Source organism: Jaculus jaculus, chromosome 5 (genome assembly GCF_020740685.1).
Source record: "Jaculus jaculus isolate mJacJac1 chromosome 5, mJacJac1.mat.Y.cur, whole genome shotgun sequence".
Classification (NCBI taxonomy): domain Eukaryota; kingdom Metazoa; phylum Chordata; class Mammalia; order Rodentia; family Dipodidae; genus Jaculus; species Jaculus jaculus.
In genome coordinates this window covers 79,926,679-79,998,767 of record NC_059106.1, presented here as the reverse complement: position 1 = coordinate 79,998,767, position 72,089 = coordinate 79,926,679, and the positions used below count along the sequence as shown (strand labels likewise).

Sequence of the window (72,089 nt, the reverse complement as noted above, 5' to 3'; positions counted from 1 at the left end):
TGGTACTGAGTCACAACCCTCGGCCCACTGGCTTGTATTGGTATTTTGTTACCAAGTGCTCAACCCTCCACCATGTTTCAGATTTTAGTTATGTGAAGCCACAGTCAAAGTCTTTTGTTATAAACAAAACAACAAAACAAAAGAACCAATTCCTCTGTTAAGAACTGAAAAAAAAAAAACAGAAAAAAGAAAAATGAAGTTATGAAATTTGCAGAAAAATGGATGGATGTGGAAAGGATTATACTAAGTGAGGTAACCCAGGCCCAGAAAACCAAGCACTGCATGTTCTTTCTCATATGTGGACCCTAGCTACAGATGATTGGGCTTCTGTGTGGGAAGGAAAAAACTCAGTAGCAGAGGCCAGTAAGCTAAAAAGAGATACAAAGGGAAGAGAAGGGAAGGGAGGAGGGTACTTAATAGGTTGGTATTTATATATGTTAGTAGAAGAACAGATTAACAGGGGTGAATAGGCTCAAAGTGAGGTCAGGGGAGGAGATTGAGTAAAGGAAAAGTGGAGGGAGGGCAAATCAAAATGTAAGAGGATATAAATAAATCATATAGAATCCTCTGATTTTGGACAATGGAACACTCAGGAGCTGTAGATCATTGCCAGAAAATTTTCAGTGCCAGGGATGGAATACCTTCCAGTGAGCTGTTGGCCAGGGAGTTCCCTTATGCCCCCAAAACATTATAGGCCATTGCTGAGGCCTTTGGTTCCCTACCAGGAATTGATGGTAAGACCCTATTGCTGAAGACTCCACATACTTGGGCTGCAAGGCCTGAGAAATCCTGCTGGAACTGAGCTGATTATCTCCTCCATGTAGACCAGCTGACAGAAAGCTGGAAGAAGCCATTCAACATGCAGTTCAATGGGAGAAAGATAAATCACCAGTGAAGATACTCAACAGTGGACACTGCAAGCCTTATAGTTGGCCAGCCAGCCCAAATGAGCCAATGGGTGCAATAGTGGCACATCTGTCATAGTGGAAACCAACTGCCCTCAAATTGGACTGGAGGCCTGCTCCAAGGGAGGGAATACATCCCTGATACTGAAAACTTATAAGAGGGGTAGTCATGAGCCCTAAGTGTGTAACATCTACTGATGTCTGGATAAGTGTAAATACTATGCTTATCAAACTGCCCAGTAAGCACTTCTCTTAATACTCATACCCTTATATTAATGATACTCTCATTTTGGGTAGAGAATCTTCTCTTTTCAGATGGCAGTGACCTTGGGACGACTCAGAAGGTATCATGGTGCTGGAAAGAAGTGACTAGAGTACTGAGTAACATCTTGATCACACCTTCCAAGGCTCAGGGTCTAATGCGGAAGAGGTGGAGGACAGAATGTAAGAGCCAAAGGAAGGGTAGGACTCCTTCCAACGTGCACCCTCCAGACATAAAATGGCCTGAATATCCATGACCTCATAGTGCCTGACACTACCTACACAAGACCATCATAAGAGGAGGAAAAGATCATGACATCAAAATAAAAGAGAGACTTATTGAGATGGGGAGGGGATATGATGGAGAATGGAATTTCAAAGGGGGAAAGGGAGGGAGAGAGGGCATTACCATGGAATATTTTTTTTTTAATTGTTTTTTTGGTTTATTTATTTATTTATTTATTTGAGAGCAACAGACAGAGAAGGAGGCAGAGAGAGAGAGAGAGAGAGAGAGAGAGAGAGAGAGAGACACAGACAGACAATGGGCACGCCAGGGCTACCAGCCACTGCAAACGAACTCCAGACGCGTGCGCCCCCTTGTGCATCTGGTGCATCTGGCTAACATGGGACCTGGGGAACCGAGCCTCGAACCGGGGTCCTTAGGCTTCACAGGCAAGCGCTTAACCGCTAAGCCATCTCTCCAGCCCTTATGGAATATTTTTATAATCATGGAAAATGTTTTAAAAATTGAGAAAAAATAAAATAAGATTAAAAAAATAAACCTTTCAAATTCATTTGATGAAGCCAGTATTACCTTGGTTCCTAATCCAGATAGATACCACCAAAACCACCACCACAACAACAACAAACTACAGAACAATTTCCCTGATAAACATAGATGCAAAAATTCTCAACAAGGGCTGGAGAGATGGCTTAGCGGTTAAGGTGCATGCCTGTGAAGCCTAAGGACTCAGGTTCAATATTTCAGGTCCAGGCTGACCTGGAATTCACTATGTAGTCTCTTGGTGGCCTCGAGCTCACAGTGATCATTCTACCTCTGCCTCCTGAGTGCTGGGATTACAGTTGTGCACCACCATACCCAGATAAATGATTGTTTTTTGGATTTTTTTTTAAAAAATTTAATTTATTTATTTGACAGCGACAGACACAGAGAGAAAGACATATAGAGGATGAGAGAGAGAATGGGCGCGCCAGGGCTTCCAGCCTCTGCAAAGGAACTCCAGACGCGTGCGCCCCCTTGTGCATCTGGCTAACGTGGGACCTGGGGAACCGAGCCTCGAACTGGGGTCTTTAGGCTTCACAGGAAAGCGCTTAACTGCTAAGCCATCTCTCCAGCCAGGATTTTTTTTTTGGACAGGCTTCATGACCTTGGAAAGTCACTCCCTAAAATACTTTTCTGATATACATAGCAAAAGAATCCACTAAGATGACTTCACCATATTAGATTTAATATTTTAGGGTGCTGTATCAAATTGTAGACTCATGTCAGTGGATAATTTAAAAAGGGCACTTAATATGATGATATCTTAACAATGACCCTACTTCCAGAAAAGGCACCATTCTAAGGCAACATGAGAGTCTGGAGGGGACACAATTCAACCTATGACATGTAGTTACTAAGTGGAAATATCAATCAAGAGTTAAACCGAAGTCCATCTGCTTCAGAGACCACATAGTTTACCTGCTCACCATGGATAGTGGGTATTATGATGGCTGACCACAAAAGAATGTGGGATTGGGGCTGGAGAGATGGCTTAACAGTTAAGGCATTTACCTACAAAGCCAAAGGACCCAGATTTCATTCCTCAGGACCCAAGTAAGCCAGATGTACATGGTGGTGCATGTGTCTGGAGTTTGTTTGCAGTGGCTTGAGATCCTAGCATGCCCATTCATTGTTAAAATGACAATATACCCTAAACTTGCCTATGGATTCAATGCATTTCTATCATAATACTAGCTGACAATTTATTTTAAAAAATTCACTAAAGGAACATGAAATTAAATAAAAAGTCCAAGGGACTCTGAAAAGGCCAAACAATCTTTTTTTATTTTTAAATATGTTATTATTTATTTATTTGTAATGACAGAGAGAGAGTGCAAGAAATGGGTATGCTAAGCTCTCCAGCCACTGTAAAAGAACTCCATATGTATGTGCCACTTTATGCATCTGGCTTTATGATGGCACTGGGGGATCAAGCTCAGATTTTAAGGCTTTGCCAAAAAGTGTCTTAACCACTGAGAAATCTTTCCTGCCCAGAGGCCACACAATCTTGAACAAGAAGAGCAAAGATGGATATTTATTTTCCTATTTGAAACTCTACCACAAAACGACAGCAACCAGAATAGTATGGTCCTGGAATAAGTGTTGACATGTATTATAACAGACCAACATTCCCAGTTGTTGCGTCTGCCTTGACCAGCAACAAAGACACAACCACCAGTTCTTCTTACAGCAGTTTATTCAGGCAACTTCAAGCTTCATCTCCCCCGAGCCTCGGGCGGGGCTTCCTTATAAGCGCACTCACTCCGCCCAATCACCCCAGGCTACGCAACCTCTCCAGGCAAGCATCAGAAGCCAATGAGCAGCGGTGAGGGCGAGCTCCTCCAGATATGGACTTGTTTGTCCCAAGCACAGAACTTCTGTCAGGCGCCATCTTTAGGGCTTGGCCCGAGGGGCTCTCCACAGCTCCCCCTTATTTATTATTTTAAAAGACGCAACAGCAGGACACAACGGGTAGAGGTAGAGGTCTGATCCCTGGTGTGTAAGTACCCTTTTCCCAGGGGAAGGAATATGAGTACAACCTTCATGCAATCAAACATGCCTCCCAGAGAGTCACCCAACTGCTCATAGGCAACCCCCTGTGCAGTGCTTTGCCTCGCATCCCGAGTGTGATGAATACTTAGGAAGCCACTATTTAAGGGCAGCAAGCCAAATCTGGGGAGACTGTCCTTCTTCTATCGCAGCAAAGGCCTGAGCTATCATGGCAGAGGTGCGGGCCTGTGCCCTTTTGAGGCTACAAATACACCACATGCACACCACGCAAACTAATATCAGCATTCCCCCCAGGGCTCCTATGCCCGCCCACTCCTTTAGATGATTCACTGCAGCGGAGATCCATGTGTCAGCCCAGTTGCCAGAGAAAGATCCACTCGAGTAGAATTCACCATCACTATTTCAAGCCGTAGATCCCACAACAACTGTTAAAAACCTTGAGACCAGCTTCCCTGCAATTGGGAGGATAAGAGCCTGGACAGATTAGCTGCTCTCATATAATTTTGGTACTGAACAGAGGTAATACACAGTCCGGGTAGCTTCCATTCACAACCAAGTTGAGCAAGTTTCCATAAAGCATCAACTTGTTCCTGAACCAGGTCCACTCTTTGATTCAAAATCATAATGCCACCTTTTAGATGCGAATTAAGGCTCGCCTGTTTGTCAAGGGCAGAGGCTACAGTTGCCGATAGGTTATTAAGCGTCATAGCAATGGCAGCCGTAGTAGCCCCCACTGCCGCCACTGTGATAGCTGCCACTGCAGCTGCTGTAATACCAAAGTCTCTCTTATTCCTAAAGAGGGTCATGGAGTTAGGGGCCAGGACAGACACAGGGACAAATCTGGGCATGCGAGTCACTTCAGCTAAGGGAAATGCAGTCCCATTCCAGCATAAAGTATAAAAGCAGGTATCATTCTTACAGTCTAAATAAGTATCATTAAAAATAGTAGCATTAGTTCGATTTGCAGGAATATTGTGATTTTGATTACCTATTTTATCAAACCAAGCTGCGGTCTGGTTATAAAGCATGACACATTGGCTACTCTCACTAATATTACTAATAATATGAAAGCACAAATTCCCTTCTAGCTTGAATGCAATGCTTTCCCCCACAGGTGATACTCTTTTATCATCTGGTATAAAAGGCAGTCCTAAAGTTTTATTAGTAGAGAAAAAACGGGGGAACACTTGCGCATCATGACGGACGGGCATCAGTTTCGGGAACACCGACAAGATCCCCCATCGCTCTTCCTGTTATGTTGTCGGGGCTATCATCATCCATAGGACTAACAGGATCTTGGACTTCATGTTGACAACGCTGAACCAAGCGCTCTGGCACCCAAATTGGGTCAGTTTGATCCTGTGGAAATATGCAAACAGATCCCCTTGCCCACGCCAATACAGGATCTGGTCCTTTCCATTGTCCTAAGAGAACATCTTTCCATTTTGCCATTCCCTGATTTACTGGGACATGATGAGCATGTCTATCAGCTGCTGTCCAACCCTCATTATCCAATTTAAAAAATTTAAAGTATATAGTGCTAAGGAAACCCCAACCTTCGGAGACCGGCCATGGCCAATTCCCCCTTTTTGCTTTTGCAAACATTCTTTTAAAGTCCTATTAGTTCTTTCAATGATACCTTGACCCTGTGGATTTTAGGGAAGTCCATGCTTAGTCTGTACCGCCATGTGTTGGCAGAAAGTATTAAAGGAATGTGCGGTATATGCTGGACCATTATCTGTTTTTAATTGTTTGGGCTTTCCCCATGCAGCCCAGGCTTCTAAACAATGCTATATTACGTGTGATGCCTTTTCCCCACTTAGTGGAGAAGCAAAGACAATGCCTGAGCATGTGTCCACAGATACATGAACATATTTTAATGTCCCCAATTCAGGAATATGTGTAACATCCATCTGTCATAATTGTAATGGAAGTAACCCTCTGGGATTGATACCAAATGAGGGGAGATTTTGATAAACTATACATTGCGGGCATGCTAAGACAATTTCTCTGGCTTCTGCACATGTTATATTAAATTTTAATTGTAACACTCGGGCATTTACATGGAACTGAGAATGGAATTCTTTGGCTAGTTCTAAAGGTGAGGCCAAAAATATAAACTGCATTCTAGAACATTTATCAACCACCTCATTTCCTTCACACAGAGGTCCAGGCAGGCCGCTATGTGCTCGGATGTGATGTATAAAAAAGGGATTTTTTCTATTCCAGATTAAAAGTTGTAATTCACTAATATATTTAAATATAACAGTGGAGGGTTTAATCTCTCCAGCTATTTCTAAATCTTTAACCAAATTGACTACATAATTAGAGTCAGAGATTAAGTTAAAGGGAAAAAGGGCAATCCTTAAAGACTTCTAGCACTATCTGAAGCTCCACTAATTGTGGAGTGTTAGGGAGAAACTGCCTGATAACAGGGTCTTGAGAATCAACCATATAAGCACCACAGCCTGTTTTAGATCCATCTGTAAAAATATTTTTGGCCCCAACTATAGGCTGGGTTTTTGTCACTTTATAGAACACAACTGGATGCAATTTAAAAATGGTCATAAGAGGATGTTTAGGATAATGATTATCTATTTTTCCATCAAAGCAACAACTTAAAATGGCCCAAGCATCTATAGTTGCAGTTAAGACTCTGACTTGATAACTGTCATAAGGCACAATAAGAGTCTGTGGCATGAACCCAAAATGTTGTAGACACTGGCGGAGTCCTTCAATAGCAAGAACAGCCACAGCCATGGGGATATGCTCCACTGTTTTTCCAGGAGAGCTTTTAGGATGTATCCACAACAGAGGACCTTGCTGCCATAATACACCTGTGGGCTGTTCTACTGTTTGCAAGATGCAAAGATCTACAGGTGTTCCTTCTATTACTCTATGTAATTGGGCAGTAGAAATCTCTTCATTAACAACATTAATAGCTTTTCGGGCATCTTCTGTCAGGATTCTAGGTGAATTTAAAGCTGTATCTCCCTCTAATATTTTGAATAGTGGCTTTAAGACATAATTAGGGATTTTAAAATATGGACGAATCCAATTTATATCTCCCAACAGTTTCTGAAAATCATTGAGGGTATGTAAATTATCTAACCGTAAACTAACTTTCTGTGGCCAAACCATGTTAGGTGAAACCTTTGCCCTTAAGTAAGAAATGATTGATTCATGTTGTACCTTTTTGGGGGCTATATAAAGACCCCAACCTTTTACTCATTTACTAAATTACTATAGGCTTCTTTTAAATAAAGTTCTTCTTTGGCAGCAAGTAATATGTCATCCATGTAATGGATGCATCTTAAGCCTTTAAATTTTTCTCTTATAGGAGCCAAAGCCCTTCCTACATAAAGTTGACACATAGTCGGGCTATCAGCCATCCCTTGGGGCAAAACTATCCATTCGAATCTTTGGTCGGGTTGTTCATGATTACAGGAAGGTACGGTGAAAGCAAAACGTTCAGCATCTTTCTCATTCAATGGGATGGAAAAGAAACAGTCTTTGATATCTATCACTATCAACGACCATCCTTGAGGCAAGGTGGTTAATAGGGGAAGGCCCCTTTGGATAGGTCCCATAATTTGCATCTGTTGATTGATAGCTCTTAGATCATGTAAAAGCCTCCACTTTCCAGATTTCTTTTTGATTACAAATATTGGGGTATTCCAGGGGGAAACAGAAGGTCGGATATGTCCAAGAGAAAGTTGCTCTTGGACAAGTTCATGGGCTGCCATCAATTTTTCCGAGGATAAGGGCCACTGAGGAACCCACACCGGATCCTCAGTTTTCCAAGTAATGGGAATTCCCTCCTCAGTGGCCCCTAGGAAAAACCCACTCCAGCTCTACCCTTTCTTTCACTTGGTTGAACAGGGGATCCCCGACCCTGCAAATATTTACCTATTCCAAAAGATGGATGATATCCCATATTTTGTATCATTTGTTGAGAAGCAGCAGAATACTCATTTGTAAGTCTCATCCCTAAATTTGTAATAAGTCCCTGTCCCAAAGAGAAATGGGCAAGTCTAGTACATAAGGCTGTATTTCACCTGAATGTCCCTCCGCATCAGTCCATTTCAATGTTCTAGAACTGATATCAGGAGTTTTTGCGAAGCCTAGTCCTCGTAACACCTGATTAGAAGACTGTACTGGCCATCCTGATGGCCAGTCCTTTTTTGCAATAATGCTACAATCAGCCCCTGTATCTAACAATCCTAATATCCTTTTTTCATCTACCTTAAGTTCCAGCACTGGGCGCTGATCTAGTTGTAAAGACAGGAAAGTTAACTCTGTGCCAGAAGATCCAAACCCCTGTTTCCCCCGTTGTTTATTTCTAGCAGGAAATTGGTCATGTAGACTGGGCAAAAGAACTAATTGAGCCACATGTCTCCGGGTGATATGGACGTTATTCCTCTGGGGGAGGAATCCATTATTTTAACTACCCCTTGATAGTCAGGGTCTATAATGCCTGGGTGGACTATCAGCCCTCGTAAGGCCGATGAAGATCTCCCTATCAATAATCCCACTGTATTTTCTTGTAAAGGGCCAGAAAAGTCAGTTTCAATTAATTGTGTTCCCATTTGAGGGGTCAATACGAGTCTGGTGGTGGAGCGGAGGTCCAATCCTGCAGAGCCCTCAGTGGCTCTCCTCAGTTCCGAGGGTGTCTCAGTGTTGGCCAGGTCTCCTCTTTCTGCTGTGAATTGTCCATTGCCCCATATATTTGTGGGCCCTGAGGACGAGGGCCCTGCTGCCCGTTTTTTGGCCGTGCTCCACCAAAGCCAGAAACGAGGGGCTGGCCATTAATATCTTTAACTGATCTACATTCATTAGCCCAATGATTACCTTTTCTACATCTAGGACATAGTCCTGGCTGTCTCGTTCTACCCCCTCCTGATTCAGCCCCTGTTGCTGTGCAATCTTTCTTCAAATGTCCATGCTTCCCACATCTAAAACAGGCCCCGGGAGGAATTGTCTTCTTTCTTTTCTGCAATTGCATTATTGCAGCGGCAAATCCTGCATTAGTAAGGGGCCCACCCAGTTCCCTGCAGACCTTCATCCATGCTTCTATACCTTTGTGTTTATAGGGGGTGATGGTGGTTCTACATTCCTTGGTGCACTGTTCAAAAACTAATTGCTGGATAAAAGGCATTGCACTATCAGGGTCACCAAAGATCCTCCCTGCAGCTTCAACCATCCTTGCGACAAAGTCTGAGAAAGGTTCGGTTGATCCTTGCACAATCTTGGTAAGATTACCCGATACTTCTCCCCTGTTGGGCAAAGCCTTCCATGCCTTAATAGCCATGCCATTTATCTGTCCATAAACCTCCTCAGGATATCCTGTTTATGCATTGGCAGATCTGCCTTGCCCCATTAACATATCCCTGTCCCAAGGGGCATGCCCTGCAGCCTGATTGGCGGCTGCTTGTGCATTTGCAAACTCAAACATGAATGCTCTCCAGTCTAGATATTGTCCGGGAGAAAGACAAGCTTTGGCCAGCCTAGACCAGTCATCAGGCATCATGAAATGTCTCTGCAAAGCTTCAACCTGAGCCACAGTAAAGGCAGCTGTTATGCCATATGTTTTCACTGATTCTGCCAAAGACTTAATGACTTTAAAATCCAGCGGCTCATGGAATCTGTTACCTGCCTGGTCTTGGAACACTGGGAACCCAATTTGTGAAGACCTAACCTCGCGCCAAATGTCTGAGCAAAATGAAATTTGCTGAATGAAAGAGCTCGAACGCTCCACCCCATAAGCAGGGGGTGCCGCAGACATACTTTCAATGTCATGTCCCTTTCTATTGCTGTTATACCCTAACTTAGTATTTGGTGGGAGTTTCTGGGGTCTTACTTCCTCTTTATTAGGCTTCCAATTTTCTTGAAATGGAGCCAAGGAGGGGTAAAGGCTAGTCCTTTTGAGCTGTTGCACGAGTCCCTCTGCTTCCTCTTCTGAATCTTCACTGGAACTACCAGAGGAAGAGACGCTTCTCTCAGACTGTAAAGATCTTTCCTCTCTTAACTGATCTAAGGCTTGTCTTCCTGCCTCTAAAGCGCCATAGCACCTATCGTCCTCAAGACAGCTCCTAACCATTTTCCAGACTGCTCTTACTCCTGGTTTTAATGTTCCATGTTCTCTAGCAAAATCTAAATCTCTTCCTAGTTTTTCTCAACTGGTCACTGTCAAGTTTCCCGACATGGCAAACCAGGGGGCTGCTGTATCACTTTCCTACAAGAAACGTTGCAGAGTGGCTCTACTCAATTCCAACCCCTCTAATTTGAGCAATTCCTGCAACGCTGAATAGATCGGATGCAATGATGACGCACCCATAGTTTCAATTTTACCTTTCTAGCGCCTACTTCCTGGCGTCCTAAATAGCCTCTAATTTTCAATTTTACCTTTCTAGTGCCTGCTTCCTGGCGTCCTAAATAGCCTCTAATTTTCAATTTTACCTTTCTAGCGCCTGCTTCCTGGCGTCCTAAATAGCCTCTAATTTTCCTGAGGACCTTCCTCAAACCCTGGGGTTGTAAGCCCAACTTACCGGGGACTTACCCTGCGTGCACCCCTGACTGTTGTAAGTTCTGAACTCTTTGGTGGGGGAGTCGGGCTCCCCTTACGGGCCACCACTTGTCGTGTCCGCCTCGACCAGCAAGGAAGACACAACCACCAGTTCCTCTTACAGCAGTTTATTCAGGCAACTTCAAGCTTCATCTCCCCTGAGCCTCGGGCGGGGCTTCCTTATAAGCGCACTCACTCCGCCCAATCACCCCAGGCTACGCAACCTCTCCAGGCAAGCATCAGAAGCCAATGAGCAGCGGTGAGGGCGAGCTCTTCCAAATATGGACTTGTTTGTCCCAAGCATAGAACTTCCGTCAGGCACCATCTTTAGGGCTTGGCCCGAGGGGCTCTCCACACCCAGTCCAGACATAAGTCCTAAAACTTAATGTCAACTAATTTTTTACAAGAGCATAAAGATCAGAGGGAAGCAGGGTTATCAAAAATGTTGCTGACAGAAAGACAAATGCCGCGTGGACTCTCTCATGTAACTGGGATCAATTGGACATGAGTACAAATGGTGGTAAGGAACAGGAATATGGGCACAAAACTAAAATGAGACTAGGAGAGAGAAGAAATAAGAAGACAGGAGAGGAGGAGTTACCTGGCAGGTTAGGGGAGGAATAGAACATTAAAGGGGGGCTTAGAGGAGTAGGAGGTAGAAAAGGTAGAGAGAAGATTACACAAAAGTTAAGACAACATGAACCAGTTCCGTAGAAACCCTTATTCTGACTAGCAATCTGCAAGATAACCACCAATCAAGGGCGGGGGTACAGTTTGGACAGAAGGTAGAAAACTTAACTTTAAAACCATGACCTGTGGCCAATAAATCTCAGGCCCAGAATTGAGGTGCCCCCCCCACTGTGAGCTATTGGCCAAGGAAACCCATGAGGTCCCCCAAAATAATGTAAGCCATTGCTAAAACACTTGATTACCTGCCAGAGCTAAAAGGTAAGACCCTATTGCTGAAGACACCAGAGGCTGCAGTCCCAGGACATTGGAACACCATGCTGGAACCAAAAGAGAAACTATTCCCCTTCTCTCCCAGCCCTCATAGTGCTGAAAAGCCATATGGAAGCCACTGGAGGACAATGGTCACCAATAGCATGAAGAAACAGGGGACCCTGCAGATAATGAAAGCAACCTGCTGATCAGGAAGTACAGACTTGTCCAATAGTGGCATGCTGCCTCTGCAGGTAACTAACTGTCCCGATTGTACACGAGGCCTGCTCAGTGGAAGAGAACTGATATCTGATACTGGAAACCATGTCAGAATCCCATGGTCAGGAAACTCAAGACTTAAGAGAGAGGCTCCCACTGTTCTATAGAGAAGAATAATGGGTTTGCGTGTGTGTGTGTGTGTGCGCGCGCACACACACACACACACACACACACAAATCTCTCAAATAAATTTGCATATCCCCTTTAGCCCACTCTTGTTTGGAGAATGTGCTTTACCTTATGGATGGCACAGAACACAAAAGAGACCCAAGTTCCATCAATTAGACAAGAAGATAACTACCCAGAAGAAATTGCAGAGAAGTGACAACATACTCTTACTGCTAGCCTGACTACCAGTTCCAGAGCCATGGTGATAGATAGGGTGATCAATCCAAACCTATTAAAGCAGAAATCCAGAGGTTACAAAGAACTCAACACTAAATCAGACTGCTAATAAGCCTGCCAGGGCTCACGGAGCATTGTGGAAGGGATGGGGCAGAAAGACTGTAAGAATCACAGAGTGGGTAGGAATACCCTGAGGCATGGTCCTCACCCCACACACTCCACATGGACTGACTGAGGCCTTCATGACCCAACAGGGAATACCATAATCCCACTGAGGATGGCCACTAGGGTAATAGGAGCTGTGGTGAGGGGATAAAAGAGTATAAACGCTGGGTGTGGTGGCACATACCTTTAATCCCAGCACTCAGGAGGCAGAGGTAAGAGGAACACCATGAGTTCAAGGCCACCCTGAGACTACATAGTGAATTTCAGGTCAGCTTGGGCTAGAGTGAGACCCTACCTCAATAAAACAAAATATAAGTAACTTTATATTGTTTCCCAATCCAAAGTGGTCTGTTCATATATCTGTCCTCAAATTCATTTTCACCAGTTTCACGTACCACACGAGTTTCTGACCATCTAGACAATCCATCCAAGGTTCTTAATTCAGAGGTCTGGTCTGGGTCTGGTAAAAGTCTCACCCTCTTATGCCACTCTCTTCCCACTGACCCCTTCTAAGGTCTCCATACAACAAAGATGATCATTCCTCAAACTGCACCACCTCTCTACCTAGAACCTCACCATTCCCATTGTGCTCATCTTAAACTAAACACTTCTCACAGGGGTTTCAGGATGGGCCTCTGTCCCACTCTGTAATGTGTCTCTACCTCTTCTGCTCACTGTCTTAATGACCACATGAGTCTTCCTCCAGCTCTTCAAACAAGCCAAATCATTTCCTAACTTAAGGCCTCTGAACCTGTTTTACCCGTGTTTCCTTTGAACAGTGGTTCCTCCTAATCCACCAGTGTGCTGATGTGAATGTAAATGCCCCATGTGGGTTTAATCCTCAGCTAGTGGTACTGTCTAGAAAGGCTGAGCCATGCAGGAGAAAGTTGGTCACTGGGATGGGCCTTGAAGTTTTTTTAAAAATATTTTATTTATTTGAGAGAGAGAGAGAGGAAGAAGCAGAGAGAGAGGATGGGCATCCAGGGTGTCCAGCCACTGCAAGCAAATTCCAGACATATGCACCCCCTTGTGCATCTGGCTTACATGGATCCTGAGGAATCGAACTAAGGTCCTTAGGCTTGACAGGCAAATGCCTTAGCTGCTAAGCCATTTCCCCAGCCCTGGCCTTGAAGTTTTATAGTCCAGCCCCATTTGCTGTTCTCCCTCTGCTGAGGCAATGAGATACTGGCTTCCCATTCCAGCCTGCCATTCCTTCCCTGCCACAATGAACTAAACTTTCTGGATCAGTAAACCTCATCAAACCCTTGTCATTCCTTAAACTTCTCTACCCAGGTACTTTATCTCAGCAACAAGAAACTAAAGATGTGCAATAGGGAACTTAGTGCTGTTTCTCTGACTGTAGACCAAAGGGTTGAGCCAGGCTGTGAAGACTTGTTAAAGAGTGACACCTGCCCGTCTCTCTCAGGGCAGTAGCTGGAGTTGGGTCTCATGTGGGAGTCGATTGCTGGAGCATGTAAAAGGGTGCCTACTCAGTATCTGTGTAACCTTCCATAAGTCACTTATCTTATAAATGCCTCAGTCTCATCACATATAAACTGTGGCTTACCATACCCATAGCAGACAGCTTCAGGTTTGTTGAGATGAACTTCCAGACCAGGCACAGTTATGAAAAAAGGAATTTATTGAAGCTTACGGATGCAGGGGAAGCTCCATAATGGCAGAAGAAGCTGGCCCTGCTTTCACAGGTCCAAGCAAAGAGAGAGAGAGAGAAGCCACAAGCCACACAGTACATTTCAGGAACTCCAGGTGGAACTCGGCACTTTGCATATCTTTAGATTGGAATTTCAAACCCACCACCACGTCTTAAGATCTACCCAGTGCCCAGTAATACCTCCTCTAGCCAGGTGGCTGTAGATCCAAATTACAAACTACTACAACACTGAATATATTAGAGGCATCTACTCAAACTACCACATTCCGCCCCGACCCCCAATAGATTTAAAAATATCACATACTGTATACTGTATTTAGTCCAATTTTAAAGTCCCAGTCTTTACCAACTTAGGATAGTTCTAAAGTCCCAAGTCTTATTTGAGATTTAAGATTGTTTCTTAGCTGTGGGTCTTATAAAATCAAACAAGTTGTATACTTTCCACATATAAAGGCACACAGTAAAGATTTTAAAAAACCCAATTTATAACATGCCAGCCTGGATCCTGAAGTTCTTACAGTAAGAATTTCTCTTCACCTTATACAACATTTATCTGGGTATGTTTTATGTCTCTTCTCACACCAAGTAATCCTTTCACCCGCTCAACTTGTGTTCCATGAGGCTTCTTGCATAGAGGACAACAGAGAGAAAGCACTGAACTGCAGTAAGCAGGAGGAAAGAACTTCTGTGGCTAGTTCCAGTCCTCCATTCTCATTGGGCTTGAAAGTCAGCAGTCTTGCATGTTTAGGCCAGAGGGCTCTCCTGAAAAGACCTCAAAGCACATACACATGACAGACACTTGGGCCACACTGTTCCCTCTTGGTAAGTGCACTCTTAGCAACTCAAGCAGGCTGCTTTTACAATTAAACTCTCAGATGCTCTTTTCCCCACTTTCATCCCATGTCTAAAAACCGGCATCGTCCTGCACCTTAGGCAATGCTTTCTCTGTATGGTGGTCACTACCGTGCACAGTGCTAGTGCATGCTGGTAGGCTGTGAACTCCTGTGAGTCACAACCTTGTGGAGAAGTCTGAATCTCTGCTGGGCAGTGGCACATGCCTGCATTCCCACACCTTGGAAGGTAGAGAAAGGTGATCAGGAGTTCAAGGGTAGCTTCAGCTACATAGTTTGAAGATGACTTGGGCTATACAAGACCCTCTCCCCACCTCCAAAAAAGGACAAAAATCTGAATCTCAGACATTTTTTTTTTTATCCTTTCCCAACCCAACTACTCTGGTTTTTATTTGTTTTATTTATTTTATTTTATTTTTGGTTTTTCAAGGTAGAGTTTCACTCTAATTCCAGGCTGACCTGGAATTTACTACATAGTCTTAGGGAAGTCCAAAACTCACGGCAATCCTCCTACCTCTGCCTCCCAAATGCTGGGATTAAAGACGTGTCCCACCACTCCCAGCCTTATTGTTTTCATTTTACAGATGCTTTATCTATGAGAAATTATCTTGATAAGCAACCAAATACACAGTTGTTGGTACTGCAGTTGATAAACACTGCCAAGTTATTGGACAACCTTAACATAATGGTTATAATTAATGTCATCAATAGGATAAAATAGAATAGAAATAGAAAGCCTTTCCAGGTGTGAAATCTTAAGAATGTGTCACCTGGATAGTATTTGGACCAAAATCTATAAAACTTGATCTAATCATGAAGAAACATTTCTGACTGAGGAATGTTTCGTAAAATATTTAGTTTCTAATGTTCATAGTACCTTACCCAGCAATTTGATTAATAATTATATAACCATACACATATGCATGTGAATAGACATACATATGTCCAAGAAAAGATATATGACCGTCCAATGCTTGGGAAATAATGGCAAAGGGGCAAGAAAGAATGCAAGAACCAGAGGGTAGAAAGAGGGCTTTGAAACTCTATGCTTTGGACATGAAGTGGTCTTTGTATTTAACCTCACAGCAACTGCCATAACATGCATGTCATACACAATATTTAGGCCAATCTATATTTAGTCATGAGTGATGGAGGAATACAAAGGATAAGCTCATCAAAATAGAAGACTGACCAGCTAGAAAGAAGAGATTCAGTAGAAGAGAGAAGGGAGAAAAAAGGTAATGAGATTATAATTAAATGTTTTTTTTTTTTTTCCAGGTAGGGTCTCACTCTAGCCCAGGCTGACCTGGAACTCACTATGTAGTCTCAGAGTGGCCTTGAACTCTCAGGCAATCCTCCTACCTCTGCCTCCTGAGTGCTGGGATTAAAGGCGTGCGCTGCCACACCGGGCTTAAATGTGTTCTTTAAATGTATGCAAATTGCCAATGAACCTGGTACCAAAGGTAGTGAGACCAGAGGAGATAAACTACCCCTTGCACTTCAGCCAAGCCACAACTGGATCCACAGAGGAATTGGGGAGACGCACAAGAGAGCTGCTTCCATGCTGTTCCTGTTAATCAGCACCAGGGTGTAGGGGACACAGACCCTGAGGATACTCAACACCTACCAAAGCAGAGATCCAGAGGCACCTAAGAGCTCATCAGTGAAGTAGACTAAAAACTCACCCACCACGGCTCAGGGAATTTTGCAGACAATTTTGCAGAAAGATTTTAAGAGCCCAAGGTTGAAACATCATGCCCAGAGGCATTGCCTCCACCCCCCCACCCCCCGCCAAATAACTGAATACTGCTCTCACAATGCATAAACCACAACCCCATGGGGAAAACCTGCAACCCCAATGACAAGTGTCCCCAATGGGATGGAGGTAGGGGAAAGGGAAAAGAGGGTACAAACACATGATGTATCCATAGAAACATCTTGTCAATAATAATACTAAACATAAAAAGAATGAAAATAGGGGAATAGAAAATAAAAAGCACAGGATAGAGAGATTTCTGAGTGGTTAAGGCACTTGCCTGCAAAGCCTAGTCCATGGTCTCCTAAACTTGCCATCATGCTGCCTCAGCTGTCTCTTCTGTAACATGCTAATAATGACCTCTTCTTTTCTGGGGTTTCCTGGAGATTTTGTGTGTTAGGGTTGAACACCCTGGCACAAGTGCTGGTCAGTTGCCTTCTCCCTGTATCTTGTTTTCTAAACTATTCAGGAGGAGAAGACTCACCTCTAAGGTCCTTCCCAGAATCCCACAGGCCACCAAAACAATTGCTATTCATGTAGGCCATAACAAAAAGCTAAATTGCCAAACTACATTTATAGTAATTATACTAAAATGGTCTGTGTTGTTGGGAATGTATTTCAGAGATACTGTACTGGACTAGTATGCTGAGCTAAGGTTAATCCTTAGTATTGAACTCAATTGTTTTTGATTAAAAAAACTCATAAACCCAAAGATACTAAACACTCAGCACTCTTCCATCCTAGTCATTCACCACATTTTGCTGCAGCCTTCTGTTAGCTGATGTTTCATCTGCTGGTTTGTAGGGTGAGGATTGCAACCCTTTCAGTGATACAAGGTTGCAAACTTGACTTTGGTCATGATGGATGAATTTACATCATAGAAATATGCAGACAATAGAAATATGAACCAGATACACCCCATTGGGAGCCCTGGGTCCTTTCTAGTACCTTTGCTAGGTACACACCCCTTACCACTGGCTTTAACTCTTCCCATGCATGCCAGTGATGTCCACTTCAGCTGCGGAGATATAGTACAGACATTGATTCACCTCTCTGTGACTAGAGGTGGAAACGGAGGTTCAGGCAGATGCAGTGGCTTGTCTGACGACAGAATCAATCTATGGTCAAAGATAGGATGAAACACTGGCCATATTGGTTTTTCATAAGTGATGCATATTCTTAAAGACTGCTAAACATGGTACTACCATAGGCTACTTCTCAAACAAACATAGAGACCCAGAACATGACAGCTGGCACAGCTGACAATAGAAAAGCTGAAACCAGGACCTGGCCAATTGCCTCTTGGATTGAGACTAGATCTGCAAGATCTACCATGTGCTAAAATATGTCAGTCTAGGGCTGGAGAGATGGGTCAGTGGTTATAGGTGCTTGCTTGCAAAGCTTGATAACTGGGGTTTAATTCCCCAGTATCCACAATACACAAAATGATGCATGTGTCTGAAATTTAAATTTGTTTGCAGTGGCAGGAGGCCCTGGCATGCCCAAGTACTAGTTCTCTCTCTTGCTCCTTGAAAACAAATAATAAGTTAAGTAATTAACAATACATGTCTCAGTGTAAACAACAGCTGTATCTGAACGGTATCTGAACTCTGGAGTTCCTCAACTTGCTGAAAGCTGGTCATGATCCCAAGTGAGCATGGGGCCAGCCCAGAGGTTAGAAAGATGGTAGACTGGAGGTTTCATTCTAAGCCTGATGGGCCCACAGACATTAAAGAAAAGATAGCTTTGAGAAGGGAGAGGCTAGGGGTGTCAGTGGTTGTCCCTAACTGGCCACCAGCTGAGAATGCCTCTGGTAGAGGGACCCTGTGGGAGTTGGCTCATTTGCTATGATATAAGTACTCCAGAAAGCTTTCTGGGTTTGTGTCTGGAGAACAAAGATGAAGGGAATACTACAAGGCAGTGATGATGCACTGACGTGATTGAAGCATTGACATGGCTGCTGGGAGCATCCTTCCAGATCTTCACAGTCATACAACCTTCTACGTGTGTTTTCTCACCAGGTCCTCACAGGACTCATAGGAGGCATTAAGATCCCCATTTTACAGATAAGGGTGATGGTGGTGGTGGAGGTAGGTGTGTCAGAAATGATGAAAGTTGGAAGTATTTTTCCTGAGCCAAGCCTGAGGGAGTCAGTGATGCTTTGGGGGCATTCTGGTAGTCTTCGTGTCAGAAAAATGCCTTGAAGGTCATCATATCCAGCTCCCTACTAGTACATTTACAACTATAAAAATGAAAGCCCAGAAATGCAAAGTGACTCTCAACTGGGTGGGCTAGTATAGGAAACTGATCCTTGAGGTTTTGCTTCCCGGCTGCAGCCACATTCTGTGGCCCCAGGCTCACTCCACTTTGCTCTCTGAGAAGATGAAGAAATCTGTCCTTCAGCCATTGGTATTCAGCCCATCACAGGATCTGGTTCTGCATGTCCTCAGCATCCCGGGTCCTGGTGCTTGGACTCTCAAGCCTCTAAATCTGTAAAACCCACAGAGTAACACAGTTATGACCAGCTGATGAGATAGTGAATAATAATGATAATGGCAAGGATAAATAACAACAGTGAAATCTTAGTGTTTCTCACTGTGCACCTTGTATTCTTGCAAGTGGTTACTTACAATCACCATTGAATGGAGCTGCAGTGTTATTGTCACCTACTTGAAGGTGAATAAGTTGAATTTTAGTGACTTAGTAAGAGGCAAGTGTCCAACAGTCACTAGTTGGGAGTCTAGGATTTAGTATGTGGTGATGTGATAGTAGCACTTAACAACTCTCCAGAAACTTTAATCAAACCTGCTTTTTCAGCTTGATCTAACTGCATGTTCCTGAGCCCAAGTACAACCTCCATCCCTGACTCCTTGGCTGGTTTGTTTATGAACCCACTGGGCAGGATATTCCTGGAAGGATGGGTTCGCTTTTGGCTGACAGTTTGACATCACAGTACATCACTGTGGGGAAAGCATGGAGGCAGGGCAGTGAGGCAGCTAATCATAATACAGCTATAGCAGGAGGCAGAGAGGCATGCTCATGCTTAGATCATGCCCTCCTTTTTATTCAGTTAGAACTCCAGCCCATAGGATGTGCCACTCACATTCATGGTGGGTCTTCCCTCATCAGTTAAACCTTTCTGGAAACATACTTAAGAGACATACCCTGAGGTGTGTTTCCATGGTGATGATGATGATTATCTCTCACAGGCAATTAGAGGATATCCAGGGGAAGACACTGACTTGTATCAAATTGTATATTAAAATTAGGTTGAGGATACCTATTAGTGAGCTTTCACATGGGAATTAAATAACTGTAAGCAAGGCACGGTGGTGCATGCCTTTAATCCCAGCACTCAGGAGGCGGAGGTAAGAGGATCACCATGAGTAAGAGGCCAGCCTAAAACTACACAGTGAATTCCAGGTCAGGCTAGACTAGAGTAAAACCTTACTTCAATAAATAAATAAATAAAAAATAAATAACTTTACATTGTTTCCCAATCCAAAGTGGTCTGTTCATATACCTCTCCTCAAATTCATTTTCACCAATTTTTCAGATACGTACCACACAAGTTTCTGACCATCTAGACAATCCATTAGCCACAGATACTGTTACCTGTAAGCTATTTTTCCTTTCAAATAAAAAAGCAGGGCTAGAGACATGACTTAGCGGTCAAGGTGCTTGCCTGCAAAACCTAAGGATCTAGGCTTGATTCCTCAGTACCCACCTAAGTCGCACAAGGTATCATATGCATCTGTAGTTCATTCGCAATGGCTGAAGGCCCTGGCATGCCCATTCTCTCTTCCTCCCTCTCACTGTGCACCTTGCATTCTTCCAAGTGGTAACTTATAATCACCATTTAATATTCAAAACAGGCCCATGAGATAGTATTATCACCACCTATTTGAAGGTGAAGAAGTTGAGTTTTAGTGAGTTAGTAAGATGCCATTGTCTATTGCCACTAGTTGGCTTGCACAATATAGATTTATTTGCTCTTATTTTCTGGAAGATGAAATTCTGTATTAGTCAGAGTTCTCTAGAAGAACAGAACCAACAGGATGTAAATATGATCGTAAAGAGGAATTTTTACATTGTCTTCCACGAACAGAGTTCCTCAATGATCATCTGCAGGCTGAAGACCAGTAGTCAGGAAGCTGTTCAGTCTAAGAAGTTTGAAGGCTCAAATCAAGAGGCCTCAGTTGATGGAGCCTCAGTCTGAGGCTGGAGGTCTGGACATTCCCTCTGGTGATGCAAGTGAGAGCCCACATTCAAAGACTAAGAAGCTGCAACCTGATGTGTGTTGTCTCTCACAGCAGCACAACTCACAACTGCTCAAGAGTCCAGCTTGGACTTCCGGTTAAGATGGCGGCGTAGGTACCATGCCAAAACAGCCTGGGGGGGGAAAGACCAAAAAAAACTCAGCAAAATACACACTTTTACTAAAAAGTGAGGTGTATAGGAAGTTGAGGCGGCAGCGGAGAAGTGGAAGAGTTATAGAGCATCCAGAGCCTGCACAGGCGGGAACAGCGGCTCCGGGGCGGCTCAGCTACCCGCCGCAAACGCGGAGTGGCAGAAAACCGCAGGACTCTCGGCTCGAGCCGCAGGACAAGCCAGGTGCGGGATTTTCCCCTCACACCACGCTCTCCGCAACTCGGGAAACGTGAGGGGAGAGCGGCAGCGAGCAACGGAGGGAGGAGCAGACCGCGAGGTAAAAGCACACGTGGAGAAACGATACAACCAGAACAGCCGCGGCTCCCTCCCCTCCCCTGCCGCCTGAACCCAGCTCCAGCGAACACAGCAGCGGTCCGGGACCCGGCCACGCCAACTTGGGCTGACGGCGGGACCCAAGCAGGAGCAGAATTTGGCAGCAACTTCAGCGGCTCCAGCACCGGTACCAGTGGCCCCAGCAGCAGTGGACCCAGGAGCGGCAGCGGTGACAGATCCCGCAGCAGCGGCTTCGGGGTGAGCAGCAGCGGTGGACACGGCAACGGCAGCTTCAGCAGCGGTGGGGGCTCCGGGGGTGGCATCTACAACAGCTGCAGAGGCGGCGGCAGCGGCTCAGTTTGCCCCGTAGGAAAAGCAAGTGCCCAGCTCCAGAAATCAGAACAGCAGCCCGACGACCCAGGCAGCAACTTGACTGAGACCACAATCACCCAAGGTAACTGGGATTGCACCAGGGAAGGGTCTCACCTGGTCACAAGCTGACTTGGATACCTCAACAGACCAGAAATCTAAACCTCTTTGTTGATAGAGGATCTGGTCATTATAATAACTACTCTTGCATACATACTCGGGGCTGTTTTTGATGGAATGGGTACAGTGTTTAGCTAAATTTTAGAATCTACCAGTATATTATTCCACTCAGCCTGCTTGAATACTCCTATAGCAGGGAAACTCAACCCCTAAGAACATCTTTGTAGATACTCTGAGAGTCTTAAGAGCCACACCTAATACCTTAAGATCCTACCCTGAAAATAAATTACACCAAATCAATTGATACAGCTAAGAATACACAGCTAGCTAGAAAATCCAAGCATTAACTTAATCCAAGATGCAAAAATATATACATTATAACACAAGAAACACTAAAAAGCAAGACGATATAAATTCACCTAAAAGTATTAATGCATCAGAAATGTCCTCCAGTGAGAAAGAGTTAGAGGAAATGCCTGAGAAAGAGTTCAAAAGAATAATTATAAATATGTTCAAAGAGGTCAAAGAACACATGAAAACAATCAAAGAAGAAATCAAAGAGGAAATCAAAGAGGAAATCAAAGGAATCAAAGAAGAGGCAGGACACCAATTTAATGAAATAAAGAAGGCAATACAAGACATAAATAGAGAAATAGAAATAATAAAGAAAAACCAGTCAGAATTACTAGCAATGAAGAACACAGTTAATGAAATAAAAAACTCTGTAGAAAATCTCACCAGTAGGATGGATGAGGGAGAAGACAGAATATCTAAGCTAGAAGATCAGGTGGCAGACCTAATGCAGTCCAACAAAGAGAAAGACAAACTTATAGAAAAGTATGAGTGGGAATTTCAAGATATTCGGGACACTATGAAAAGATCCAATATAAGAATTCAGGGCATAGTAGAAGGAGAAGAATTCCACTCCAGAGGCATAGTAGGCATCTTCAACAAAATCATAGAGGAAAATTTTCCCCAAATTGGGAAAGAGGTGCCAATACAGATACAGGAAGCCTTTAGAACCCCAGCCAGACAAAACCCAGAAAGAAACTCTCCTTGCCACATTATACTCAAACTTCCAAACACACAAACCAAAGAAAAAATATTGAAAGCAGTTAGAGAGAAAAATCAAGTTACCTACAAAAGCAAGCCCATCAGGATTACAGCAGATTATTCAACACAAACTTTTAAAGCCAGAAGGGCCTGGAGTGATATATTCCAAGTTCTGAAAGATAACAACTGTCAACCAAGGTTACTTTATCCTGCAAAGTTATCCATCCAAATAGATGGAGAAATAAAGACATTCCATGACAAAAGCAGGTTAAAGGAATATCTGAAGACAAAACCAGCTCTACAGAAAATACTTGATAGAATCCTCCATGCTGAACAAAAGGAAAAGCACACATATAAGGAACCTAGAAAAAACCAGCCATACTCAAATACCAGTTAACAGAAGAGAGCACAGGTAGAACAAGTAACACACACACACACACACAAATGGCAAACATAAATACACACCTTTCAATAATAGCTCTTAATATCAACGGTCTCAATGCCCCAACGAAAAGACATAGATTTGCAGACTGGGTTAAAAAGCAGGATCCTACAATTTGTTGTCTTCAAGAAACTCACCTTTCTACAAAGGATAGACATTATCTTAGGGTGAAAGGTTGGAAGACGGTGTTTCAAGCAAATGGGCCTAGAAAACAAGCAGGGGTTGCTATCCTAATATCAGACAGGGTGGACTTTAGTCTGAAGTTAGTCAAAAAAGATAAGGAAGGTCACTTTATATTGATTAAGGGCACACTCCAACAGGAGGACATTACAATCCTAAACATATATGCACCTAACATGGGGGCTCCCAAATTCGTCAAACAAACACTATTAGAACTAAGGTCACAGATAACACCAAACACGGTGGTGGTGGGTGACTTTAACACCCCACTCTCATCAATTGACAGGTCATTCAGGGAAAGAATAAACAGAGAGGCATCTGGACTAAATGAGGTCATAGAAGATATGGACCTAACAGATATATACAGGACATTTCATCCAAAGGCTGCAGAATATACATTCTTTTCAGCAGCACATGGAACATTCTCTAAAATAGACCATATATTAGGACACAAAGCAAATCTTAACAAATTCAGGAAAATTGAAATAATTCCTTGCATTCTATCTGACCACAATGGAATTAAACTACAAATCAGTAGCAAGAAAGGCTATAGAGCATACACAAAATCATGGAAGCTAAACAATACACTACTAAATGATGAGTGGGTCAATGAAGAAATCAAAAAGGAAATCAAAAAATTTATAGAGTCAAATGATAATGAGAACACAACATACCAAAATCTCTGGGACACAATGAAGGCAGTTCTAAGAGGTAAATTTATAGCCTTAATTGCCTATATTAAGAAATTAGAAAGGTCGCAAGTAAACGACCTAATGCTTCGCCTTAAAGCCTTGGAAAAAGAAGAACAAGGCAAACCAAAAAGTAGTAGACGGGAAGAAATAATAAAGATTAGGGCAGAAATTAATGAAATAGAAACAAAAAGAACAATCCAAAGAATTAATGAAACAAAGAGTTGGTTCTTTGAAAGGATAAACAAGATTGATAAACCCTTAGCAAATCTGACCAAAAGAAAGAGAGAAGAGACACAAATTAATAAAATCAGAGATGAACAAGGTAACATCACAACAGATTCCAGAGAAATTCAAAAAATTATAGGGACATACTATAAAAGCATATACTCCACAAAGTATGAAAATCTGAAAGAAATGGATGATTTCCTTGATCTATATGACCTACCTAAATTAAATCAAAATGAGATTAATCACTTAAATAGACCTATAACAAACATGGAGATCCGAGCAGTTATCAATAATCTCCCAACTAAAAAAAGCCCAGGCCCGGATGGATTCACTGCTGAATTTTACCAGACTTTTAAGGAAGAGCTAACACCATTGCTTCTTAAGCTTTTCCAGGAAATAGAAAAAGAAGGAATCCTACCAAACTCCTTCTATGAGGCCAGCATCACCCTGATACCAAAACCAGGCAAAGATAGAACAAAAAAAGAAAATTACAGACCAATCTCCCTCATGAACATAGATACAAAAATTCTCAACAAAATATTGGCAAACAGAATACAAGAGTATATCAAAAAGATCATTCACCCTGACCAAGTAGGCTTTATCCCAGAGATGCAGGGATGGTTCAACATACGCAAATCTATAAATGTAATACATTACATAAATGGGTTGAAGGACAAAAATCACATGATCATCTCATTAGATGCAGAGAAAGCATTTGACAAAATCCAACATCCCTTCATGATAAAAGTCCTACAGAGACTGGGAATAGAAGGAACATATCTCAATATAATAAAGGCTATTTATGACAAGCCTACAGCCAACATATTACTAAATGGGGAAAAACTGGAAGCTTTTCCACTAAAATCAGGAACAAGACAAGGGTGTCCACTGTCTCCACTTCTATTTAATATAGTTTTGGAAGTCTTAGCCATAGCAATAAGGCAAGAGACACACATAAAAGGGATACAAATTGGAAAGGAAGAAATCAAGTTATCATTATTTGCAGATGACATGATTCTATACATAAAGGACCCTAAAGACTCTACTAGCAAGCTGTTAGAGCTGATCAAAACCTACAGCAATGTAGCAGGATACAAAATAAATACACAGAAATCAGTAGCCTTCATATATGCTAACAACAAACACACAGAGGATGAAATCAGAGAATCACTCCCATTCACAATTGCATCAAAAAAAATAAAATACCTTGGAATAAACCTAACTAAGGAAGTAAAGAATCTATACAATGAGAACTTTAAGACACTCAAGCGAGAAATTGCAGAAGACACTAGAAAGTGGAGAAACATCCCTTGTTCCTGGCTTGGAAGAATCAATATCGTGAAAATGGCAATCTTACCTAAAGCAATCTACACATTTAATGCAATCCCTATCAAAATTCCAAAGGCTTTCTTCATGGAAATAGAAAAAACAATCCAAAAATTCATTTGGAATCATAAAAAACCTCGAATATCTAAAATAATACTGAGCAACAAAAAAGAGGCTGGTGGTATCACCATACCTGATTTTAACCTATACTACAGAGCCATAGTAACAAAAACAGCATGGTACTGGCACAAAAACAGACATGTAGATCAGTGGAACAGAATAGAGGACCCAGATGTAAGCCCAAGTAGCTATAGCCATCTGATATTCGATAAAAATGCCAAAAATACTCATTGGAGAAGAGACAGCCTCTTCAGCAAATGGTGTTTTGAAAACTGGATAAATATCTGCAGAAGGATGAAAATAGATTCTTCTCTCTCGCCATGCACAAGAATTAAGTCCAAATGGATTAAAGACCTTAACATCAGACCGGAAACTTTGAAACTGCTAGAGGAAAAAGTAGGGGAAACCCTCCAACATATTGGTCTTGGCAAAGACTTTCTAAATACAACCCCAATTGCTCAGGCAATAAAACCACAGATTAACCACTGGGACCTAATGAAATTACAAAGATTTTGCACCGCAAAGGACACAGTGAAAAAAGCAAAGAGGCAACCTACAGAATGGGAAAAAATCTTCGCCAGCTATATATCTGATAAAGGATTAATATCTAGGATATACAAAGAACTCAAAAAGTTAACTAATAAGGAATCAAACAGGCCAATCAAAAAATGGGCTAAGGAGCTAAATAGAGAGTTCTCAAAGGAAGAAATACGAATGGCATATAAGCACCTAAAAAAATGTTCTACGTCACTAGTCATCAGGGAAATGCAGATTAAAACTACATTGAGATTCCATCTCACTCCTGTCAGATTGGCCACCATCATGAAAACAAATGATCATAAATGTTGGCGGGGATGTGGAAAAAAAGGAACCCTTCTGCACTGCTGGTGGGAATGCAATCTGGTCCAGCCATTGTGGAAAACAGTGTGGAGGTTCCTAAAGCAGCTAGAGATTGATCTACCATATGACCCAGCTATAGCACTCCTAGGCATATATCCAAAGGACTCATCTCATTTCCTTAGAAGTACATGCCCAACCATGTTTATTGCTGCTCAATTTATAATAGCTGGGAAATGGAACCAGCCTAGATGTCCCTCAACAGATGAGTGGATAATGAAGATGTGGTACATTTATACAATGGAGTTCTACTCAGCGGTAAAGAAAAATGAAGTTATGAAATTTGCAGAAAAATGGATGGACCTGGAAAGTATTATACTAAGTCAGGTAACCCAGGCCCAGAAAGCCAAACGCCACATGTTCTCCCTTATATGGGGATCCTAGCTACAGATGACTGGGCTTCTGTGTGAGAATGAAAATACTTAGTAGCAGAGGCCAGTAAGTTGAAAAGGAGACATAAAGGGTGGAGAAAGGAAGGGAGGAGGATACTTAATAGGTTGATATTGTATATATGTAATTACAATGATTGTAATGGGGAGGTAATATGATTGAGAATGGAATTTCAAACGGGAAAGTGTGGGGGTGGGGAGGGTGGGAATTACCATGGGATATATTTTATAATCATGGAAAATGTTAATAAAAATTTAAAAAAAAAAAACAAAAAAAAAAAAAAAGAGTCCAGCTTGTTTCATGTTGGACTTCCCTCTTCTGCTTTTTCTTCTATCTAAGCCCCCAGCCCACTAGGGAGGGCTGCCTATTTCAGAGTGGATCTTCACCCTCTCAGCCTGGAGATCCACATGCCAATCATGTGTGAAGATATCCTCACAGGCACATGGAGTTGTGTGTTTGACAATTTTTTAGGTGTCTTTCAATCCAGTACTATGAATAGCCAAGATTAGCAATCCACCTTGACATCTGGGTGGCATCATGATCAGAGTCTATTAAGAATTCTCGTCCTACCTGGAAAGTATTATACTAAGTCAGGTAACCCAGGCCCAGAAAGCCAAGCGCCACATGTTCTCTCTCATATGTGGATCCTAGCTATAGATGATTGGGCTTCTGTGTGAGAATGAAAATACTTAGTAGCAGAGGCCAGTAAGTTGAAAAGGAGACATAAAGGGTGGAGAAAGGAAGGGAGGAGGATACTTAATAGGTTGATATTGTATATATGTAATTACAATGATTGTAATGGGGAGGTAATATGATGGAGAATGGAATTTCAAATGGGAAAGTGTGGGGTGGGGAGGGAGGGAATTACCATGGTATATATTTTATAATCATGGAAAATGTTAATAAAAATTAAAAAAAAAAAAAAGAATTCTCGTCCTAGCTTGCTGATCTCTACCTTCTTGCTCTTTTGCTACATGACAGGGAGAGGAAAAGAGGACTATTCTATAGTATTTACATGTTTATTGAATTTTCTATACTGTGCCCACTAACCAGTAGTGGTAGTCTGAATATAGAATGTCTGCCTGATAGATGTTTGAATACTTAATCTCCAGTTGGCTGCTCTGTTTTGGAAGGCTAAGTGGCCTTTAAAAGGCAGAGCCTTGATGGAGTAAACATGTCAGAGGGTACACCTTGAGGTATTACAGACCAGCCATGTTGGCTCAACTTCCTTGCTCATGATATGTGACATTGGATGTCTGTTCCTACCTGGATTTCCCCCACCAGAATGAAACTTCAACACTGTAAGTCAAACCCTTTTCTTCCTTAAGCTGCTTCTGGTTGAGTATTTTCCCCCAACAATGAGAGAGTAACTGACACAACAGTGTTCACATATTTATTGCATTTGAATTTTCTATACTGATCCCACTAGCCACTTACTGTGGCATGAACTTTTAGAGTCTCAAAGGCTTTGGACACACTTAAATTTCAGAAGTGAATAAAGCTAGCTTCAGAATGAAGAAGTAAATTAAACAAAGGCACACATATACTCAAGAACACAGGTCCCTAAACATCCAATTGTATCTCCTTTAACAACACAATGCAGAGGTCACCACATTTTCTCATAAATCACATAGATTTCATGCATAATGTCAGTCTCTGGGCTGTATTATTTGGCTTTGCAAATTACTGGATTGATTTTCAGAGCCCAGAGTGTTAATCATTGTACCCTGGAACATCTCAAGTGGCTTAATTTTCAATTTGACAGTACATACTCTTCTATTTTGCTTACATCACCTCAACCTTCTGCTGTTTCCATAACCAGGTCACTTATAGGTAATATGTTTTGTGCTAGTTATGTGCATTCCATTAATCTCCACAATGTTATAGAAGATTAGAGAATTCCTGTTATTTGCAGCCCCTCTATAGAGGAACCATATATATGCTTCCACTGTCATGTGAGTTGTATTATTTCCCTGTAGAAAGAAAATACTTCCCACATCTTTAACATTTTTTGTTTATTTTTATTTATTTGAGAGAGACAGAGAGAGAGAGAGAGACAGAGACAGACAGACAGACAGACAGACAGACAGACAGACAGAATGGGTATGCCAGGGCCTCCAGGCACTGCAAACAAACTCCAGACACATGCACCACCTTGTGCATCTGGTTTACATGGGTCCTGGGGAATTGAGTCTTGAGCCAGGGTCCTTAGGCTTCACAGGCAAGTTCTTAGCTACTAATCCATCTCTCCAGTCCCACTTCCTACATCTTTTCTGTCAGGTTGGACCATTAAACTTATTTGGTCCATGGAGCATGGGCAAAGAGATACAGGTCACTCCTGAGAAAAGAAATCATGAATTTTGTCCTTACTTCCTTTCTCTTTGTCATAAAGTGATATATTACATCTAAGGCCTCCACCTTCAAGGTGGATCTGAGACCACAGGCTAACTACACCTAACATGGAACATGAGAAAAAAATGAACTTTTGTGGTTGAGAACCACTGAGCTTGTTGAGCTGTTTGTTGTTGCATCAAAGTGTAGCCAGTTAATCAAGAAGCAATGCTGGGGCTGAAGAGGAGGCTTAGAGTTAAGGCACTAGCCTGTGAAGCCTAAGGACCCATGTTCTACTCTCCAGATCCCATGTTAGCCAGATGCACAAAGGTGAGGCAAGTGCAAGGTTGCACATGCCCACTAGGTGGTGCAAGCGCCTGGAGTTCAATTTAGGTGGCTGAGGCCCTGGCACACTAATTCTCTATCCTCTCTCTCTCTCAAAATAAAAATAAAAAATAAAAAAAGAAGCAATGTTGGTTTCAGGAACCGAGTACTATTATAGCTTAAATGTACAATGCATATTATAGATGCAATTGCATTCATCAACACTCAATAGTTTATCCTAGGCTTCTCCTGAATCTTGGTTCACCAGGCCACCCTACCAACCCATCACCTTGAGAAAAGCCTTCTTAATGTCCTTGTTCCTCAGACTGTAGATCACAGGGTCGAGCAAGGCTGTGAAGACATTGTAAAAAAAAGTGAGACCTGCTTTTCTCTCTCAGAGGGGTAGCTGGAGTTGGGCCTCATGTAGATGTAAGTGGCTGGAGTATAGAAAGGGGTGACCACCATGAGGTGGGAGGCACAAGTAGAGAAAGCTTTGCAGTGGCCCCAGATGGACTTGACCTTGAGAATGGCCATGGCAATATCAATGTAGGAGGCCACAATGAGGGAAATTGGGACAACAACCGGAAAGACATTCAGGACTGGATCCACCATCTCGATGAGGTGGGTATCCATGCAAGCCAAGCTCTGAACTGAGGGACCTTCACAGAAGTAGTGGTTGGTAATGCCAGGGCCACAATATGGCAGCCTCATAGTTATAAAAGTATGAATCACAGAAGGAAGGAAACCATAGGCCAATGTCCCACCTGCCAACCATATACACAAGCCTCCCGTGAGGATAACAATGTAACACAGTAGAAAGCAAATGGTCACATATCAGTCATAAGCCATGACTACAAGTAAGACATACTATATCAAGCCCAGTGCACCAAACACATACATCTGCAGCCAGCAGCCAGCAAAGGAGGTGGTCTGAGTGAGAGAGAAGATGCACCCACATCTGAGGCATGGTGGTGGTCACATAGCCCAAAGCCATTAGGGAGAGGATGCATAGGAAGAAGTACATGGGAGTGTGGAGACGTGTGTCCAGGCAGATCAGGGTGACAGTAAGCCCACTGCACAGGACTGAGCTCAGGCAGAGGGAGGAGGAATGCAGTGAAGAGGATCCTGTTGGTTTTGCAATCACTGAAGAAGCAAACAGGATGAATTTAGAAACCCTAGTTTGGTTCTGATGAGGGAACATCAGCATGGTGGGGCCTGTAAGAGACTCATTCTTCCATACAGCAGCATAGAATTCCACCGTGTATGTAAAGGTAGAACCATGGCCAAAAGTAAGTAAAGATATGAACTGGAAGAGAGGAGAGGGAAGGGCAACAAGATGCACTTGATACAGAGGAAAGGGGAGCTGGGGCACAGAGGAATAGGAGGGAGAATAATAGAAAAAAATCGTATTTAAAAGTACCAGAATGAAGCCAACTTAAATAAATAAATATATTTTAAAATTTAAATCACATTTGCAGAACGATTGCCACTGTGCCCAGTGCGGGGGACATGAGCGTTTCTGTACCTCCACCCCCGGATGGGGTCCTGACAGGGCCACCTGGCAGGCCGGAGGCCGGCGAGCCGACGCTGGGTTTAAGTGACACTTCTCCAGATGAAGGACTAGCAGAGGACCTGCCTGCAGATGACAGAGCTGGGGAGCAGCTGGCAGAAGGATTGCTTTCCCGCTACTTGCCAGATCTGCAGAGATCAAAACAAGCCTTGCAGGAACTTACACAGAACCAAGCTATATTAGATACACTGGAACAAGAGATTTCAAAATTTAAAGAATGTCATTCTGATTGGGTATCAGTGCTTTGTTCACTGAAGCCAAGCACTATCATACCAAGTTGGTAAATATAAGGAAGGAGATGCTGATGCTTCATGAGAAGACCTTGAAGTTGAAAAAAGAGCACTCAAATTGCAGCAGAAGAGGCAAAAAGAAGAGCTGGAAAGGGAGCAGCAACAGGAGGAGTTTGAAAGAGAAAAGCAGTTGACAGCTAAACCAGCCAAAAGGATGTGAGAAATTGTGTTTGTGTGTTTTCTTTCCCTGTCCTATACTCTCTGGATTTAACAGTTATGTAAGTGGAAAGTTGGGTTGAGATAGTGCCTTATGCCATTACATGTGTCGTGAAATCCTTATCCCAGGATTGCTGTGTCTGTATATTTTCATTTCAGTTACTCAAGAAGATTTTCTTTCTATGTAGTGGACACATTGTTACTTGTTTGATTTTCATATGTAGTATTTTCATCTTTTGCTTAATTTTAAACTGTATTTTGATCTTGAGACAAATGATGTAATTGCTTTAAGAGTCTGGTGTCTAGTTCAAAATTAATGTTTTAGCTTCTTGAGTGTAGTTCACAATTTCAGTTTCTCACTGTGTATTCTGACAGGCCTTTTCTGCAGTGCAACACTGATTTTTGTTATTTGCCTTCTCCATGCTTAAAGAGAAAACTGCTAGTCTTCTCATTATAGATCTCATAGGAAGAGAGAGGATTAGCCAGTTGAAGAATATAGTGAGGTGTATAAGCAGAAAATACTAGCACTTAGACATATGCTAGGGGAGCAGACAGATTATTTCAGACATGATTCACTGCTTTCTGGTATTGCTGCTTAATGTTAGATTCTGGTTTCAAGGGAGAATTCCATCCTTTCCTAATGTTTGGCAGGGGTAGTGGAGATGTCACGTACTTAAAGGTGCTTCTGCATTTATGGTTAGTCACCATACAGTTGATATACAGTTTCTGCTCTTTTAAAGTAGAATAAAACATACCACTATCCACTTCATAGGTAATGATAGGGATTGGTGGGGAGTTAGTAAATAATTCCACAAAAGAGACAGCATGATACTATTATTTTTCTAGAATTTTTCCCTGATACTGTATGCTGAAGCTTATCCTGTGAGGGAAATAGAGATTTCATTGTTTCAAATCAAGTATACTTTTATGGTCTCCTATTTTAGTATTTAATGTCTGACTAGTCTTCAATCCCTATCATGTGTGGACAGTACAGAATTTATAAAAGGATATGACTGGAATGTATGTCTTTTATAATCCATGCTACATTTTCAGGAAGCTGGAATTACTACCTCTGATTACATATCAGGCTAATGGTAGAGAAAGCCTTAAGCTGAGTACTAAGAACTGGTCTATTTAAAGGCTGAAATACTTTCCTTGAAAAAAATCAAAATCAATAATGGTCCCACAAGTCACTTGATTTTAACCTTATATTTAAGAATATTAATTATTTATATGGAAAGGCTAGGTTTGGTACTGAGTCACTTGCTAAAACTCCTTAGGACAGGATTCACTAGGACTTGCAGGATGTCATGAAGTTTCAGAATGTACTCATAGCCGGGCGTGGTGGCACACGCCTTTAATCCCAGCACTCGGGAGGCAGAGGTAGGAGGATTGCCGTGAGTTCAAGGCCACCCTGAGACTACAGAGTTAATTCCAGGTCAGCCTGGACCAGAGTGAGATCCTACCTCAAAAAACCAAAAAAAAAAAAAAAAAAAAAAAATCAGAATGTACTCATAATACAATATGATAAAAATAATATGTAATCTGACAAAGTCTGTGCATTGCTTCTCAGAATGGTTTTCAACTACTTGTAAGGATTTTTTAAAATGCTAATTGCTAGAACTACTCTCTATTGAAGAAGCATGTTTTTGTTTTATTTTTATATTTTTGAAGTTTCTCTTAGTGATTCTGATGCACCTTAATAGATGAGGCCCATAGGCCCATAGGTCAAGACTATCTATACTAAGCTGTTTTACCTAGGAACTTTAACAAAATGCAGACACAAACTGGATGTAGTGGTGCATGCCTTTAATCCCAACAGTTGGGAGGCTAAGGTAGGAGGATTGCCATGAGTTTCAAGGGCTGCAGTGAGACCCAGGTGAGCCTGGGTGAGAGTGAGACTGTGGCTAAAAAACAAAACAAAACAAAACAAAAAAAAACCCTAGACATTTTCAGTTGTTTTTAAAAAAATATTTATTTTTATGAAGAGAAAGAGGCAGGTAGGGAGAGAGAGAGAATGGGCATGCCTCTGCCTGTTGCCACTGCAAACAAACTCCAGACACATATGTCACCTTGTGCATCTGGCTTTACATCGGTACTGGGGAATCAAACCTGAGTCCTTAGGCTTTGCAGGCAAGCATCTTAACTGCTGAACCATCTCTATATTAGTGATTTATATTTGTGAATAATGAAATAGTTTACAAGCTACCAGTAACTTTTGAGGTTCATATTAAATAAATTCTTCACTAGTGTTTTTGATATACTACTAGATTTAAAGTTGAACCATGCAAGCAGAAAATTGATACAGAGTTCTGGTTATTTAATTGAACTCTGGTGACTATATTAAAGTAAGTCATGCATATTGAATGAATGGCAAGGCACATATATACTTTAATAATTATATTACTTAAATTTTATAGATTTTTTTAAATGTAAAAGCACATATGTTAGTGTCTGCTATTTTAAGGTCAATCAATGGTAAATCAGAAGTACAATAGATAATTAAGACCTAAAACTTCAGGTATTTTTCAGTAATAGAAACATATTAAGTAAACATGGAACCTTATAGTTAGTCTTGCTGTTTTCACAAAATAAGGAATTGGTTAAAAAACACTACCTTTGTTTTGAAAGTATATTATATATGTACTTCACTGAAAATGATAGAAGTTTATTTTTCTTTACTTTGCAGTGAGTAATATGTAAATATGCAGATATTGAATGTGATGTAGATTGTATCCACAGTGAATTTTGGGGTAGATACAGCTTACAAGTATACCAATTATATATTCACATCTTTTATTTTGACCTTACAAAATGAAGACTATATTTTATGCATTTAATAAAACATCTGAATTCTTCAGAGTCACCATCCTGAATATAATAGTACACATTTCCCTTTATGTACATTACATCAAATATTCTACTATTTTGCTTCTTTGTGTTGTCTTCTTCCTCTTAATGTTTAGTGTGTATAGACTGTTGTTTACTATGTAAAAATATTACCAGTCCATTTATGACATTCTCTCCAGAAAGATGATATTAGTGTTATGAAGAAACTAGTTGAAAGAACCCAACTTCATGAAAGTTTTCACTATTATTTGAGAATAAATTGATTTGAGAAGAAATATTTGAAAATAAATATAGTAGCTACAAAAAAAATCACATTTATTTATAAATCATTCAAGACATGGTTTCCAGCTGTAAAGGCAGACAGACTAGGATTTCAGCTCCGGTCCCACTAAAGTTCCTCTGTAAACTTTGACAAGTGACTTATCTTCTAGATATGTCTAGATATAAAGTAACTATAACAGCAATGGGATTTTATGAGTATATAGAGCATCTAAGAAATGCCTTGAAACACACACAAAATATACATAATCTTCTACTCTCCTTCCTCACCCCACAGTACACAAATAGTCACTCACATATCTAGCAACAATCACTTCACAGCCCATCAGCCACAGCTCTTTAGCAGAGTTCTCTTACCCCTTGTAGGACATCTACCTGGGTATGTTGTGTGCCTTTTCTCACACCAGACAATCCTTTCACTTGGCCACCTGGTGCAACATGAGGCTTCATGGTAGAGGGCAAGAGAGAGCTCTAACTGTGGCAAGCAGTAGGAAAGTACTTGGGTAGCTGGCTGGAGTCCTCCATCCCCTCTAGGCTTAAAAGCCGGTGGGGTGGGGTGTGTAAAGACTAGTAACTCTTGCCTCAAGTGACCTCAAAAGAACAACTGGTTGCTTTCATAGTTACACTCCAGGTGGCTGTTGCTGTTTCTCTACTCTCAGGCCTTGTCTATGAACTAGCCCTGCCCCATGCCCTTGCTGACCACTTCTTCAAACACTATGCCACTGCACACTGCTAGGCTGTGAATTCCTGTGAGTCACAATCTCTTTGAAAGTCTGAATCTCTGCTGAGCAGAGTGGCATGTCTACAATTCCAGACGTTGGAAGTTAGAGGATGGATGATCAAGAGTTCAAGGCTCTATGAGGCACTGTGTTTAAAAATGATAAATAGGTGGGTGTGGTGGTGCATGCTTTTAATCCCAGCACTCAGGAGGCAGAGGTAGGAGGATTGCTGTGAGTTCAAGGCCACCCTGAGATTACAGAGTGAATTCCAGGTTAGCCTGGACTACTGAGAGACCCTACCTCGAAAAACCAAAACTAACTAAATAAATAAAATAAAAAGGTCAGTCTAAATCTTCTTTACACTGGTTTTTATATTTTGGTCAGTAGTGAGGGAAGAGGAGATCTTCAACCTTTAATCTTAATACTGTATACTTGCATTATTCTGACAGTAGTACCTGGGAGAGGGGTCTCCTTATTTTTCCCTCATGTTAATTCTGTATTTCTTAGAATTCTTTTTAGTGCCCACTTCTTATTGAATAATGAGTTTTTCTTTTCTTTTATTTATTTGCAAGGAGAGGGGGAGGGAGGGAGGGAGGGAGGGGAGGAGAGGGGGAGGGAGGGGGGGGAGAGAATGGGCAAGCCAGGGCCTCTAGTCACTGCAAATGAATTCCAGACACATGTGCCCCTTTTGCATCTGGCTTACATGGGTCCTGGGGAATCGAACCTGGGTCCTTTGGCTTTGTAGGCAAATGCCTTAACTACTAAACCATCTCTCCAGCTCTGAATAATGAATTTTTATACTGAATTGTTGCTTCTCAAATGAGGATTCTCCCTATCTTTTGACTGAATGCAGACTGATATACATGCTATGTCTATAGGGAATGAACTTGATAAGGAACCCACTACTTAGTTGCAAGTATATAACTGCAAGTATTTATCAAATACAAAATTTAGATAGTGGATAATGAGTGGGGAAAGTGGAAAGCATCTTAATTGATTGTCACAGTTAATGATATCAGTGAGGAGAAAACAGAATGCATCTCTGTATATGAAATACTAAGAATATGGTACTTTCCTAGTATTTGAATCAAAAACTGTAAAATTTGCTCTGATCATGGGGGAATAGCCAAAACTGAAGAATGTTCCATAAAAACATCTAGGGATTTTTTTTGATTGTTTTTTTGAGGTAGGGGCTCACTCTCACCCAGGCTGACCTGGAACTCACTCTGTAGTTCCAGGTTGACCTTGAACTCACTTTGATCCTCCTGCCTCTGCCTCCTGAGTGTTGGGATTGAAGGCATGCACCATCACACTCAACTAAATAGCTAGATTATAATCTTAAAAATATTAACAACAACAAAATTAAACAATAATGCCTGTTGTGGTGGTACATGCCTTTAATCCCAGCACTTGAGAGGCAGAGGTAGGAATATCACTGTGAGTTCAAGGCCACCCTGAAACTACATAGTGAATTCCAGGTCTAGGTCAGCCTAAGCTAGAGTGAAATGCTGCCTCAAAAACCTAAAATAATAATAATAATGAAATACTGAGAGTCTAGCGTACACTCTAGGATACAAATGCAACATTTAATATATAATTTTGAATTGGAGGAAAGCTATAGACTTCACTATAATTGATAACATTGCCATATTAACAGGATGATATCAAATTATATGAAAGAGGGCTGGAGAGATGACTTAGCAGTTAAGGCACTTGCCTGTGAAGCCTAAGGACCAAGGTTCAACACCCCAGTACCCACATAAGCCAGATGTACAAGGTGGCACATGAGTCTGGAGTTCATCTGCAATGGCTAGAGGCCACAATGTGCCCATTCTCTCCCTATCTGCCTCTCTCTCTCTCTCTTTCACAACTAAATAATAAAAATATTTAAAGTTACATGAAAAATTATTTCAATGTCAAATTTCCTAAATCTGAAAACCCCTATATAAGAAAATACCTTTGTTCTTATAAAATATTCCCAAGGCCGTGATGGGTCAAGGAACATGATATGTGCAAATCACTTCCAAAATGGTTCCAACTTTTTAAACATTAATAAATTGATACTGGGGCAAAAGTACAATGGTGGGTAAGGTGACAAGTGGCAACAACTCCTGAATGTAGGATGGAGGCACCAGGTTGTCTTTGTCTTAGTCCTTTAGCTTCTCTGTAAGGTGAAGCGTCCCCACTAAGATCAGAAGACAAGGCTGTTCACTTTTCCACTCTTCTTCAACACAGTCTTACCTACAGCAATAAGACCAGAGAAGGAATATAATGCATACAAACAGAAAAGGAAGAAATACTCTTCTTTTTTTAGAGAGAGTGAGAATTGGCATGCCAGGCCTCACCCACTGCAATCAAACTCCAGACACTTATGTCAATGGTGGACATGTCTGACCTTGTGCTTGCTTCACCTTTGTGTATCTGGCTTAAGTGGGATCTGGACATAGATGCAACCTGGGTCCTTAGGCTTCACAGGCAAGCACCTTAACCACTAAGCCATCTCTCCAGCCCAGAAGAAATATTCTTTTTATTTTTGTTAAAATGTTTTTTGAGGTAGGGTCTCACTCCAGCCCAGGCTGACCTGTAATTCACTATGGAGTCTCAGGGTGGCCTTGAACTCACAGCAATCCTGCCTCTGCTTCCTGAGTGCTGGGATTAAAGGCATGCACCACTATGCTCGGCTAAGAAATATTCTTATTTGGAGATGATTTGATTGTTTATATAAGAGATCCTGAAGACTCAACCAGAAAACTTCTAGAGCTGATAAACGCTTTCAGCAAAGTAGCAGTATATAAAGTCAACGTACAAAATCCACAGACTGCATACACACCAATGACAAACATACCAAGAAAGAAACCAGGGAAACTACCCCATTCACACTTTTAAAAAATACTTTGAAATAGAACTAACCAAGGAGGTGGAAGACCTCCATAATGAAAATTTTAAAATATTTAATAAAGTAAATTGAGGAATACTCTAGAAGACAGAAAGACTTACCATGCTCCTGGATTAGAAGTAGTAGTAATGTGAATATAGCTGAAGCACCAAAAGTAATCTACAGATTCCATGCAGTCCCCAGTAAATTCCAGTGTGATTCTTTACATAAACAGAAAAGAACTTTAAAATTTATATACAAAGCTGGGCGTGGTGGAGCACACCTTTAATCCCAGCACATGGGAGGCAGAGGTAGGAGGATCACCGTGAGTTTGAGGCCTCCCTGAGACTACATAGTGAATTCCAGGTCACCCTGAGCTAGAATGAGACTGTTAACAGACAGCTTCAGGTTTGCTGAGATGAACTTCCAGACCAGGCACAGTTATGGAGGAAAGGATATTTATTGAAACCTGCAGATCCAGGGAAGTTCCATAATGGCCAAAGGAGCTGGCCTGCCTTCACAAGTCCAAGCAGAGACAGAGAGCAGCACAAGCCAAAAAGCCAAAAGCCACAGCACACTTCAGGAACTCTTGCTAGGCACACTTTGCATATCTTTAGATTGAAATCTGAAACCTACCACCACACCTTAAGATCTACCCAGTGACACTGCCTCCAGCCAGGTGGCTGCAGAATGCAAACTACAAACAAATAAAAAACAATATATTGGGGGCCATCTATTCAAACCACCACAGAGACCTTACCTTCAAAAACCAAAAAAGAAGAAGAAGGTGGGGGTGGGAAAGAAAGGAGGATTTGAAAAATTGCCCAGTGGTTAAGATGCTTGTCTGCAAAGCCTAACCACCTGAGTTTGATTCCCTAGTGCCCAAGTAAAGCCAGATACACAGGGTGGCATATGTATTTTGACATCATTTACAGCAACTGGAGACTCTGGTATGCCCATTCTCTCTCTCTCTCTGTCTTCTCTAAGTATTTTTTTAAAAAGATTTTTATCCTCTTGGGGTAAGCAAAAATTTCTTCAACATAGTAGGAAAAAGTATTTACTATGAAAAGAGAAGTAATACACCAGAATGTGTTTAAAAAATAGGCTAGAAAAATGGCTTGGTTGATTATGTGCTTGCACAAATATGAGAACCTGGGTTTGGATCCCCAGGAACCATGTAAACACAGCCAGGTATGGACTGGAGAGATGGCTCAGCAGTTAAGGCACTTGCCTACAAAGCCTAACAACCCAGGCTTGATTCCCCAGTACCATGTAAAGCCAGATCCACAAAGTGGTGCATGTTTCTGGAGTTCATTTGCAGTGGCTAAAGCCCTTGACATGTCCATGCTCACTTGCGCACTTGTGCTTGCTCTCATTCTCTTTCTCTCTGTGTGTGTTTTCTCTTTGCTTACAATAAATAAAAATTATCTCAGGGCTGGAGAGTTGGCTTAGCGGTTAAGCGCTCGCCTGTGAAGCCTATGGACCCTGGTTCGAGGCTCGGTTCCCCAGGTCCCACGTTAGCCAGATGCACAAGGGGGCGCACGCGTCTGGAGTTCGTTTGCAGTGGCTGGAAGCCCTGGCGCGCCCATTCTCTCTCCCTCTCTCCCTCTATCTGTCTTTCTCTCTGTGTCTATTGCTCTCAAATAAATAAAAAATGAACAACAAAAAAAATTAAAAAAAAATTATCTCAAAAAAAGTCAAGGCTGGAGGGATGGCTTAGTGGTTAAGGCATTCACCTGCAAAGCCAAAGGACCCAGATTCTAAAAGACCCAGAAACTAAATGACACCATGACAGGCTTCAGTAGAGCACTGCCCTGGCTAGGCCTAAGTTCCAAGTGTTAGCTTAAACAAAGGACAGCCGCCCTGACATGTTGTCAGGAGAGATTTCTGCCTAAGAGCCTGAACCAGGCCCCAGACATGCCCAGGACATGGCTGAGACTTGCCAAAGACTTGTCCCTCCTGTCCTGGCCAATGGAAAGACTTGTCTCTCCTGCTTCCCTGCCCTGACTAATCAAAAAAACATACAAACATTATTGCTGCTTCTTTAGCCAATCACAATGGAGGTTACCCAGTTCCCCCTAGACCCCACCCACCAACTTTGCCACCAATGTCCTAAGCCAATCAGAAGGGCACAAGTACAGTCAAAATGTTTAAATCAACCAATCATGTACCCATCCCCTACTTCTTTGTTAGAATCCCCATATAAACCTCGACCTCCTGCACTGTGTCTGAGAAGTGAAGAGTTCTGAGTTTAAGCTGAAAATAAAACCTGCTTGCCTCTGCATTCGTGTTTGGTTCTCCTTGGTGGTCATTGGGAGTGCTGGGAACTGGACAGAGCATTTGGGGGCTCGTCCGGGATTTCCCCCAGAGACCCTGAGGATCCCCAACAGGTGGAGCTCAGGTCCCCAGCTGGTAAGTGTGTCTTTGTGTTTTGTCTCCTCTGGATATCTGTTCTCTGTCCTTCCATTCATCAGAAAAATTGTGGTTGGGCTTATGTGCCCCTGGAGGCCACCCTGGATGGCAGGTATTGGGTGGCCCAGGACCACCCAATTTTGGGGAGGCCACTCCATTTGGATGGTGGGTCCTGGGTGCCTCAGACCCGTCAGAGGAGGATTTTGGACAGTGTGTTTTGGGTACGACAGGCCCATCCAAAGGGGATTCCATCCCTTTGGTAGATTTGCAGAGGCAATGTGGGTTGCTACCATGGAACGGCGAGAGGCTGTTGTCTCAGTTTCAGTTTTGTAGTCTCCGGCTAGCTGAACTATTTTGCTGTCTCTTTTTTCTGTTCTTTGTTGGAATTACTGTTTGTATGATTGGACAGATGGGACAGAGGCAGACTACCCCACTTTCTTTACTGATGGACCATTTTCAGGATGTTAAAGTTAGAGCTCATAACTTTAGTGTAGAGATCAAAAATAAACTCATTGCTGTTTGCAGGAACGAATGGCCCACCTTTAATGTGGGCTGGCCACTAGAAGGCACTTTCCACCTATTGATCATACAGCGAGTCCAGGAAAACATCTTCCAAGGACCTCCTGACCATCCAGATCATATCCCTTATATCCTGGTTTGGTGGGACCTGGTGGAAGACCCCCTCACTCTTTTCTTCCCCCTTCACAGGAGACCACTACTGTTCTGATGGTGAAGAAGAAAAATAAATTAGATGACTCTTCCTCTTTTCTCTCCATTCCCTTATATCCTGTGCTTCCAAATTCCCAGGCAGAAGAATTAATCTTTCCTCCTCCCTACCCTCCTCTACCTGCCGAACCATAATCTCAGGACCCACCACCAGTAGTCCACCCCCCACCTATATTAAGCCCACCCACACACTCATAGTAGGGGCCCCCGGAGTCAAGCCCCAGACCCGGAGGCCACAATGTTTCCTCTCTGGGTTATGGGGCCCCCAGACCACGATGGAAACCAACCACATCACTACTGGCCATTTGCCATTAGTGACCTATATAATTGGAAAATGCAAACTCCTAAATTCTCTGAGAAGCCACAGGCTTTTGGATTCTATTATTTTTACCTACCTACCAACTTGGGATTATTGTCAACAATAGTTATAGATTCTCTTCACCATAGAGGAAAGAGAGAGCATCCAGACTGAAGTCCAGAAATTGGTTCTGGGTGCAGATGGGAATCCCACCAATAATCAAACATTATTGATAACTTCTTTCCTTTGGTTAGACCAGACTGGGATTTCAACATAGCAGTAGGTAACGAGAGACTCCAGGTGTACCCCTGGACTATAATGGGGGGTGGTTCAGGGCTGCTGCTAGGCATCCCACTAATTTGGCTAAAGTTAGTGATGTGCAGCAAGGTAAAGATGAGACTCCTGCCGCTTTTCTGGAAAGACTCCTGGAAGCATATCAAACATATACCCCTATGGACCCAGAACTTCCAGAAAATAAGATGGCAGTTATTCTTAGTTTTGTTAACCAGGCAGCTCCAGACATAAGGAAGATTCAAAAACTGTACAGGCTAGCAGGTAAGTTTTCAGGAGCTAGTGGTGCTGGCAGAACAAGTATATAATAACAGAGAGAGTACCTAGGAATGTCAAGTCCGAGCCATTGCCTCAGCAAATGAAAAAAATACCCGCAATTTGTCCAATATTCTCTTGGCAGCCGCTGCAGAGTCCCCCGACACCAACGTTGGCAAGACAAGAAACTTGCAGGAGAGCAAGATAAGAAGGGACCTCACGAGAAAGGCCCAAACTTCTTCATACTTCCTCTTACTGTAAAGAGATGGGGCACTGGGTAAAAAGAATGTCCTAAGAACCGGGCGTGGTAGAGCATGGCTTTAATCCTAGCACTCAGGAGGCAGAGGAAGGAGGAGTGTTGTGAGTTCAAGGCTACCCTGAGACTACATAGTTAATTCCAGTCCTTACCCTTCAAGCTATAACAAGGGAAGGACTTTGTGTAAGTAAGGGGGAAATCTAAACAATTTCCCTTGCCTCAAACACCTTTGTGAGAACACTACAGTTACAGGTGATAGTAATTCCTATCTAGTGCCTCCCAATAGAACCTGGTTTGCTTGCACCACAGGCTTGACCCCCTGTATACACCCATGAGTTCTTCAAGACTCCAATATGTGTGTTCTAGTTACTCTATTCCCTCAAGTTTATTACCTTCCCTTCAGCTCGAATATGGAAACAGCCCTGGAACATCACAGACAAAAATGAGATTTTGGGGCTTCAGCAATCCTTCTTTCACCGTTAATTGGATCTGGTATAGCTGCAGGAATTGGCACTGGAACTACTGCCTTAATTAGAGCAAACCAGAATTTCCAGGCCCTAAGTAATCTTATAGATTCAGATCTCGCTCAATTAGAAAAGTCTATTCGTCACTTAGAACGGTCAGTAGACTCATTAGCTGAAGTGGTACTTCAAAATAGAAGGGGGTTAGATTTACTCTTCGTACAACAAGAAGGACTATGCCAAGCTCTGGGAGAACAATGTTGTTTTTATACCAACAACTCAGGAATTGTTAGAGATAGCTTAGCTATGGTCCACAAGAAACTGGAGGAAAGGGCCAAAGCTAGACAAAAGAATCAAAATTGGTATGAGTCTATGTTCAATTGGTCCATGGCCAACAACCCTGCTTTTTGCCCTAACTGGACCTTCTGAAGGAACCCCAAGATGGGGACCCCACGCTCTGCCCGGATATGGCGACACCCCAAATCACTCACGAGAAGCGGTCTTGATGCAAACTGCAAGAGGATTTTATTCCAAGCGCGCTGGGGCCCACAGTCGTACACCACACAGGGGTAGAGGACTGCAGAGCCCCAAACGCAGGAACAGGACAGTTTTTATAGGGTTTCTAACCAAGCCTGTGCATTAGACCAATCATTTTTTTAATATCAGGAGCCCGCGGGGTGCGAGCCAGTCAGTTTGTGCCACTCCATAGTTTCTAAGCCAATTAGTTTAATTTGTTCAAGCCCCTCGTGGACCAATCATTCTCTTATGACCTTAGTGGTCAGCATTTGCGCAGGTCCTTGGGTGGGAGTAGCAGAGTGTGGTACCAGTCTCCTATGACCTTGGAGGTCAGCATTTGCGTAGGTCCTTAGGTGGGGGTAGCAGAGTGTGGTATCAGTCTCCTATGACCTTGGTGGTCTAAGGCAGGCTGCTACAGCTTATGGTGCGAGCTACTAAGGCTTACAGTGTGGGCTATTAAGGCTTATAGTGTAAGGCGTATAGTGCAGGCTATTTACAGAAACCAAATAAGTGGTTCACTTCATTACTCATTTCCCATCCTTGAGGGCTATCTCATGCCCTTTTTACCTAGTTTTATATTAGGAGCGGACTCTGATATAATGAGAAGAGGGATTCTTTACTTGCTTCCAACAGAGAGTAAAGCCTGGCGTTTGAGGTATGCAGGGGCCCGCTTAAGCTCCCTTTGGAGTGTGATAGTATTTCTGGGCTTCTGAATTCTTGGGCCTTTCACTTCCTGTTTCTATTGCTGTTGTTACTAACCCTTGGGCCCTATATAATCAATAGACTGAACTCTTTTGTCAGGGAAGAAATTAATGCAGTGCAGCTCATGGTGCTAAGAACTCAGTACCATCCACTACCACCTCTTCCCTAGCAAATACCCAAGGTTGGGTCTCCTGAAGTTACACCTAGAGGGGGGAAAATGAAAGACCCAAAAACTAAAGGAGACCATGAGAGTCTTCAGCAGAGCACTGCCTGGTTAGGCCTAAGTTCCAAGTTTTAGCTTAAACAAAGGGCAGCCGCCCTGACATATGGTCAGGAGACATTTCCCTCTAAGGACCTGAATCAGCCTCCAGACATGCCTAGTACATGCCAGAGACTTGCCAAAGACTTGTCCCTCCTGCCCCCGCCTATGGAGAGACTTGTCCCTCCTGCTTCCCTGCCCCAACCAATCAAAAAAACATAAAAATGTTATTGCTGCTTCTTTAGCCAACCACAATGGAGGTTACCTAGTCCCCCTAGCCCCTGCCTGCCAACTTTGCCCACCAATGTCCTAAGCCAATCAGAAGGGCATAACTACAGTCACTGTTTAAATCAACCAATCATGCCAGGTGCCTGTGGCACACGCCTTTAATCCCAGCATGTGAGGCAGAGGTAGAAGGATTGCTGTGAGTTCAAGGCCATCCTGAGACTTCTTAGTGAATTCCAGGTCAGCCTAAGCTACAGTGAGACCCTACTTTGAAAAACTAAACAAAATAAAAATTAAAAATTGCAAAAAAAAAAAAATAAACCAATCATGTACTCATCCCCTACTTCTTTGTTAGAATCCCTATATAAACCCCACCCTCCTGTTGCTCCTCTTGTAGGGATCCACTGTGTTGGAGAAGTCAGGAGTCTGAGCTTAAGCCCAAAATAAAAGCTGCTTGCCTTTGCATACGTGTTTGGTTCTCCTTGGTGGTCATTGGGAGTGCCGGGAACTGGGCAGAGCAGTTTGATTCCCCAAGACCCATGTTAGCCAGATGCACAAGGTGGCACATGTGTTTGGAGTCCATTTGCAGTGGCTAAAGGCCCTGGCATGTGCCCACTCTCTGTCAAATAAATACATAAATAAATATATATTTTAAAATATATTTTAAAAAGACAGCTATGCAGGCACATATCTGTCATTCTAGTGTTGGGACAACATTGACAAGAGAACCAGAGTCTCACTGACAAGTGCTAAATCAATAAGCTATGTCTCAGTGTGAGACTTCTTGAAACTGAAGTACAGACTGAGGAAGACTGGTAAATCTGGTATACACACACATATGCATACTGACATGTGTACACTCATGTATACATCTACAAGTACACATATGTTAAAAAGTGCTCAAGGGGACTTCCGGTTAAGATGGCGGCGTAGGTACCACGCCAAAGCAGCCTAGGGGGGGGAAAGACCAAAAAAAACTCAGCAAAATACACACTTTTACTAAAAAGTGAGGTGTATAGGAAGTTGAGGCGGCAGCGGAGAAGTGGAAGAGTTATAGAGCATCCAGAGCCTGCACAGTCGGGAACAGCGGCTCTGGGGCAGCTCGGCTACCCGCCGCAACTGCGGAGCGGCAGAAAACCGCCGGACTCTCGGCTCGAGCCGCAGGACAAGCCAGGTGCGGGATTTTCCCTTCACACCGCGCTCTCCGCAACTCGGGAAACGTGAGGGGAGAGCGGCAGCGAGCAACGGAGGGAGGAGCAGACCGCGAGGTAAAAGCACACGTGGAGAAGCGATACAACCAGAGCAGCCGCGGCTCCCTCACCTCCCCCGCCGCCTGAACCCAGCTCCAGCGAACTCAGCAGCGGCCCGGGACCCGGCCACGCCAACTTGGGCTGACGGCGGGACCCAAGCAGGAGCAGAATTCGGCAGCAACTTCAGCGGCTCCAGCACCGGTACCAGTGGCCCCAGCAGCAGCGGACCCAGGAGCGGCAGCGGTGGCAGATCCCGCAGCAGCGGCTTCGGGGTGAGCAGCAGCGGTGGACACGGCAACGGCAGCTTCAGCAGCGGTGGGGGCTCCGGGGGTGGCAGCTACAACAGCTGCAGAGGCGGCAGCAGCGGCTCAGTTTGCCCCGTAGGAAAAGCAAGTGCCCAGCTCCAGAAATCAGAACAGCAGCCCGATGACCCAGGCAGCAACTTGACTGAGACCACAATCACCCAAGGTAACTGGGATTGCACCAGGGAAGGGTCTCACTTGGTCACAAGCTGACTTGGATACCTCAACAGACCAGAAATCTAAACCTCTTTGTTGATAGAGGATCTGGTCATTATAATAACTACTCTTGCATACATACTCGGGGCTGTTTTTGATGGAATGGGTACAGTGTTTAGTTAAATTTTAGAATCTACCAGTATATTATTCCACTCAGCCTGCTTGAATACTCCTATAGCAGGGAAACTCAACCCCTAAGAACATCTTTGTAGATACTCTGAGAGTCTTAAGAGCCACACCTAATACCTTAAGGTCCTACCCTGAAAATATATTACATCAAATCAATTGATACAGCTAAGAATACACAGCTAGCTAGAAAATCCAAGCATTAACTTAATCCAAGATGCAAAAATATATACATTATAACACAAGAAACACTAAAAAGCAAGACGATGTAAATCCACCTAAAAGTATTAATGCATCAGAAATGTCCTCCAGTGAGAAAGAGTTAGAGGAAATGCCTGAGAAAGAGTTCAAAAGAATAATTATAAATATGTTCAAAGAGGTCAAAGAACACATGAAAACAATCAAAGAAGAAATCAAAGAGGAAATCAAAGAGGAAATCAAAGGAATCAAAGAAGAGGCAGGACACCAATTTAATGAAATAAAGAAGGCAATACAAGACATAAATAGAGAAATAGAAATAATAAAGAAAAACCAGTCAGAATTACTAGCAATGAAGAACACAGTTAATGAAATAAAAAACTCTGTAGAAAATCTCACCAGTAGGATGGATGAGGGAGAGGACAGAATATCTAAGCTAGAAGATCAGGTGGCAGACCTAATGCAGTCCAACAAAGAGAAAGACAAACTTATAGAAAAGTATGAGTGGGAATTTCAAGATATTCGGGACACTATGAAAAGATCCAATATAAGAATTCAGGGCATAGTAGAAGGAGAAGAATTCCACTCCAGAGGCATAGTAGGCATCTTCAACAAAATCATAGAGGAAAATTTTCCCCAAATTGGGAAAGAGGTGCCAATACAGATACAGGAAGCCTTTAGAACCCCAGCCAGACAAAACCCAGAAAGAAACTCTCCTCGCCACATTATACTCAAACTTCCAAACACACAAACCAAAGAAAAAATATTGAAAGCAGTTAGAGAGAAAAATCAAGTTACCTACAAAAGCAAGCCCATCAGGATTACAGCAGATTATTCAACACAAACTTTTAAAGCCAGAAGGGCCTGGAGTGATATATTCCAAGTTCTGAAAGATAACAACTGTCAACCAAGGTTACTTTATCCTGCAAAGTTATCCATCCAAATAGATGGAGAAATAAAGACATTCCATGACAAAAGCAGGTTAAAGGAATATCTGAAGACAAAACCAGCTCTACAGAAAATACTTGATAGAATCCTCCATGCTGAACAAAAGGAAAAGCACACATATAAGGAACCTAGAAAAAACCAGCCATACTCAAATACCAGTTAACAGAAGAGAGCACAGGTAGAACAAGTAACACACACACACACACACAAATGGAAAACATAAATACACACCTTTCAATAATATCTCTTAATATCAACGGTCTCAATGCCCCAACGAAAAGACATAGATTTGCAGACTGGGTTAAAAAGCAGGATCCTACAATTTGTTGTCTTCAAGAAACTCACCTTTCTACAAAGGATAGACATTATCTTAGGGTGAAAGGTTGGAAGACGGTGTTTCAAGCAAATGGGCCTAGAAAACAAGCAGGGGTTGCTATCCTAATATCAGACAGGGTGGACTTTAGTCCGAAGTTAGTCAAAAAAGATAAGGAAGGTCACTTTATATTGATTAAGGGCACACTCCAACAGGAGGACATTACAATCCTAAACATATATGCACCCAACATGGGGGTTCCCAAATTCGTCAAACAAACACTATTAGAACTAAGGTCACAGATAACACCAAACACGGTGGTGGTGGGTGACTTTAACACCCCACTCTCATCAATTGACAGGTCATCCAGGGAAAGAATAAACAGAGAGGCATCTGGACTAAATGAGGTCATAGAAGGAATGGACCTAACAGATATATACAGGACATTTCATCCAAAGGCTGCAGAATATACATTCTTTTCAGCAGCACATGGAACATTCTCTAAAATAGACCATATATTAGGACACAAAGCAAATCTTAACAAATTCAGGAAAATTGAAATAATTCCTTGCATTCTATCTGACCACAATGGAATTAAACTACAAATCAGTAGCAAGAAAGGCTATAGAGCATACACAAAATCATGGAAACTAAACAATACACTACTAAATGATGAGTGGGTCAATGAAGAAATCAAAAAGGAAATCAAAAAATTTATAGAGTCAAATGATAATGAGAACACAACATACCAAAATCTCTGGGACACAATGAAGGCAGTTCTAAGAGGTAAATTTATAGCCTTAAGTGCCTATATTAAGAAATTAGAAAGGTCGCAAGTAAACGACCTAATGCTTCGCCTTAAAGCCTTGGAAAAAGAAGAACAAGGCAAACCAAAAAGTAGTAGACGGGAAGAAATAATAAAGATTAGGGCAGAAATTAATGAAATAGAAACAAAAAGAACAATCCAAAGAATTAATGAAACAAAGAGTTGGTTCTTTGAAAGGATAAACAAGATTGATAAACCCTTAGCAAATCTGACCAAAAGAAAGAGAGAAGAGACACAAATTAATAAAATCAGAGATGAACAAGGTAACATCACAACAGATTCCAGAGAAATTCAAAAAATTATAGGGACATACTATAAAAGCATATACTCCACAAAGTATGAAAATCTGAAAGAAATGGATGATTTCCTTGATCTATATGACCTACCTAAATTAAATCAAAATGAGATTAATCACTTAAATAGACCTATAACAAACATGGAGATCCGAGCAGTTATCAATAATCTCCCAACTAAAAAAAGCCCAGGCCCGGATGGATTCACTGCTGAATTTTACCAGACTTTTAAGGAAGAGCTAACACCATTGCTTCTTAAGCTTTTCCAGGAAATAGAAAAAGAAGGAATCCTACCAAACTCCTTCTATGAGGCCAGCATCACCCTGATACCAAAACCAGGCAAAGATAGAACAAAAAAAGAAAATTACAGACCAATCTCCCTCATGAACATAGATACAAAAATTCTCAACAAAATATTGGCAAACAGAATACAAGAGTATATCAAAAAGATCATTCACCCTGACCAAGTAGGCTTTATCCCAGAGATGCAGGGATGGTTCAACATACGCAAATCTATAAATGTAATACATTACATAAATGGGTTGAAGGACAAAAATCACATGATCATCTCATTAGATGCAGAGAAAGCATTTGACAAAATCCAACATCCCTTCATGATAAAAGTCCTACAGAGACTGGGAATAGAAGGAACATATCTCAATATAATAAAGGCTATTTATGACAAGCCTACAGCCAACATATTACTAAATGGGGAAAAACTGGAAGCTTTTCCACTAAAATCAGGAACAAGACAAGGGTGTCCACTGTCTCCACTTCTATTTAATATAGTTTTGGAAGTCTTAGCCATAGCAATAAGGCAAGAGACACACATAAAAGGGATACAAATTGGAAAGGAAGAAATCAAGTTATCATTATTTGCAGATGACATGATTCTATACATAAAGGACCCTAAAGACTCTACTAGCAAGCTGTTAGAGCTGATCAAAACCTACAGCAATGTAGCAGGATACAAAATAAATACACAGAAATCAGTAGCCTTCATATATGCTAACAACAAACACACAGAGGATGAAATCAGAGAATCACTCCCATTCACAATTGCATCAAAAAAAATAAAATACCTTGGAATAAACCTAACTAAGGAAGTAAAGAATCTATACAATGAGAACTTTAAGACACTCAAGCGAGAAATTGCAGAAGACACTAGAAAGTGGAGAAACATCCCTTGTTCCTGGCTTGGAAGAATCAATATCGTGAAAATGGCAATCTTACCTAAAGCAATCTACACATTTAATGCAATCCCTATCAAAATTCCAAAGGCTTTCTTCATGGAAATAGAAAAAACAATCCAAAAATTCATTTGGAATCATAAAAAACCTCGAATATCTAAAATAATACTGAGCAACAAAAAAGAGGCTGGTGGTATCACCATACCTGATTTTAACCTATACTACAGAGCCATAGTAACAAAAACAGCATGGTACTGGCACAAAAACAGACATGTAGATCAGTGGAACAGAATAGAGGACCCAGATGTAAGCCCAAGTAGCTATAGCCATCTGATATTCGATAAAAATGCCAAAAATACTCATTGGAGAAGAGACAGCCTCTTCAGCAAATGGTGTTTTGAAAACTGGATAAATATCTGCAGAAGGATGAAAATAGATTCTTCTCTCTCGCCATGCACAAGAATTAAGTCCAAATGGATTAAAGACCTTAACATCAGACCGGAAACTTTGAAACTGCTAGAGGAAAAAGTAGGGGAAACCCTTCAACATATTGGTCTTGGCAAAGACTTTCTGAATACAACCCCAATTGCTCAGGCAATAAAACCACAGATTAACCACTGGGACCTAATGAAATTACAAAGATTTTGCACCGCAAAGGACACAGTGAAAAAAGCAAAGAGGCAACCTACAGAATGGGAAAAAATCTTCACCAGCTATATATCTGATAGAGGATTAATATCTAGGATATACAAAGAACTCAAAAAGTTAACTAATAAGGCATCAAACAAGCCAATCAAAAAATGGGCTAAGGAGCTAAATAGAGAGTTCTCAAAGGAAGAAATACGCATGGCATATAAGCACCTAAAAAAATGTTCTACGTCACTAGTCATCAGGGAAATGCAGATTAAAACTACATTGAGATTCCATCTCACTCCTGTCAGATTGGCCACCATCATGAAAACAAATGATCATAAATGTTGGCGGGGATGTGGAAAAAAAGGAACCCTTCTGCACTGCTGGTGGGAATGCAATCTGGTCCAGCCATTGTGGAAAACAGTGTGGAGGTTCCTAAAGCAGCTAGAGATTGATCTACCATATGACCCAGCTATAGCACTCCTAGGCATATATCCAAAGGACTCATCTCATTTCCTTAGAAGTACATGCTCAACCATGTTTATTGCTGCTCAATTTATAATAGCTGGGAAATGGAACCAGCCTAGATGTCCCTCAACAGATGAGTGGATAATGAAGATGTGGTACATTTATACAATGGAGTTCTACTCAGCGGTAAAGAAAAATGAAGTTATGAAATTTGCAGAAAAATGGATGGACCTGGAAAGTATTATACTAAGTCAGGTAACCCAGGCCCAGAAAGCCAAGCGCCACATGTTCTCCCTCATATGGGGATCCTAGCTACAGATGACTGGGCTTCTGCGTGAGAATGAAAATACTTAGTAGCAGAGGCCAGTAAGTTGAAAAGGAGACATAAAGGGTGGAGAAAGGAAGGGAGGAGGATACTTAATAGGTTGATATTGTATATATGTAATTACAATGATTGTAATGGGGAGGTAATATGATTGAGAATGGAATTTCAAACGGGAAAGTGTGGGGGTGGGGAGGGAGGGAATTACCATGGGATATATTTTATAATCATGGAAAATGTTAATAAAAATTAAAAAAAAAAAAAAAGTACTCAAAAGATTTATTTCCTGGGCTGGAGAAATGGCTCAGAGGTTAAGGTACTTGCTTGCAAAGCCCAAGGACCCAGGTACAATTCCCCAATATTCACCTAACGCCAGCTTCACAAGGTGGCACATGAGTCTCGAGTTTGATTGCAGTGGTAGCCTAGGGTGCCCATTCTCTCTTGCTTTCACTCTTTCTCTCTTTCTCTCAAATAAATGTTTTAAAAAAGATTTATATATATAACAACTACATTCCTACAAATCAAGAAGAAAACAGACTCTTTAATATAATAATGATAATTATCTAATACAATGAAAATACCTAGTGTTGACAAGAGCATCTGGAGGCAATGGAGTAGTAAATTTGTAGGAGAAAAGACAAGCAACAGAGTATTGAAAACATCAATCAAAATAACCCAAAATATCCTGATGTGGTGGGGCATGCCTTTAGTTCTAGCATTTGGGAAGCTAAGATAAGAGGATTACCAGTTCAAGGCCATCCTGGGGCTACAGAGTGAGTTCCAGGTCAGTCTGGGCTAGAATAAGACCCTGTCTGGAAAAAAACTTAAAAAAAAAAATTCAAAATAGGAGACCACCCAAATGTCAATCAATAATGTAAAGAATAAAAAGCCAGGCATGGCTTCACATGCCTTTTAGTCCCAGCACTCAGGAGGCATAGGTTAGAGGATCACCATGAGTTCAAGGACAACCTGAGACTACATAGTAAATTCTTGGTCAGCCTGGGCTAGAGCAAGACCATACCTCAGAAAACAAAAACAAAACAAAACAATGTAAAGAATGAAGTGTAGGTTACCTTCTGTTGAGTAGAAATATAATCAGACCTCAAGCCATACTCAGTGTTCACATTACCTGTCCCCGTCACTCACGTGGCCACTTAACACTCAGTGCCATGCTACCCTTCATCCTGGGTCAAAGCCATCATTTCTACCTGCTTTCCCGCATCATCCTCTCCAAGTTTCCCTGCTTGTGGACTCCCCTTCAATGCAGGCTCCATGTAGACTGTGAGAAGCATTTATTCCAAAACAACACTGGTCATGTCTGGCCCTTAATTAAAGCCCTTTAAAGAGACCCCCAAACTCCAGCACTTTAGTATATGTACGGAATCTGCTTCATGGAGAAAAAGCTTCAACACCCATCTATCTCCCTATCTCACCTCTTTCCACAGGCACTAATCTCCACACAAGTAAACCCAGAACTGTGCATACACCTACCTTTCATACCATCACGTCCCAGCTTATGACCTCAGCATGAAGAGAGGACGATCATCTCCAACCCCATTGGACACAAACCCCTGTGGATGCAGTAGGGAACAGCTCATCCAGAAAGCCTTCCCTGTGTTGTCCTCCACCTTCCAACCCCAACTCCAGATTAGAAGCAGTCTCCATTTCTTTTTTAAAGAATTATTTATTTATGAGGAGAGGGGGATGAGAGGGAGAGAAAGAGGGGGGAGCAAGAGAATGGGCATGACAGAGGATCTAGTCACTGCAAACAAATTCTAGATCCATGTGTCACTTTGAGCATCTGGTTTCATGTGGGTATTGGGGCACTGAACCCAGGTCATTAGGCTTTGCAGGCAAACACCTTAACTGCTGAGCCATCATCTCTCCAGCTCAGTCCCCTCCCCTCCCCTCTCCCTTCCTTCCTTCCTTTCTTTCTTTCTTTATTCCGAGGTAGTGTTTTGCTCTAGCCCAGGCTGACCTGGAATTCTCAGGGTGGCCTTGAACTCACATTGATCCTCCTACCTCTGCCTCCCAAGTGTTGGGACTAAAGGCATTATTCTAAGTTTTTCTTTACACTCACTAATGTAATATCCAAAGCAGCTCAATCTGCAGGTTGAGGAGCTGGAGTTACAGAGTTAGTGATGTGTTATTGTCCTACAGATGCCCATTGGCAATTTTAGGTTGTAACAAGTGGTGGTTTGATGGTAAATGTTTAACCACCAAACATTTTAACAAAGAGGATCAGCTTATTTAGGCTCATAGGCTGAGAGGATCCAATCCCTCATGGCAGGCATTCAAGGCTGGAACAGAGTGAGGCAGCTGATTATACTGCATCCACAGTCAGGAAACTTTCTCCTTTTATTCAGTCCGGGAGCCCACACCATGGCTGTGCTGCTCACATGCTGGGAGAGTCCTGTCAGTTAAAACTCTGGAAATACCCTCGCAGACATGCTTAGAGGTGTTTCCATGGTGATTCTAAATCCAATCAAGTTCACAACGGAAATTAACCATCACAGGCAGAATAAGGACGAACAAGGGAAGAGAACACTCAGTATCCTATCCACCTGATCATTAAATCCTACTTTGGGAAGCTGGGCGTGGTGGCACATGCCTTTAATCCTAGCCCAGGCTGACCTGGAATTCTCAGGGAAGACAGAGGTAGAATTGCCATGAGTTCAAGGCCACCCTGAGATTACATAGTGAATGCCAGGTCAGCCTGAGCAACAGTGAGACTCTATCTCAAAAAAAAAAAATATCCTACTTTGGGGGCTGAAAAGATGTCTCATATCTCAGCAGTTAAAAGCACTTGCTTGCAATGCCTGACAGCCTGAGTTCAATTCCCTAGTACCTACATAAGTTCAGATGCACTAGGTGGTACATGCATCTGTAGTTCATGTGCAGTAGCAGGAGGCCCTGGGGTGCCCATTCTCTCTCTCCTTGTAAATAAATAAAAAAATTTTAAGGAAAAAAATCCTACTTTATAGAAAACAACCAAATATTCTGCTTAGTGTGCTCAGAGAATTTCTCTTCACCATTGTCCTCAGGGACATCCCAGACTGCCCACTTTCAAGTGGGGCCTGCTCATTAGACAGAACAACCTGTAGAGCAGGCATGAGTATTCTCCTCCTCAATCACTCAGCAGGCAGACAATGTCCAGGCTATAGAAGGGGATGAAGCAGGTAAAGGCCACCAGGGCCATCTCTATGAAACCATGAAGTCTGCTTGTGCCTTTAGAGACTACAGGGATAACTGTTTGTGCATCTATGTGTTGTGTGCACAAATGGGGGATGGTGCACCTGTGTGTTGTGTGCACGTGGAGGGAGGCCAGAGGACGACCTTGGGTGTCATTACTAGGCAACCACCCACAATTTTTGCATATTTTATTTATTTATATAAGAGAAAGAGAGAGAGAGAGTAGGGACTTGCCAGGGCACCTGCCACTGCAAACAATCTCCAGATGCACGCACCACTTTATGCATCTGGCTTTATGTGTACACTAGGACACTGAACTTGGGAGTATCAGGATTCGCAAGCAAGCACCTTTAACCACTGAGCCATCTTTCCATCCTGCAACCACCCACCATTTTTGAGATGAGGACTCTCATTGGCCCAGCCAGACTTCAACAAGTAGATTAGACTGATTGGTCATAAGAGTCCCAGGAATCAGCCTCCCCAGTTATTGGATTATAGGCATATGCCACCATGTACTGCTTTTCCTTTAAAAAAATTATTTTATCCATTTGTAAACAGAGAGAGACAGAGAGAGGATGGGTGGGCCACAGCCTCTAGCCACTGCTAAGGAACTCCAGATGCACACACATCTGGTAAGAGCTGAGGGATATAAACCCTACGTTGACACAAATAAACTGCTTCCTGGCAGCAGCTTGGGGTCCTGTTTCTTACTTGTTTATTTATAAGCATAGACAGACAGACAATGGGTGTGCCAGGACCTCTAGCCACTGCAAATGAACTCCAGATCCATGTACCACCTTGTGTACCTGGCTTTACATGGGTACTGAGGTATTGAACCTGGGTTATTAGGCTTTGCAAGCAAGCAATTTAACCATTGAGCCATCTCTCCAGCCCAGGTTCTATTTCTCTGTCTTTTTTATTTTTAAAATTTTTTTATAGACAACTTCTACAATTATAGACAATAAACCATAATAATTCCCTCCCCCCTCACTTTACCCTTCACAATTCCACTCTCCATCATATTCCCCCCCCCCTCTCAATTAGTCTCTTTCATTTTGATGTCATCATCTTTTCCTATTATGAGGGCCTTATGTAGGTAGTATCAGGCACTGCAAGGTCATGGGTATCCAGGCCATTTTGTGTCTGGAAGATTGCATTATAAGGAGTCCTATCTTCCCTTTGGCTCTTACATTCTTTCTGCCACCTCTTCCACAGTGGACCCTGAGCCTTGGAAGGTGTGATAGATATATTTCAGTGCTGAGCATTCTTCTGTCACTTCTTTTCAGCACAAACGTTTTTGTAAAAATTGACATTGAGTCCTCATCTAGTCCAGTGGAGCCACACACTGCTGTGGATGGTTGGTGGCATATGGAATGATCCAAGACTAATCAAGGAGCTGAGAATATGTGACCATTCAGTGGGGTGACCACATGCCTGAAGCCAAGCACTTGGGAAGTAGAGGCTGGAGATCAGAAGTTCAAGGTCATCCTCAGCTATATCACAAGTTTCAGGCCAGCCTGGGCTACATGAGACCCTGCCAATAAATTATATATATGCATACATATTTACTTACTAAGTATCAACTATGGATGAATGGTGCCAATGGCCAAGAGACAGAGGCTAAAGAACAAACTTAAAGCTCAGATCTTGTTAGAGAAGGTATAGTTCAGGCACGGAGTTATGGAGGAATTTCCTCATCAGCCAGGCCAGAGCTGTTCTGGGGGTGGTAGGCAAAGTATACCTACCCCCATTGTGGAGGTAAGGGATCAGACAGTCAGCAGTGCATGTATGAGCATGCCCTTGGATCTTGGCTGCCACTGGAAGCAGAAGACCTTCACAGTCAGTGGGGTTTGAAGGAAGATGGACCCTAATGCACCCATTGTCTCTTTCTCTTTCCTTGCAAATATTTTTTTTTTTTTTTTTTTTTTGCAAAAACAAACACAACAAAGTGGGAAAAGACCAGCGAGCTTTTTCACTTTCTGTTTTTTGAGGTAGGGTCTCACTCTAGTCCAGGCTGACCTGGAATTCACTATGTATTCTCAGTGAGGCCTTGAATTTACAGCACTCCTACCTCTGCCTTCCCAATGCTGGGATTAAAGGTGTTTGCCACCACACCCACCTAAACTTTTTTTAAAAAGATTTATTTTTATTACAGACAGAGAGAAGGAAAAAGAGAGAGGGAGGGAGGGAGGGAGGGAGAGAGGAAGAGAGGGCCTGCCAGGGCCTCTAGCCACTGCAAACGAACAGACACGTGCCCCACCATGGGCATCTGGCATACGTGGGACTTGGAGAATCAAACCTCAGTCTTTGTAGAATCAAACCTCAGGCTTTGTAGGCATGTGCCTTAACCGCTAAGTCATCTCTCCAGCCCCAGCTAAACTTTTTCTTTGTATTAAATGTTAAAGTAAAATATATCTGGATGTGGTTTAATATTATCAATGTAAATGGTTTAAAGCTTTTTATTTTTCTTTGGTTCTGTATGACAGGCTGACCCTCAACTCGGGGCTCTCTTCCTGTCTCAGCCTGAGTGCTGGGATTAAAAGTGTGAACCACCATGTCTGGCTTAAAGCTTTGTAGTCTTTTAAAAACTATTTTATTTTATTTATTATTTGCATGGAGAGAGATAGAAAAAGAATTGAGAATGAGAATATGAATGGGCACCCCGTGGCCTCCAGCCGCTGGAAAAGAATTCCAGATGCATGTGCCACTTTGTGCTTATGGCTTTACATGGGTACTGAGGAACTGAAGCCAGGTCATTAGGCTTTGCTGGCAAGCGCCTTAACCACGAGTCATCTCTCCAGCCCCACTTTTTATTCTTAAAATGACTAGTTAAGAAACACACTGGTGAGCTTAAAGCTTGGGCATGGGTGGCTTCTCTCGGCACCCAGCAGAGAAACGTGTGTAGAGGCTGTAGGACACACACGCTTCAAGCAGCGCTTTCTCCTCTCCTTCTGTCCCCTCCCTCACACATGGCTTCTTTTTCTCCTTTCCTCCTTCCCTCGGGTCTCTGCCACAAAAAACTGTCCCTGGAGTCATCTGGAGACCTGGCACTGGTTGGGACTGTGACACTAACCTGGCTGCCGGGTCCCCAGCCGGGCCCTGGACGCCCGGTCTCTCTCAGCCGGGGAAGACGTGGCTGTGTCCGGAGGCGAGCGGGGCTCCCCGGCCTCGGCTCTCGGTCTCCGGCCGCCCACAGGCCCCCAGCGCCCCTCGACCCTCCCTCACCTCCGCTCTTTGTCTCTGCTTCAGCTCCTGCTGCGCGGACTTCTGCTTCGCCTTCTCCCCGCGGCTGACAGGCTCCTTAACTTTGGGTTTTTCTTTACGGGCCGGCGGGTCCATGGCTCGGCGAGGCGTCGGAATCCTCCTCGGCGAGCTCCGACCTGGGGCCGAGAGACAGGCGCATCTCTGCAGACCGCCGCGGACCCCGGTCCCCGCCCCGCCGCCCGGCCCGTTCTCGGGCGCCCGCGGGCCCGCCTCGGCGCGGACGGCCCCTCCCTCCCGGGCTCTCGGTCCGCACCTCGGGCTCGAGCCTCGGCCTCCGCCTCCCTCCGGAGCGACCGCGCGGGCGCCGGGGAACCAGGCCCGGGAGAGCCGTTCGCGTCGGGGCGGTCGGGGCCCCTCAGCCTTGGGCCCCGGCTTCCCACGGCCGCCGAGCCGACAGCTACGGTCCGGGACGGCCAGCCCGGCTCACAGCCCGGCCCGGCCCGCAGACCCTTCCCTCTCCGCAGTGTGACGGACCCCGGAGTCGGCGCCCTACCGGCCGCACCTCAGACTTCCGGCCTCCGCCGGGCCGCAGACCAGGCCTCACTTGGGGTTCACCCCGGCCTCGACTCCCCTTCCGAGCGGCCCCGGAGCCCACCACTGGGCTACCGCGCCGGCGGAGGCGGGGCCGAGGCCTGAGGCTGCCCCGCCCACAGGAGCTGCGCGTGCGCAGAGGCCTTGCAGAGGCGTGGAGGGGCGGGGCGGGACCTTCACGGACCTATCAGAACTGGGAGGGGCGCAGCCTATCGTGGTGGGGCGAAGCAGGGGCGGGACCAGGGAAGGCTGGGCTTGGGGTAGGGGAGGTCTTTGCAGTAAATGTAGCTTTCCCTGGGAGGAGTGTCTGGGACAGCTGCTGGCCTTCGAGGGGTGTTCTCTGAGTCCTGAGGTTGACATTGCTGCGTACTGGAATGCTAAGCCTCAGGTACTTAATTCGCAAAATCAAGATTTGTGATTGCTACCTTCCTAATGCATGGGATTATTGAGAAAGTGAGATCCTGTTCTCCACAGTCCTTTCGAAGAGGAACTTTGTCTGAGTTTTCAACCCAAGGCAAGCCCTCTACACTGAGCTTCACCTTCAGCCCAAAAAGGGAAATCTATTTTTTAAAAATGATTTCTTTGGCCTAGAGAGGTGGCTTAGTGGTGAAGGCGTTTGCCTGCAAAGCCAAGAGATCCCAGTTCGACTCTCCAGGACTCACATAAGCCAAATGCACAAGGGGGCACACGCATCTGGAGTTCGTTTGCAGTGGCTAGGGGCCCTATCATGCCCATTCTCTCTCCTTCTCTGACTCTCTCTCTCTCTCTCTCTCTCTCTCTCTCTCTCTCTCTCAAATCAATCAATAAATGTAAAAACGTTTTCCTTTTTTCATTTTTATTTGTGCGTATGTATATGTGTGTATGTGTATGATGTGTGTATGGGCATGATGTGTGTATGGGCACACATACTACTGTGCACATAAGGAGGTCAGAGGACACCAGGAGGAGTTTCTCTTCTCCTTTCACCATGGCTTTCATTTCTATTTGTTATATTACTGAGTAAAAAGAGAGGGGAGGAGAGAAAGAAAAAGCAATAAATAGCTATACCTCCCTTATTTCTCCTCATAGATCTTTCTTACTCCTCATGAGTCGGTACAATATGTACATATACACTAATGAACCACTATGCCCATTTTATAGATAGGAACAGAGGAATTGAAAAGTTACGGGTCACAGGAAACCATGTTCAGACCTACTACCTTTGTTCCTCTACCTCAGTGGCAAGGACAGAAACAAAGGACAGATGCTAAGCAGTGAGCGCAAGCCTACCCGGAGGACACTCGATATTCCAGTCTAAGTGTAAATTGTTACATCCTTGTGGGAGGCCAGTAGGTGTCAGCACTAGTTACCAAATGCCTTCAGATGGGCGTAGCCACACGAAAGATAATTGCTGCGTGGTTCCATTTTTATGAGATATTAAAACTAGTCAAACCGTTAAGAAACATAGAGTGGTGGTCAGGAGCTGGGAGGAGGAGGGCAGTGTAGCTATTTTTCAGTGCACACAGTTTGCTTTCCAAGACCAAGTTGCGTAACAATGAACACTTTTTGTACTAGGGACATAAAAATATCTCATACTTTAGGCCTGTAATCTCAGCTACTCTGGAAGCCGAGGCAGGGGAATCACAAGTTCAAGATCAGTCTGGACAACTTAGCTTTTGTCTCAAATAAGAGGTCTGGGGAAATAGTGCCTAGTATTTGTGAAACCCTAGGTTTATCCTCAATACTGATAAATACATAAATAAAATAAAAGGCTACTATGGTAAGAACTTTTTACCCCAATTAAAAATATGACTACAGGGCTGGAGAGATGGCTTGGCGGTTAAGCACTTGCCTGTGAAGCCTAAGGACCCAGGTTCGAGGCTCGCTTCCCCAGGTCCCACGTTAGCCAGATGCACAAGGGGGCGCACGCGTCTGGAGTTCGTTTGCAGAGGCTGGAAGCCCTGGCACGCCCATTCCCTCTCTCTCCCTATATCTGTCTTTCTCTCTGTGTCTGTCGCTCTCAAATAAAAAAAATTAAAAAAAAATATGACTACAGCCAGGCGTGGTGGCACATGCCTTTAATCCCAGCCCTCCGGAGGCAGAGGTAGGAGGATTGCTGAGAGTTCGAGGCCACCCTGAGACTACATAGTGAATTCCAGGTCAGCCTGAGCTGGAGTGAGACCTTACCTCTAAAAACCAAAAAAAGACAAAACAAAACTACAGAGGGCTGGGGAGATGGCTCAGCTATTAAAGACTTGCTTGCAAAGTCTACTAACTAGGTTTGAATCCCCAGTACTCATGTAAAGCTAGATGCACTAGGTGGCCCATTAATCTGGAGTTCATTTGCAACTGCTAGAAGCCCTAGTGTGCCAAGTCTCTCTTTGTTTCCTGTTGGAAATATTTTTTTTAATTCTTTTTTTTTTTTTTTTTTTGAGGTAGGGACTCACTCTAGCTCAGGCTGACCTGGAATTCACTATGTAGTCTCAGGGTGGCCTCGAACTCATGACAATCCTCTTACCTCTGCCTCCCGAGTGCTGGGATTAAAGGCATGTGCCACCACGCCCAGTTTAAATAAATATTTTAAGTGATATTTATTATTTGAAAGAGAGAGAATGGGTGCACCAGGGTCTTTAGCCACTGTGAACAAATGGCAGACACATATTTCACTATGTGCATCTTGCTTACATGGGTACTGGGGAATTGAACCCAGTCCTGAGGCTTTGCATGCAAGCACCTTAACCACTGAGCCATCTCTCCAGCCCTTCTGCTTTTTCCTAAAAAATAATATTTGCTAATTATCTGAGAGAGAATGTAAAAAAAATTTTTAAAGTGCAGAAAATGTGATAAGCTAGCTTGAGGAAAGGTGAGAAAGGGATAAATTAGGTGTGGTTTGTTGGGGGAGTAATTACACGTGAGTAACAAGAGTTGCCCAGACAGCCAAAAAAAAAAGTTGTCCAGAAAGGAGTTACATTTTTCTCCAAGTCTTCCTTTGTGTCTTCATGTGACATGTGTCCCATTACTCTCTTTGCCTTTCCCTTATGAGCTCTTTCTCCTCTCTCCTGGTTCCTATCTACTTTAATGACTTACACATGCATGCACACGTTGTATACACACAGATACACGCACGCACAAATTGCATATATAAGTAAAAGCTTGGGCCAGGCGTGGTGGCGCACGCCTTTAATCCCAGCACTTGGGAGGCAGAGGTAGGAGGATCGCCGTGAGTTCAAGGCCACCCTGAGACTCCATAGTGAATTCCAGGTCAGCCTGGGCTAGAGTGAGACCCTACCTCGAAAAACTAAAAAAAAAAAAAAAAAAAAAAATAAGTAAAAGCTTGCAGTGTTTGTGAGTCTGGCTTATTTCACTTAATGTAATGATCTCCAGTGTCATTCACCCCTCTTCTCATATCCTCAGATGTGAAAAACAAAGGGGAGCTAGCCTTTCAGAAAAGGTGTGCCAGGATCAAATTTATCAGGAGTCTCTGTTGGCACTGGGCATTGGAAGAAAAGAGAGTTGGGGCAAAGTTCCCTTCTATGTGGTAGCACTTAGTGGTTCCCTCGCTTTTAGGGAGCCTCCTCTGTGTTCTGTTTCTTTATCAAGGACAGACAGACAGGGCGTTGTTTGTAGGGACAGCTAGACAGCCATCTGTGGGACAGAGGGAGCCCCTGGCTTAGGGTTTTGATCTTTAGAATATGAACTTTTTTCAGGCCCACATCTGGGGTCCTTCCTGACACTCTTGCCTGATGCCTAATCGCCCTGCCTGGGAGAAGGAGATGGTCCCAGGTCTGCCGCTAAGGGACAAGGGTCTCTGATTCCAAAGGTGGTGAGTCCTCTCCCCTCCCTTCAGTCTTTTTAGTTCCTTAAGCTTCTCAGGGTGCTCAGGTTTCATAGAGAAATAATTGCCTGATTTCTTTTTTAACCCTTACTTCTTGTAAGGACAATGTTTAGCTGTCACTTAGAAACACAAAAAAAGGGCAGGTGACTAGAAAGATGGGTGGGTTTGTGTATTATTGCCATAATTATTACAACTGCAGCTCACGTGTAATTAGCCCTTATCATCAGGGCTGGCTCCTCTGCTTCGTATTTTGGGGGTGTTCATTTATACACTGGTAGGGTCTTCTAAAGCTGCTCGGGATTGTTGGGGGGACTTTTGTTGCAATCTCTCTCTCTGATTTAGAAGTTTCAAAAATTGAACTGTTTCAACCTTAAAATGTAAATCACTGGGGGCAAATATTTCCAACTTAGATAGTGGCAAAAATGTTGGTCGCTGTATGTAGAGTTTTGCAAGCCATTAAGCAATGGAAGGGAAACAAGCAAACTAAATTAGGAGGTCATTGACAGAAATGACGTTGTATTACTCAAGTTGACAAAAATCTTCACATTGATAATAACTACTGAAAGCAAAGTTGTGGAAAAGCAAGAAAATTTGTGTGCTTTGGTAAACTGATCCTGACCTTTCTGGAGAGCAATTTGGCAGTGAAATTTTAAAGTCTTCCTTTTTTTAAAATTAGGAAAGTCAAGGCCTAAGAGTGTAAGTGATTTTCGAAAACTCACAATGTCGCGCAGTTAGGAAGCACACCACCACCAAGAGGACTAAGTAAGCCTTGGGTTGCAGTCATCAATCCACTGTCACTTGTCATCAGGTACAGAATAGCAAGGCACTGGAAAACAGCCCAACAATCCTACAATATGGATTTCTTTTTGAAAATTCTCACAGGTCCATGTTGGAGTTAAAAGAATTTTGTTTTGCTTTGTTTTGTTTGTCAAGGTAAGGGTCTCACTCTAGCTCAGGCTGACCTGGAATTCACTCTGTAGTTTCAGGGTGGCCTTGAACTCACAGTGATCCTCCTACCTCTGCCTCCCAAGTGCTGGGATTAAAGGCATGCGCCACCACACTCGGCATAAAAGAATATTTCACAGAATGGAAAACTTGCCTAATGCAGTGTGTGGTGAAAATATTAGGTATGAAAACAGTAGATAAACGATTACATGATGGCCTTATTTTTTTTTGTTTGTTTGTTTTGTTTTGGTTTGGTTTTTAGTTTTTTTCCAAGGTAGGCTGACCTGGAACTCACACTGTAGTCCCAGGCTGGCCTCAAATTCACAGTGATCTTCCTACCTCTGCCTCCTGAGTTCTGGCATTAAAGACCTGTGTGCCACCGTGTCCTGCCTGGCCCTATTTTTATTTATTTATTTATTTATTTATTTTTATTTTTTTTTAATTTTTATTAACATTTTCCATGATTATAAAATATATCCCATGGTAATTCCCTCCCTCCCCACCCCCACACTTTCCCATTTGAAATTCCATTCTCCATCATATTACTTCCCCATTACAATCATTGTAATTACATATATACAATATCAACCTATTAAGTATCCTCCTCCCTTCCTTTCTCCACCCTTTATGTCTCCTTTTCAACTTACTGGCCTCTGCTATTAAGTATTTTCATTCTCACACAGAAGCCCAGTCATCTGTAGCTAGGATTCACATATGAGAGAGAACATGTGGCGCTTGGCTTTCTGGGCCTGGGTTACCTGACTTAGTATAATACTTTCCAGGTCCATCCATTTTTCTGCAAATTTCATAACTTCATTTTTCTTTACCGCTGAGTAGAACTCCATTGTATAAATGTACCACATCTTCATTATCCACTCATCTGTTGAGGGACATCTAGGCTGGTTCCATTTCCCAGCTATTATAAATTGAGCAGCAATAAACATGGTTGAGCACATACTTCTAAGGAAATGAGATGAGTCCTTTGGATATATGCCTAGGAGTGCTATAGCTGGGTCATATGGTAGATCAATCTCTAGCTGTTTTAGGAACCTCCACACTGTTTTCCACAATGGCTGGACCAGATTGCATTCCCACCAGCAGTGCAGAAGGGTTCCTTTTTTTCCACATCCCCGCCAACATTTATGATCATTTGTTTTCATGATGGTGCTGGCCCTATTTTTTAGAAGACTGTGCATGCATTTAAAAAAAAAAATGCAGCCGGGCGTGGTGGCGCACGCCTTTAATCCCAGCACTCGGGAGGCAGAGGTAGGAGGATCACCGTGAGTTCGAGGCCACCCTGAGACTACAGAGTGAATTCCAGGTCAGCCTGAGCTAGAGTGGGACCTTACCTCAAAAACAAACAAACAGACAAAAAAAAAAAAAATGCAGACACTATCTCTGGGTAGAGGAATTATAGGTGATGTAAATTTTCTTAATTGAGAGGAATAAGACCCAAATTGTATGTTAAACTTTAGGAAGTGAAATAATATTTTACACTTATTAAAGGATATTTTATTCTTCCATAGAAAACTATCTTTTAAATTATAATAATAGTTGGGTGTGGTGGCTCATGCCTTTAATCCCAGTACTTGGGTGGCAGAGGTAGGAGGATTGCTGTGACCCTGAGGCTACAGAGTGAATTCCAGGTCAGCCTGGGCTAGAGTGAGACCCTACCTTGAAAAATCAAACAAACAAACAAACAAACAAAAAGCCAAATAAATAATAAGTGCTGTAACCACTGAGCCATCTCTCCAGCCCCCAGTAAACTATTTTAATTAGAATCTCAGTCTAAATAAATTCCATATATAGTTTATATTTTCTTAATGGGAAGCAGTAATATTGCAGACATATAACCACAATTGAGACATACTGAGTGATTCCATTACTGTTTTCTGTATAATGCATGATAAAAAGCTAGTCTCCCTCAAAGTACTGTTCAACAATATTTTTTAAAGCTCAGAATTGATTTATTTATTTGAAAGAGAGAGAGAAAAGGAGAGAAAGAGGGAGGAAGGGAGGGCTGGAGAGATGGCTCAGCGGTTAAGGAGCTTGCGTGAAGAACCTAACAGCCTGGATTTGATTCCCAGTACCCAGGTAAAGACAGATGCACAAAGAGGTGCATGTTTCTGGAGTTCATTTTCTGTCGCTACAGGCCCTGGCAAGCCCATTCCCTCCCTCTCTCTCTGTCTCTCACTCTCTCTCTCTTTCCCCTTGGAAATAAATAAATAAATAAAATTTAAAAAAAGAAGAAGGGAGGGAAGGACAGAGATAGAGGGTCAGAATGGGTGCTTGAGGGCTTCTTGCTTCTGCAAATAAACTCCAGATGTATGTGCCACTTCGTGCATCTGGCTTTATGAGGGTATTGTAGAATCAAACTTGGGCCTTCAGGTTTTATAAGCAAATGCTTTTAACACTAAGCTATTTCTACCGCCCAGAAAACTATCTTTTTTGTTTGTTTTTTTTTTTTTTTTTTTTTTTTTTTGGTTTTTCAAGGTAGGGTCTCACTCTGGTCCAGGCTGACCTGGAATTAACTCTGTAGTCTCAGGGTGGCCTTGAACTCAAGGCGATCCTCCTACCTCTGCCTCCTGAGTGCTGGGATTAAAGGCGTGCGCCACCACGCCCGGCTAAAACTATCTTTTTTAAATTTATGATAGTGTGTAAGAGAGAAATGGTGCACCAGGCCTCTAGCCACTGCAAATGAACTCCAGATGTGTGCACCACCTTGTACACATGCATCACCTTGTGTGCATGCATGACCTTGTGCATCTGACTTACCTGGGTTCTGGGGAGTTGAACCTGAGTCCTTAGGCTTTGTAGGCAAGTGCCTTAACCACTAAGCAATCTCTCCAGACCCAGAAAACTATTACTTAGGATTTTTATTATTTATTTATTTGAGAGAGAGGCAGAGAGAGAGAGAGAATGGGCACACCAGAGCCTCTGGCCACTATAAATGAATTAAAGACACATGCCACCTTGTGCATCTGGCTTACCTGGGTCCTGGGAAATTGAACCTGGGTCTTTTGGCTTTACAGGCAAGTGCCTTAACCACTAAGCCATCTCTCCATCCCAGAAAACTATTTTTTTGATATTTAATTTTTATTCACTTACTAGAGAGAGAGAGAGAATGGGCACACTACAACCTCTAGCCACTGCAAGTGAACTCCAGATCTATATGCCACCTTGTGCATTTGGCTTATGTGGGTACTGGGGAATTGAACCTGGGTCCTTAGGCTTCACAGACAAGTGCCTTAACCACTGAGCAATCTCTTCAGCCCTAAGACAACTATTTTAATTAAAATCTTTGCCTAAATAAAATCTATATATAGTTTATAGTTGCTTAATATGAAGCAGTAATATTATAGACATATATCCACAACTGAGACAGACCGAGTGATTCCATTACTGTTTTCTTTATAATACATGACAAAAATCTAGTCTCCTACAAAGTACTGTTCAACAATATTTTTTAAAAATCAGATTTTATTTATTTATTTGAAAGAAAGAGAGAGAGGCAGGTAGAGAGAGAATGGGAGTGCCAGGGCCTTTAGCCTCTGCAAACAAACTCCAGACACATGTGTCACCTTGTGCATCTGGCTTACATGGGTACTGGGGAAATGAACCTGGGTTCTTTGGCTTCACAGGCAAGTGCCTTAACCACTAAACCATCTCTCCAGCCCTAAACAATATTTTAAACCAATAATATTATGATTTAATACTCAAACTAATTAATGCTAGTTTAAATTCTCATTCTAGGGCTGGAGAGATGGTTTAGCAGTTAAGCGCTTGCCTGTGAAGCCTAAGGACCCCGGTTCAGGGCTTGATTCCCCAGGACCCATGTTAGCCAGATGCAGAAGGGGACACACGCATCTGGAGTTCGTTTGTAGTGGCTAGAGGCCCTGGTGCGCCCATACTCTCTCTCTCTCTCCCCCTCTTTCTCTGTCTGTCACTCTCAAATAAATAAACAAAAAAAATTTAAATTCTCATTCTACTGAGAAATAAAAAAAATCATTTAATATTGAATGCATGGCTCTAAGAGTGCTGCTTTTTAATTTGTATTCTGCCCTTCCACGCTCTCTTGAAACATAGTCTCAGGATAAATTGTTACTCTAACTAGCTTAGTTAAGAATGTTGGGCCCTGAAAGGCCCAGGTGTGAAGCCTAGTGGAGCTTCCTGAGCCTAGCTAAAGTTTGGTGACCTGTCTCTGGCCAGCTAGGACTCAGCAAGACGCCTAATGGCTTCTTGCCTGCCACCTCCACGTGGCAGTTGAAATTATCATTTCAATAGTTACAGTTTACTATTGGCCCTTACCTCTCTCCCCACCTCCTAAAATCCCTGCCTTCGTCCCCAATGTTATATAGGCAACTGCTCATAGCAATAAAGCGAGTTCCTGCTTCCACAAGACTCCCGATTCAGTGTGGTTTTTCTCCGGTGGCCAGGAGAGGTCTGGGTCGTAAGATGCTCATCTTCCTCCTCAACCCCTTGGGAGGAACCAGCAGGTCTGGTCCTTCCCTCGGCACTACCTGCCTGCCCGCAGAGCCCAGCAAAGAAAGCACGATTTGGCTGGGGACATAGCTCAGTTGGCAGAATGCTTGCCCAGAATGCATGAAGCTCCGGAGTTCCATCTCCTGCATCCCACAAACCAGGTGTGGTGGTGCACTTTTGAGGTGGAGGTGGGAGGGTCAGAGGTTCAGGGTCATTCTTGTTTAATAGTGAGTTGGAGGCCAGCCTTCATTACACGAGACACTATCTCAAAATGACCCCTCCCCAACGTTCTTTCAAACATAATTTGCACGATATAGTTGAAGGCATCAGCTTGCAAAGCCTATCCGTCCTAGATCAATTCCTCAGCACCCACATAAAGCCAGACACACAGTGGCTTATGCATCTGGGGTTCATTCTCAGCAGCAAGAGGCCCTGGCAAGCCCATTCTCTCTCTCTAACAAATAAAAAATATTTTTAAAAGCATAATTCAAGAGGTTTGCTGTGAGTTTAAGACAGCTTGAGACTACAGAGTGAGTTTCAGGTCAGCCTGGGTTAGAGTGAGACCCTACCTCAAAAAAAAAAAAGAAAGTGTTAATTCCTCCATGTGGGTCTTTAGCATAGAGATGAAGTAAATTAGCAGTGAGTTTACAAGTTAAGGGGCAAACCAATTCTGACTCACACCCAGAAAATTAGAGTAACTTATTCAACTGGAAAGTACCATTTTAATAGAAATTACAAAGGAAATTGTAAATCATAAAAAATTAAGGTAAAAGGGCAAATTAAAATTTAAAATAAAGTCTTATATCTGCCAAAATGAAAAATATGGATATTTCAAACATACACTTACGGCTAGAGGGATGGCTCAGTGGTTAAAGGCACTTGTTTGCAAAGCCTGTGGGCCCAGGTTCAATTCCCTAGTATCCATATAAAGCCAGATAGCCAAAGTGGCACATATGTTAGGAGTTCATTTATAGAGGCAAGAGGTTCTGATACACCCATGCTTCTCCCTTTCCCTCCCCACCCCCTTCTTCTCTAGTAAATAAATAAAAATATTTTTTTAAAAAACATACAATTAATACTTTAAAATAAAACACGCAGGCAAATAAACAATCCAAGAAGACAAGGGCTGAAAACACATATTGAAAGCAGGCTGTAGGGAGGGCAGCCCAGGAGAGCAGCATACAACTGAACCTAATCAGAAGTTATCATAAGTCTGCCCCACAGGCACTGCAGCTGCCATCATGCTGATAATTCAGGAGTTTAGACAAGTGGCACAAGTAGAAATAAGTAACATTAACAGATATTTAGGTCCTGGCGGTTCTGTTTGCATGGTACCTGGAGGTGTACATGACTACTTTTCCTGTTCAAGAGAATAATACCTGCTTTCCGTGTTGGATGGGGTCTGAAGACAATATAGGTAGAGTACCAAAAATGCAATCAAGCCAGGCGTGGTGGCGCACGCCTTTAATTCCAGCACTCAGGAAGCAGAGGTAGGAGGATCGCTGTGAGTTCGAGGCCACCCTGAGACTACATAGTGAATTCCAGGTCATGTGGAATAGAGCAAAACCTTACCTTGAAAAACAAAACAAAGCACACACACACAAAATGCAATCAATAGTATCTATTATTAATTTGGAGGGTGGTATTTTGAGACTGGGTCTCATGAAGTGCAGGCTGGTTTCAAACTCACAATGTAGGCCCAGGCTAACCTTGAACTCCTTGTTCTTCTGCCTTAGCCTCCCAAGGGCTGGGGTTACAGGTCTATGCTGCACATCCTTATGTATTTCCTTGGAGTTCTTTTCTGGAAGAAAACATTGTCGGATTAAGCTTTTTGCATATTTGTTTATCATTTGATCCTTATTGCTAAATTGTTCCTGTGGAAGTTGTTTAGCAATGGACAATAGAGTCCTTTTAGGCACCTGAGAGGTGATTCTGGGTATCGTTCTTTTCCCAGTTTTGATGGTTTGAAGGAAGGCAAATGATATCTAACTGTGGTCTTGTACTGTTCCAATGATTGGGCAGTGAGCATCTTACTTCTGATGTCATCTCTTAGTGTATTCTTTAATTTTTTAATATTTTATTTATTAGAGAAAGAGGTGAATGAATGGGCATGTCAGGGTCTCCAACTACTGCAAATAAACTCCTGACACATGTGCCACTGTGTACGTCTGGTTTACATGAGTTCTGGGGAGTGGAACCTAGGTCCTTAACCTTCACAGGCAAGTGCCTTAACCACTAAGCCATCTCTCCAGCCCTCTTTTTATTTTTTCAATATTTTATTTATTTATTCGAGGGAGAGAGAGGCAGATAGAGACACGCAGAGAAAGTGCACCAGGGCCTTTTCCCACTGCAAATGAACTCCAGACTGCAGCTGGCTTACATGGGTACTGGGGGAATTGAACCTGGGTCCTTAGGCTTCACAGGCAAGCACCTTAACTGCTAAGTCACCTCTCCAGCCTTGGTTAGTGTATTCTTTAGGCAGCTTTCCATTCTTGTTGACAAGGCTCAGGGACACTCCCTTTCTGAAGCCATCTCAATTGCCCTTATTATACAGAATGACAATCTGATAGAAGAACTTCATTTGCTTAATTTTTCCAGCATCTGGTGTGCAAATCGTTCCACATGTATGATCCCTGATCTTCATCATAACTGTACACAAGGTAAACTATGCTTTGAGAGTAAAGTGCCCTGTTCAAGGCCATAGCTAGGAAATGGCAGAGCCAAGACTGGGACACAGGCTGGTTCTGGAATGCCTGCTTTCAGACACTTCACTGTTTGCACCTATGAGTTCAGACCCCAGGCATCCCCTCTTATTTGATTTCAGGGAGTCTTTGTTCACAGGGGAACTCTGGGTCTCTCTGGCATATTTACTCTGGGTATACTTCAAACACACTAAAGGGGATCCTGGGCCATGCTAACTTCTAGCTGAAAGGATAACTGGTCTGGTAGATGGCTCAGTGGTTAAAGGCACTTGCTTGCAAAGCCTTCCAGTCCTGGTTCCTAGTACCCAAGTAAAGCCGGATGTACAAAGTGTCACATGTTTTGGAGTTTGTTTGCAGCAGCAAGAGGCCCTGGTGTGCCTGTTCTCTCTCTGTTCTCCCTCTCCCTCTCTTTCTCCTCTGTCTTTGTCTCTCTCTCCTCCCAAATAAATAAATAAATAAGTAAGTAAATAAATTCCTTTTAAAAAGCATAATTAGGGCTATAGAGATGGGTCAGTGGTTAAAGGCACTTGCTTGCAAGCCTGATGGCCTAGGTTTAATTCCCCAGGGCTGATGTAAACCCAGATGCACAAAAGGGGACATGCACCTGGAGTGACAGTAGCAAGATGTCCTAACATGCCCATTCTCCCTCTCTCTCTCCTCTGTCTTTCTCTCTCTACTTGCAAATAAAATATAAATAAAAATAATGTTAAAGCATAATGAATTAAGTAGACAACATCTTCATTTACTTAAGCTTTTTGTTTAGGTTCTGAGTAGATGGTAACCCAGAGGAAAGTAGTGAGATAGAACCTCCCCCATCCCACCAAAAAAATCCTAATGCAGCCAGGCGTGGTGGCGCACGCCTTTAATCCCAGCACTCTGGAGGCAGAGGTAGGAGGATCACCTTGAGTTCAAGGCCACCCTGAGACTACACAGTGAATTCCAGGTCAGCCTGAGCTAGGCCCTATCTTGAAAAACAAAACAAAACAAACAAACAAACAAAAACAACTCTAAACTAGTGTGCTTTTTTTTTTTTTTTTTTTTTGAGGCAGGTCTCCCTCTAGCCCAGGCTGATCTGGAACTCACTTTGTACCCCTAGGCTGGCCATTCTCCTACCTCAGCCCCAGTGCAATATTTGCCATCAGAAGACCAGAATTGGATGTTCAGTACTTAAATTCATATGTGACTTCTCAACCTCCCTTTGACATTCTCTTCCTGTCCCATCTTTA

At 42.8% G+C, this 72,089-nt stretch overlaps 1 long non-coding RNA gene and 2 pseudogenes across 7 annotated transcripts; 1 reads left to right on the top strand and 2 right to left on the bottom strand.

Moving 5' to 3' along the window:
• Window positions 1-16,524: 16,524 nt before the first annotated feature.
• On the bottom strand, window positions 16,525-58,989 carry LOC123460751. 7 transcript variants are annotated; one of them, XR_006637179.1, is made up of 6 exons: window positions 58,892-58,989; window positions 58,351-58,505; window positions 53,425-53,504; window positions 38,570-38,668; window positions 37,026-37,813; window positions 36,254-36,816 (listed from the first exon to the last, which is right to left on the bottom strand). It is a non-coding gene; the product is annotated as an uncharacterized LOC123460751 (long non-coding RNA). The 7 variants fall into 7 exon arrangements; XR_006637177.1 differs by lacking the exon at window positions 38,570-38,668; XR_006637181.1 differs by lacking the exon at window positions 53,425-53,504.
• Window positions 29,983-30,915, bottom strand: LOC105944912 (annotated as a pseudogene).
• Window positions 31,218-31,728, top strand: LOC101600194 (annotated as a pseudogene).
• Window positions 58,990-72,089: the final 13,100 nt, after the last annotated feature.